This window comes from Alnus glutinosa, chromosome 3 (genome assembly GCF_958979055.1).
Source record: "Alnus glutinosa chromosome 3, dhAlnGlut1.1, whole genome shotgun sequence".
NCBI classification, from domain to species: Eukaryota; Viridiplantae; Streptophyta; class Magnoliopsida; order Fagales; family Betulaceae; genus Alnus; species Alnus glutinosa.
This window is the reverse complement of record NC_084888.1, coordinates 3586609-3647556: the sequence shown is the minus strand read 5'-3', so window position 1 is coordinate 3647556 and position 60948 is coordinate 3586609. Positions and strand designations below refer to the sequence as shown.

At 37.3% G+C, this 60948-nt stretch overlaps 3 protein-coding genes and 1 pseudogene across 4 annotated transcripts; 1 reads left to right on the top strand and 3 right to left on the bottom strand.

Moving 5' to 3' along the window:
* Positions 1-6877: 6877 nt before the first annotated feature.
* On the bottom strand, positions 6878-8377 carry LOC133864948 (lysine-rich arabinogalactan protein 18). Its single transcript, XM_062301398.1, has 2 exons — positions 7734-8377; positions 6878-7242 (listed from the first exon to the last, which is right to left on the bottom strand). Exons 1-2 carry the CDS (start codon positions 8343-8345, stop codon positions 7159-7161), a joined length of 696 nt encoding a protein of 231 aa, XP_062157382.1. The 5' UTR covers positions 8346-8377; the 3' UTR covers positions 6878-7158.
* A 10529-nt stretch (positions 8378-18906) lies between these two features.
* On the top strand, positions 18907-21497 carry LOC133863873 (uncharacterized). Its single transcript, XM_062299997.1, has 2 exons — positions 18907-20814; positions 21084-21497. Exons 1-2 carry the CDS (start codon positions 19029-19031, stop codon positions 21239-21241), a joined length of 1944 nt encoding a protein of 647 aa, XP_062155981.1. The 5' UTR covers positions 18907-19028; the 3' UTR covers positions 21242-21497.
* An 858-nt stretch (positions 21498-22355) lies between these two features.
* Positions 22356-51255, bottom strand: LOC133863872 (suppressor of RPS4-RLD 1). 2 transcript variants are annotated; one of them, XM_062299995.1, is made up of 24 exons: positions 50940-51255; positions 50694-50803; positions 49391-50046; positions 49212-49256; positions 49012-49113; positions 48844-48924; positions 48327-48393; positions 47873-47973; positions 47657-47764; positions 38770-38840; positions 38568-38624; positions 36468-36576; positions 36291-36371; positions 36122-36208; positions 32111-32317; positions 30970-31304; positions 29488-29574; positions 29318-29417; positions 26097-26188; positions 25969-26007; positions 25742-25832; positions 23940-24037; positions 23545-23854; positions 22356-22622 (listed from the first exon to the last, which is right to left on the bottom strand). In XM_062299995.1, exons 1-23 carry the CDS (start codon positions 51059-51061, stop codon positions 23566-23568), a joined length of 3135 nt encoding a protein of 1044 aa, XP_062155979.1. In that variant the 5' UTR covers positions 51062-51255; the 3' UTR covers positions 22356-22622; positions 23545-23565. The 2 variants fall into 2 exon arrangements, with proteins under 2 accessions (XP_062155979.1, XP_062155980.1); XM_062299996.1 differs by having other exon boundaries at positions 22356-22557.
* A 5071-nt stretch (positions 51256-56326) lies between these two features.
* LOC133864856 (probable esterase KAI2) lies at positions 56327-59283 on the bottom strand (annotated as a pseudogene).
* Between the last annotated feature and the right edge of the window lie 1665 nt (positions 59284-60948).

The window sequence follows — 60948 nt, the reverse complement described above, 5'->3', positions numbered from 1 at the left end:
CCTTTTTTTTATTTGAAGTACGTACTTTTAAAAATTATTTATATCATATTCCGCATTTTAAATATTTATTTTTATTATTTCATTTAAAATAAATTTTTTATCTATTTTTACTATTTTCAAATAAGATTATTTTTTAATTAATTTAACTTATGCATTGTTAAACATTGAAGCAGCTTGTGAAAATGGCTAGTCAGATGTTGAGTTTTTTTTTATATTTTTTGAACAGGACTAGCCAAAATAATTTTGACAAGTCGAAATTATTATTATTATTATTTAAAGAAAATATCATTGATATTTCATTGCATAATCAGGATTACAAACTAGAGCCTAAAAAGCCTTAAATAACTAAAGCATGAAGCTCTGAATTCAAAATAAAAATAAGAAAATCAGGAATAACGTTAAGCCAAACTCTATCATTGCCCTTCAAAAGCCCTTCCTTTGCCGAAGTGTGCGCTGCCTTATTAGCTCCCTTCTTCGTGTGGCATACATGCCAACTATCAAAACCATGGAGAACCTCACCAATATCAAGCACAATATGCCCATACCTACACCAACTAGCATCCCTCCCATTAAGGGCCTTTACCAAAATAAGAGAATCATCCTCCGAGATAATATTTAAGAAGACCATGTTTCTATATAATTCAGTCGCCCTTAAAGCCGCAAGAGATTCCGCAATAAGTTGAAATTATTTTGGTAAGGCCTTTAGTGAATATGAGTGAAAAATCACCTACATTCAGCTAGTTATTTTAGTTTTAAAAAAAAATGGTGAACACTATACACTCATCAAACCTTAAAAAATAAAGAATAAATATATCATTCTCTCTCCTCATTGCTCTCTTTTCTTTTTTTAGGAATGCTAGGGGTACTAACACTTTTACAAAGGGACCTTTACAAACTGATGTGGCATTTGACATAAGACGAAAATGCCCTTTCAAATCCACAAAAAGTTACACCAAACAAAATGCCGATCCAGATCTCTTCCCATCGCCGGAAAAATTCAGCTCGTCGGGCAGCCGGTCCTCCAGCCACGTCGGAAAACCCCCGGCCCCCACCGGCAGCCAGCACGCCCGAGGATCCGGCCGGATATGAGATACGGCCGAGCTTGGGATTCGGCCGGATCTCTCAAAGATCTGCCTGGAAACAGAGATTTGGCCGAGCGTGGGATACGGCCGGATCTCTAAGTTTCGGTCGGAGCTCTCAGATCTGGCCGGAACTCTCAAACCCATGCCGGCCGAGCGTGGGCTTTCAGCCAGCGTGGGATACGGCTGGATCTAGTGAGATCCAACCGAGCGTGGGATTCCGAATCTCTCAAACCCACACTGGCCGAGAGTGGGTTTCGGCCGGAACTCTCAAACCCACGCCGGCCGAGCGTGGGTTTTCGGCCGGATCCGGTTAAAAATCCGGTGGCCAAACCGGTGAGAGGGGGGGGAGAGAGAGAGATTGCCAAAGACGAGGGGACTGGGTTCAACGGGAAAGGGTGTTTTTGTCTATTTGTTTTGAATAATTTTACTATTAAACTGACGTGGACCCTCTTATGAGGCTCCACGTCAGTTTGTAAGCTTTCCTTTGTAAAAATTTTGGTACATGTAGCATTTCTCTTCTTTTTCTCCTCTCCCCCTTTTTCTTTTTCAAGCATACTCTCCCTCTCTACACTAATTTTTAAAAAAATATGTTCATTAAAAAAATGGAAAAATATGAATTTTTAAAAATATAACTATTAAGAAGAGATGAAAATTTTAAAATATGGCCGTTAAGAAAATATAAATTTTTAAAATTATGATTTTTGGAGAAAGAATAAAGAATTCTTTGAAAAATAATATTTTAAATGAAATAGTGAAAGTGGATGGTTAAAATAGATAGAGTGATGTAAGAACTTTTAAAAAGTTAATAGAAAAATGTGATTTTTTTAATTTTAAAATAAAGAAAAAAAAAATAGCTAAATCGAATGCGAATGCTCTTAAAAATATTGTAAGAAAAGTGAATTGACAACCTCTAATTTTTTTTAAATCGAATTATAATTTATAGACATACATCGTCTGATAATAAAATCATGAAAGTTGGCAATAAATTAGTTTAAGAATCTCAATAATTAAGTCCGATAAAGTCTAATTTATTATGGATAAACAAGAGATTTTAAGATTCGGAATATGATTGTTTTACATTTAAAGTGAAATAAATCCTAAAATGTACAAAGTATTATATTATTTAAAATTTTAAATAATGTCACAACCTACATATATATATATATATATATATATATATATATATACATCATTAAATATGTAAAACACTACTGCTCTGTTTGTTTCAACGTAAAATGATTTCGACGAAATTATTTTCAGAAAAAATGATTTTCTTGAAAATATTTTTCGGTGTTTGGTTCGCACGAAAAAATTATGAAATGCAAAAATCAGAGTTTGACAAATGTCGCCAGAATCCGGCAACGTCCGGTCGCCATCGCCCGATTCCGGCGAAAAGTTTGACTGGATCCGGCAGGAATCTTCCGGATCCGGTCATATCTGGCCGTTTTGGCCAGATCCGGCTGGATCAATAGCCGAATCCGTCCAGATCCGGCCGGATCCCGGCCGCTTTGGCAGGAAACTGGTAAATTCCGGTGACCTGATTTCGGCGCCGGCGGGGATTCCGACGACCGGATGTTCTCGGACTCCGGCGCCGACTGGATTCCGACGACCGGATGTTGTCGGACTCCGACGCCGACCGATAATTGTTAAATTCTGACGATCGGATGTCAAACATGCATGTAAGGACGAAGAGTTTCATTTCGGAAAACGATTTACGGTTTTAAAAATCGTAAATCGTTTTCCGAAAATTAAAGAAGCTTTTACGGTCAAACCGAAAATGATTTTCGTTGACCATTATTTTTGTCCCTACCAAACACCGAAAAATACCGAAATCGTTTTTCAAAAATCATTTTACACCGAAACGAACGGAGCATACATGATTGATTCACGATCATAATAATTGATGGCATGAATGCAGCCATAATGGATATACGGATAACCATAACATCCTATATACAAGGGTGGGGACCGTGGGGTCATGTATTAGCCTGGAGGCTTCAACCCTTAAATTTTTAGAAACTTCCTTAAAATCTATAATTCTTACAAGACCCCTAAAAACTAATTATTTCCCTCACCATCCCTATAAATTTTTTTATAAATAATTTTTTCCTCCACATCAAAATTTCCGACTCCAGCCCTGTTATATATGCATAAGGATTAGATAATGAAAATATTAAGTATAGAATGCCGGAAACCCAACACCCCCAACTCTTATATATTTACTGGAAAACCCCTGTTTAAGAATTACGGGTTTTCAGTTTTCTATTTTCGTAATTTGAAGGAACAAGAGAGAAATAAAAATCTTCCTTCAAGCATTATTCGGAGGCAAACAGTGTTTTACGGTCTTTCACGTAGGTGTTTAGTACAAAACCACATGTAAATCGATCTGTCTAGGTTTTCTATTCATTAGCTTGGTGCACTTGAAATGGGGCCCCAAAGAGACAAACAGCATTCCAGCCATAAATAGAGGGGTTGCTGGAATTTAATGTCAGTTATCACAACAGGTCTATATCTTTTCTTTAATTTCCACGTTGTTTTGTTCATGATATCCACAGGGAAGAGAGAAAATGAGATCATGGTCATCTTACGGACACAAAGATAACACGAATGCAGGCCAGGTCACAAAATGAATGTTCAACTACACTTGCCCATGCCTCTTGCCCTCTTCTCTTTCACCAGCTAGCTAGCCCACTCTCCTTGGCAGGCACTGTCTCTCATAGTGTACATCAATAATGGAGATCCAAAACCAAGCTAACCAATAGTCGCTGTAACACTAGGGAATAGAGATCCAAAAAATAAGAATTTTTATTCTTAAATTTAAAAGATTTAAAGAATAATAAAATAGGAATTTTATCAAACGAAGCTAGCTAGTACTGTCCTGGAAAGAATCAAATGCTTTTCATCAGATTGTTGTGTAACCTCCAATTTGTCACTTATAATTAAGACATATTTTTTTTTCCTAACTAAAAGAGAACGCCATGAGATGGAGGAGAATTTCTTAAAGGAGAAAAAGTTAGTGGGCACTTGCCAAAAAGAAGTCATTGGACAAGGACAGTGTTAGAGATTGGTGATCCTTCTTATTACTTTTACTTATTTTTTTTTTCATAACATAAGTTCGTGAGAGGAGCTTCCTACATAAGCAAACTAGCAAAGGACCCTATCCAAACACCATATGTAGTAGTGGTTTAGCAACAGGTGATTGAACATGTATTAGGATCAGAGTTCGACTTCCACAATAAAAATCTTTAATCTTATTAGTATTAATTGTTTTTGGTCCTACTGATGTCGTGATTGGGGTTAGTCAAACTATGATTCAGTTGGACTTAAAAGAGTACTTGTAATTCCATCGTCTTAGGTCCATCTTGTACAGCTCTCAACTGATAAGTACTACTATGAACCTATGGCCACGCTTAGCTAGAATAGTCACTTTTGAACTCACCTAATAAAAATGAGATTAAGCTTACACATGAAGAAAAGTGTTAAAATATTGATCAAATGATTAAATTTTTTTTTTTTTACCTACTTAAATCTTTTAAGACAAATGATGATAGATTTGGCAGACTTTCCGTCCAAAAGTCTCTAGTCCGTTAGACTTCAGTCGTCAATTCAAATCCCGTGAGTTTTACTTCAATGGTCAATTCAAATTCCGTGAATTAAACGGGAGTTATTTACAGGACAAAAAATGAATAATTAATGGACAAATAAAGCGGAAAGAGCGAAGAAAGATATCTCCGTTGCTTGAAATGAAAGCGTGTGTCTTCCAACCCAAGAAGTGCAAATGTTTGTCCCTCATGCCTTTCGGTTTCTATACGCTATTATATATCTTCTTTGTAAAAGAAAGTAAGAAACGAAAGTAGAATGACGTGCAGGATTGGAAGTGCGTTTTATTTTATCTACTTTCACTCACACAAGACTATGTATTCTTCCCGATCACGATTGATTAGGTATTGTAGTTTTTTCAATAATTTAGATTCAATCTTCAATTTTATTTTTTTTTTTAAAAAATAGAAGCTAAAATTAAATTTATACTGTTAAAACAACCATAACACATATACTCTAATTTTTTAACAGCACCTAAACCAAATTCCTTTCTTCCCCATTATCAATATTAATGGCACTTTGATGTTGGTGTGAATCCCTCCAAACTTTGTTTTTTTTTTTTTTTTTTTTTTTTTAAGTTCCCGAACTTGATTGACAGGTAAAGAAAATCATCATTAGAAACATTCGATAAGGTGCTCTATAAAATTAAAGAGTAATGCTAGGAAACAATATTTTTATCTTATAACTATCTTCACAATGTTCATGTGGCAGTCTGAGTAAACTTTAGACCAGTATTTTTTTTTAAAAAAAAAAGAGTAATGCTACATACCATATTAATATCATATAAATATCTTCCAAAGCTTACGTGGCAAGGTCTAGTAGCTTTTGGATTGGCCTTTCATTAAAAAAAAATTACGAGTTAGTTGAAACTGTCATGTCAGTATAATGAGATAATTGTGGGATAAAAATGTGGTATCTAACATTACTTTACTGCAACTACATCCCATTGGATGATAATGTCCAACCCAATAAGATATGGGTAAAATGTGAGTCTCGTATATAGTATTATTCTATTAAAAAAAAATTGATGGCTTTCAATGCATCAAAGTGAGCACGGTCTTTGTAATACTATAGCTATTTACTATTTGGGGATGAAACTTATCGACTCTCCATTTGATAAAGTTATTTTAGAAGTTATTTGTCACTTTTTATTAAAAAAAAAAATAAAATTGACTGGAGATAAATGTAAAGATAATTTGAAGTATTTAGTGTTATTTGCCAATTTTTTTTGTTTTGAAAGAAAAAAACAAAAGCATAAAAAGAAAAAAGTTTTATTAAACAAAGTAATGTGTACGTGAAGTAAGAGCTCAAAATAAAATTCTCTCCTTTAAACTACTTTTCTTTTCAGATTCACACTTAAAAAGGATATTCTTTAATTCTAAAGAGTCATCTTTTCAAACATTTGGACGATTCTTATTTGGAATACATATAAATACAGTAAAAGATATGATCTTTTATCATTCTAAGACACAATTCTTGACAATTTTCTTCGTATAACAAAGCGGTTTTCTAACTTGTTTTAAGATTTTTTTTTATAAATAAAAAATAATAATAATAATAATAATAAAAGTAAAAATTATTATGTAAATAAAAATAATCAAAAATTATGTCTTAAAATAACAATATATCATATATCGATACAATAGGAATTCAACTAGCTAGGCTTTTTATGTCATTATATGTAATATTGCACTTCTCTCACGAGGTTTTCCATTAATATATCATTCACTCAATTTTTTCACTAACAAATTACACCCGCATTAAATAGGTTTCGATCCCCTAACCTTGTTTTCTCCTCTATCTCTATAAAATTGATTTTACTAATATTTATTTATTTTTTTAATATATATATATTTGAATTCAAACCATTTTATCTCTCATTGTTAATTAAATATTACCCGTATTAAACTTTACTTATTAAGTGAAAGTGGATATGTTTAAGTACAAATAAAATAATTAAATCCACCCTATACTTAAAAAGAAAATATTAATTAAATTAAATTGATCCGACTTAAATTTTGGGATAAACTATGATTTAAGATTATTACCCTGATGTGAAAAAATCGGGAATTCATCTAACACTAAACAAAGCAAGTAAGCAACTGACTTTTTCCTTTGATCAAACTATAATTCACTAATAAAACTTAAATAAAATAAAAAGAAAGGCAGACAAAAGGAAAAGAAAATGGAAGAAATAAAAGAAAGATGCTCTGAGCTCTCCAATAGTGTAATACAAAAGTAATCAAGTAGACTGAGTAGTAGATTGAAAAGAAAACTACAAAGTAATCAAGTTTCCCCCCACAAACGTCCTCTCCCAAAGAATAAAAGAAGCATGCTGGTAAATCCCAAAGTTCAAAGCAAATCGACACAATTTTTCTCCAAACTATTAAGAAATAATTTAGAGGAATCTCTACGTTTAATCGATCTGTTTAACAATGAACCGCGTAAATAATAACATCTCTCTCTCTCTCTCTCTCTAAAGGATCAAACCGAGGACAGCCCATCCCAATGCCAAGCCGGCCACCACCTGCTGCACGGCCCTGATCGTCACCGCTCCATTCTGCATTTTGTTTCCACAATTAGAGACAGTTAATTAAACGCATCCAAGCAGTTGCATTTTGTTTCCACAATTAGAGACAGTTAATTAAACGCATCCAAGCAGTTGCATTTTGTTTACTATATATATCTGCCAAAAGACAATAATAGCCATCGTGTAGGTACTACGTGTGTGACTGACATTCTGACATCGACTTCATTTTTCTTTGCCTCGTGTTCTGCAACTCAAAATTTCACTCTATTTCAAAACATTTGAGTTCCGTTTTGTTCGGACTACGGTCCTTGGTGGCGCGTGGGAAACCACGACATGGCCCTGTGTTCATGGAGACCACTGTTTTACAGTACACAAGTTTACTAGGGAGCGAAGACGGTGCGTAATGCAACAATGGCTTTGTTTGGGAAAATCTAATCCTACTTCACAACAATGGTTGTTTTAAACTAAAATTTTGCAGATCTAGGCGCACATTGCACCCGGCGCAAGTTAGACCTACGTACCTCATCAGCCAAAGAGGGACTAGGCGAGGTCGCGTCCTGGCTGGGTCCGGGTGCCTCAGCTGGCGGAGCGGGCGGGCCTAAAAGCCCCGGCGCCGGGGCCGGCGCGTGGTGCTTCTTAGTCTTAGCCTTTGGTTTCTTCTTGCTCGGAGCCGGAGCTGGAACCTCGGCAGTCGGCGCGGTTACCGGAGCCGGAGGAGCGCTGGAGGGAACAGTCTCCGGCGCAGGTGACGGAGGAGACTTCTCCGGTGCAGGCAGAGGCGTAGAGCTGACCGGAACCGGAGCCGGTGGTGAGCTCAATGGAGCAGCCGCAGGAGGTTTAGCCACTGGAGCTGGCGCAGCCGGCTTCGATGGAGTTGGCGCAGCCGGTTTCACAGGAACCGAAGCCGGTGGAGACGACAATGGAGACGTGGCCGGAGCCGGAGATTTAGGCTTCGAAGGTGCTTTGGCTGGTGATTGTGGCTTAGATGGAGCCGCGGCTGGTGATGAAACCGGTGAAGTAGCACCCGCCGGAGTCACCGGAGATTTGGATGGCGCAGCCGCTGGGGACTGGGCTCCGACGCCGGCGACAATGATGCCGATCAACGCGAATGCGAGCAAGCATTGCCGATCCATTGCTTCAGAGAGACAGAGTGAGTGAAGGCTGCGAAAACAGCGTAGTGTTTATATATAGGCCCGTATCAGGCCCGTTGAAGGTGAGATGTTGAATCTGGACCACTCAAAGGCACATACATGGGCCCCATTATCAGTGGGCCCTCATAACCGTTGGATCAAACGTACAAAAACTAAAGGTTCGGGCTTTGGGGCCCACATGCAACAATCGAACAAAGGTTGCACTGTAATATGGCAGCTTGAAACAGACTGTCTGGGACCCATGATGTTCGTTAGGTGCATGTGATCTCGCGGACAATGAGTCACAGCCTCACAGGGGATATAGAATAGATTATAGACGTCCTCAGTTGTTGCTACTTTTTGTTTCTTTTTCGCTTTACTACGTGTTATGTTATTAACATATTTTTATGTGATTTTCTGCTGGCTTAGATTTAAGTAGCAGTTGGCACAGCTGGATTTTTGAGGTGGGGTAGTGCCAGCGTTATAAAACCAATGGAGAGTATGAGAGACCAATGAGGGGTGGCCACGTGAGATGCCGATGCAATAATTGTGTCGGAAGTTTACCGGAGGTTGGGTAACTTTAGTTGGATATACAGTCCACCGCCAAAAATGTTTTGGGTCCAAGGTCCAAAGCGGCATCGCTGACTAGGGTGTCTTGTAAGGCAAAATTTTTCTGGTAACCCCGTCCGACAAGTTATTGACTCACGGCTGAATATTTAGGAAGCTGTCAAAACACGTTATTATTATTTTTTTTTTTTAAAAAAAAAAAAAAAAAAATTCTCAATTATAGGGCATGTAAAACTCAAAGAAGTTTCAATTATGTGAATTGAATTGATATGTCATATGTGGTGCTGTCGTATATGTGTGAGAGAGTTTTAGATATACACAATCTGATATGTTACTAACATACCAGCCGGCAAGTAGTTACTTGTAATTGTAGTTAGAGTTTAGTTGTAGTCAGTTATCGATTGTATCAATGTATAAATATACAACTTGTAATACATTTTATTTATTCAGTAATACAAGAGATCATTTTTCTCTCCAGAATATTTTCCCTCATTCTCTGTTTTCTTCTCTCTGTTCTTGATCTCTTTCTTCGCTTTCCTTCATATTGTTCATAATCTAATATAGTATCAGAGCATAATATGAAAAACCCTAATTCCTCTTCTTCTTTTGCTGTTCTTCATGATCAATCCTCGGATTTTCCTTTTCTTCCTCACAGAGGGATTGATTCTTGTTTCTCAACCTCTAATTGGTGAAAATTACAATTCTTAGAGTCGATCAATGTTGATGGCTCTAAGCTCCAAGAACAAACTTTGCTTGATCAATGGATCAATGCCAAAGCCGTTAGATTCTTCACCAGATTTCAAGGCCTGGACGAGGTGCAACGATATGGTTCTGAGTTGGATCATCAATTCAGTTTCAAAGGAGATTTCGGCAAGCATCATTTACATTAACAGTGTTAAAGTTGTCTGGAAAGATTTAAAAGAGCGTTTTTCTCAGGGAAATGGTCCGCGCATATTCCAACTTCAGAAATCCATTGCTGCTATCTCTCAGAATTCCAACTCTGTAAGCTCTTACTTCACTCAACTCAAGAGTCTTTGGGATTAACTCTATAATTACCGTCCAGTTCCTCACTGTTCATGTGGTCTCTGTATTTGTGACTGTATGAAAACAATCATGGATTTTCATCAACAAGAATATGTTTACCAATTTTTAATGGATTTAAACGATTCTTTTTTCAATATTCGTGGACAAATTTTGTTGCTTGAGCCTCTTCCACCTATTAACAAAGTTTTTTCATTAGTGTTACAAAAAGAACGTCAACAAGTAGTTTCTGATGGTAATTTCCAGACTTCTCAATTTACTGATAGCTCAGCTCTTTTGTCACGCACTTCTTTTGCTCCTTCTCCGAATTTCAAACAGCAACCTAACCGCAAGAATAAGCCTACTTGTAGCCACTATGGTGTGGTTGGATACACAGTTGAGAAGTGTTATCGTATTCATGGCTTCCCTCTTGGCTTTCAGTTCACTCGGACCAAACCAGTTACTGGTTCATCTGCTAATCAGGTTCAAGCTACAAAATCCTCATCCATGCCTTCACCTATGCCATATACGCAGGCTCAATGCCAGCAATTGTTAGCCTTTATGCAGAACAATCATGTTTTCCCAAATTCTCCTTCTACACTTCAAGCAGGTAGTATCTCCAACACTACCACTACTGATCGATTGACCTCTTCCACAGAAGGTAAATCTGTTGCTCTTACTAATCCCGAATCAGTGTCTTTATTTTCTCAATATTCTGTTTTTCTTCATGTCATACCACTATTTCTTGTCCATCTCATGCCTGGATCATTGACACGGGCGCCGCTGATCATATGATCAATTCCATTTCTCTTTTTACATCCATCACTGCTACAATTTCCGCCAAAGTAGAACTGTCAAATGGGCATTTCGCTCTTGTCACTCATGTTGGCATAGTTCAGATTTCCACACATTTAACACTTACTGATGTTTTATGTGTTCCATTGTTTTCTTTTAATCTTCTTTCAGTTAGCAAACTTGTTAAAACCTTCAATTTATGTTTTCTATTTCTTGCTAACTATTGGTTAATATAGAAGCTTGCAACATGGACGACGATTGGAATGGGTAAGGAAGCAAATGGGTTGTTTTACCTGCTGGAGAAACCTGAGTCACATCAACCGGATATATCTTCATCTTGTAATTTCATTTCTCTTTCTTTTCCTTTTTCTGCACATGTTAAATCTGTTTCTATAGATATTTGGTACTATAGACTTGGCCATCTATCTCCATATAGGCTTAGGCTTTTACATTCTAATAATCCTCACATATCATGTGAATTGTCATCACTTCCTTGTACAATTTGTCCTTTGGCTCGACATAAAAGATTACTTTTTCCTTCAAGTATTACTTTTTCAGTTTCTGCTTTTGATCTTATTCATTGTGATATATGGGGATCCTATTCAACTAGTTATCGGAATGGTCATCACTATTTTCTTACTATAGTTGATGACTATAGCCGTTTTACTTGGATACATTTAATGAAATCCAACGATCAAACCAGAAAAACCGTTCAAGATTTTTTTCATTTCATTGAAACCCAATTTCATTCCAAAATAAAAATTCTAAGATCAGACAATGGTCCAGAATTTGCCATGACTGATTTCTATTCTACTAAAGGGGTTTTACACCAACTTAGTTGTGTAGAATCTCCCCAACAAAATGCAATTGTTGAAAGAAAACATCAACACCTATTAAATGTTGCTAGATCACTTCGTTTTCAAGCCAATTTATCTCTTATTTTTTGGGGAGATTGTGTTTTAACTGCTACATACCTCATTAATCAGTTTCCTACTCCCCATTTGTCAAACACCTCACCTTATGAATTGTTATATCACACACCACCTTCTTATGATCATCTCAAGGTCTTTGGTTATCTTTGTTATGCCTCCACTCTCTCTAGAAACAGAACAAAATTCGATCTTCAAGCCAAGCCTTGTATGTTTCTCAGTTATCCCTTTCTACAAAAATGATATAAACTTTTTGATCTTAAGTTTTTATTTCAAGAGATGTAGTTTTCCATGAGTCGATTTTTCCTTTTGCTGTTGGCCTACATAATCCATCTTCTGATGGTGTGTTTCTTCATTCTTCATCTTCTTCTTCCTTTCCTATTATACCTTCCATCATTCCAGATATCCCTTCTTCCCTCAACCTGATCCCTCCTCAAACAGATTCTTCATCTCCCTGCTCCTCTTCTACTCACCAGCATACTCCTATTTCTTCTCTTCCTATAATTGAACATAATTCTTTCATTCCTCGAAGATCATACAGGGTTAAATGTAAACCAGGTTATCTACAACAATATCACTGCCAGCTTGCTTCACATTCACTCCATTCGGCTTCCATGGATTCAGGTATTCAGTATTCTCTTTCTTCTTTCCTTGGTTATCATAAATTGTCACCTTCCGATAAGAGTTTCTGTTTATCAGTTTCTTCCACTTATGAACCCCAATTTTATCATCAAGCCAACAAATTTCAGCATTGGCGCACTGCCATGAATGCTGAGTTTACTACCTTAGAGGATAATAACACTTGGCTTATCACTGACTTGCCTCCAAACAAAACCCCAATTGGATGCAAATGGGTTTATAAAGTGAAACTTAAGGCAGATGGGTCCATTGAACGCTATAAAGCAAGGCTTGTAGCTAAAGGTTACACACAACAAGAGGGTTTTGATTATTATGACACTTTCTCTCCAGTTGCTAAACTCACAACTGTCTGGTGTCTTCTTGCTCTTGCTACTTCAAATGGTTTGTTGCTACACCAACTTGACGTCAATAATGCATTTTTGCATGGGGAACTCAATGAAGAAGTATACATGAAGTTACCTCATAGTTATTTGGTTAAGGGGGAGAATAAGGTGTGCAAGCTCACCAAATCTTTATATGGCCTTAAACAGGCTTCACGACAATGGTTTGCCAAATTCTCATCTACTCTGCTTCTTCATGGTTTTTCTCAATCCAAATCCAATTACTCTTTGTTCACAAGTGTTCAAGGCAAGATTTTTTTAGCACTACTTGTTTATGTAGATGATATAGTTTTGGCTAGTAACAATGATGATGCCGTTACCTAGCTTATTGTGTTCCTGAATACTCAATTTAAGCTTAAAGATCTTGGTCCTTTGAAATGTTTTATTGGATTGGAGATAGCTCGTACTTCAAAGGGTATTTCTCTTTCCCAAATAAAATATACCTTAGAGATTCTGGAAGACAGTGTCTTACTTGCTACCAAGCCATCCAAGTTTCCTATGGAAACTAACTTGAAGTTGTCTCGATCTAGTGGTGAGTTGCTTTCGGATCCTACAAGTTACAAAAGACTAGTTGGGAGACTTCTCTATCTTACCATCACTAGACTGGATATATCTTATTATGTTCAGTTGCTTAGCCAATTCATGGACAGTCCAAGGCAGCCTCACATGGATGCAGCCACTCGAGTTCTTCGGTATCTAAAGTCTTCTCCTGGACAAGGGTTGTTCTACTCAGCTTCTTCAACTCCACATCTTAAGGCATTTTATGATTCTAATTGGACCGGATGTCCTGACACTCGAAGATCAGTTATTGGATTTTGTGTTTTTTTGGGAGATTCTTTAATCTCTTGGAAATCTAAGAAGCAACATACAGTATCTCGATCCTCTGCAAAGGCTGAATACCGTTCTATGGCTGCTACTACATGTTTAATTGTTTGGTTGCTTAGTGTATTGCATGATCTTCAAATTTCTCATCCACAACCTACCTTACTCTTCTGCGATAGCAAAGCTGCCATTCACATTGCTGAGAATCCTGCATACCATGAATGGACAAAGCATATAGAAATAGATTGCCATTTGGTCTGGGACAAAATTCAAGAGAACATTATCCGCACTCTTCATGTGACTTCTCATCATCAGCTTGCGGATTTATTTACTAAGGCTCTCGGGTTTATTCCTTTTGACCATTTATTATCCAAGATGAATATCATTAATATCTTCCCTTCATTTTGAGGGGGAGTTTTAGATATACACAGTCTGGTATGCAACTAACATACCAGCTGTCAAGTAATTACTTGTAATTGTAGTTAGAGTTTAGTTGTAGTTGGTTATCGATTGTATCAATGAATAAATATACAACTTGTGATACATTTTATTCATTCAGTTCATTCAATAATACAAGAGATCATTTTTCTCTCCAGAATATTTTCCCTCATTCTCTGTTTTCTTCTCTCTGTTCTTGATCTCTTTCTTTGCTTTCCTTTATGTTGTTCATAATCTGATAGAGAAAGAGAGGGAGAGAGAGAGAAGGGTGGGGGGCAAGAGGAATGCTAAAAATCACTTCTTCTCTTTTACTATTATTCTACTCTATTCACGTAATGATATTAATCGGTCATTGGATTCAAAAGCTATTTAACACTGACACATTAGCATTGTGGAATGATGGTTGAATAAAAATGTGGTTTCTAATATTACTTATGTTGTAGGAGTAATGTTCAAATCAATACGTTTATCTCATCTTGATGATGTGACAATACTAATAAGCCATTAGATGAGTTCATGTTTTTTTAAAAAATTAAGAATAAATTGAGACTATCACATCCATTAACAAAGTAAAATATTAATAAAATAAAAGTGTCATTTTTAACATTTCACGTGTTGGAAATGAGAGATGGAAAAGAACCACGAATTTAAACATGGGTTGAGAGATGGGGTCCACAGGGCTGTAATTGAACCGAGCTGAGCCGAGCTGAGTATTGAATATTCAAGTTTGATTCGTTTAATTTTTTTCGAACACGAGCAGAGCTCGAGCTTATCACTGAATCAGATAATCTATTCAAGCTCTGTTCATTTATTTTTTTAACGAACTCGATATTGTTCACGAGTTACTCAATTTATTTAGTCATTCTATATATAAAGTAAATGTCGCGATTGTTTGAGTAATTAGAAAAATTAACTCAAATCTTGAATAATCTAATCTCAATTTTATATGTTTATCTTATAGTATATTTATACAATCATATACATACAAATGCACTTAAATCTATATCAAGATTCACAACTACAATAATTCAACTTATATATATATTATTATATTACAAAGAATATATATATATATATTTTAATACTTAACATGTTCTCATTACAGAGTTAAAAATAATATTAAAAAACAATACAAATAAAGTTATATGAACTTATACAAGCCTATACGAGTTGAGCCGAACTTAGATGAGTTGAGCCTAAATTTATACGAGCTTGAATTTTTTGTTCAACCTCTATTCGTTTTTTAAACGAATCAATCCCAAGTCGAGTTAATCCGAGCTGAACCCGAACATGTTCACGAGTAGCTCTGCTTGCTTATGATTGTACAAGAATTACGATTTAAAGTGAAAAGTTATCCTTAGCAACAGTCAACAGACAATAAAAGTCCATACTTGGACTTTACCACGCGGATGCTGTAGTAAACTGAGACACCAAACTAAATGGGATAGACTGTTTTGTCCCAAGTACGGGATACAGACACTCCCTCAAACAAGGTCAATGTATACCATCGCAAAACCCACCAACAGTATAATGGTGAAAAGTTACAAGCATTTTGCTGGGGATGATCTTTTACAATTATGTATATGCTTATTGAATTTCAAAAAAATTCGGATATTTGAAGGGCCCGCAACTAGCATTTAAGTATTTTTAGTAGCCTCACCAAAATAGCTTTTTAGTTATTTTGGTGAGGCAATTTGGTGAAAACACCCAAAAACTACTCTTAGTAACCTCACCAGTTTAACAAAAAAAAATTAGTGAGTACTATTTACTCACAAAATTATTAAAAAGCTATAAAAATTGTCATTTCTCTCTCTCTCTTTTCTTTTTCTTTTTTTCCATAAGAATCAGTCTCAGCACAACACCACTTTATTTTTTCCTTTCTTTCTCCCATTTTCTTCACCCAACTCTCACGCACAGCATCCATGTGCTCATCACCACAACGCCGTCAGGATAAGACAACTTTTAAAAAATGACCGTTAAGAAAAGACAAATTTTTAAAAATATGACCGTTATGATAAGAAAATGCTGACATGGCAGCCCTAATTTTTCTAAAAAAATAAGAACCAATCTAATTAAGGTTGGTTGGGTCTACCATGTTAACATCATGAGATAATTATGAAATAAAGATGTTGTTTATATCATTATTCTTTTATATATATACACATACCAATCACTATCAGACCATCCTAACAAGTAACAACACGTCATAAATTTTGCTTGACGAACGTTATAGTCTCTTTTTATTCTTTTTGTGGGGCCTGAACAAAACATTGCTTTATCTTTTGGATCTCAGCCCACTAAGGTAATAAAGCCCAAGCTTCAGAGAGATATACCCATGGGCTTTCAATTTCATGATTGTGGGCATCGCCCAAAAGGTATATATAGACTTTAACACTACTCTCCCCAACCCTCCCCCAGTCCATTGAATTATGGGCCACTCTTGTTCTATATGGGACTCGGGATAATGTGACGTGAAAAGTTGCCAAAGCTGTTTCAGAGTAATTAATAATATAATGTTTCCAAATGATCTATAAAAAGAAAATAATAATGTTTCCAAATGACTTACAAAAATAATAAAATAATAATAATGTTTCCAAATGATACAGAATTTGAAAATTTTCATGCCACGCTGGCCAAATTAATAACCAATTATGAAGTGAGAAATGATATTATGCCACTCAAAGACAACTATTAACTTCTTTTTTTTTTTTTTTAATTATTTAATTATTTTCTTTTTGTATTTACGGCATCAATATAGTTTTCGAGCCATGAATAATGCAAATTGTTTATGCTCTTAGTGTTTTATTTCAGTTTATGTGATACTATTTTTATTGTTTTTATTTGCCCACTTTTTATTTAATTATTTTGAGATAACATTGTTGGTGGTTTCAAGCAAAACTACTACAAATAAGATTGCAATAATAAGAGAAATTATATATAGGATGGTTTCAAGCAAAATTACTATAGGTTATTGGTGGTTTTTAAGCTTATCTTGTATAGGGTCATTTGGAAAAATAATTTTCCAAATATGAAACTATCATATTCTTGGAAATCTCTTCTTTCATCGTATTTCCAAAAACTCCGAATCATGAAAGGGACATCGGATTTTTTGATCACGCAAGTGTTTTGTCCAATAATTCTCTCTCTTGTTTAATAAAAAGTTGACATCGGTGTGGTGGCAAGATCCCTATGGCTACTTCGAAATGTAGTAGTCTTTGGAAAACATTTAGCCCTTCTTCTACGGTGGTAAGTAGTGCATATGCCTCCTTGATGGCGTTTCGTGATGCAAATTCGATAAAATATACAGCTAAAGTGGTAGAGAATTTGGAGCTCCGTTGGACAACCCCGCTAGTTGGATTTGTTAAGGTCAATTGGGATGCGTATGTGGATAAAAATTTTATAAAGATGAGTATTGGTGTTATAATCAGAGACTATGTGGGTGAGGTTATGACCGCATTGTCAAAACCAAAATATCACATCATTGCACCTGATATTGCAGAAGCTACGACGGCATTAAGGGTAGTCTTTTTTTTGTCGTGAATTGGGGTTTGATAAGGTGGTTCTAGAAGGAGATGCTCTTCAAATAATGCAAATAGGCATTGCAAAAAGATAAGAGAAATTAGAGCAACTATGACCATCTCATTGAAGACCCTCGCGAACTTTTGAATGATATGCAGAAGTGACAAATTATTCATGTTAGAAGTAATTTTAATGGTGTAGTTCATCGTCTTGCTAAGGAAGCACCATCCGTGTTTGAGGCGCTATGTTTTCTTGAAAAAGTTCCTCCTTGTATTGTTATTTATATGGAGTGCTCTATTCCAATAATAATAATAATAAAAATATCAAACTTTGCCAACCTAAATTTTTCTATTTTATCTCATTGCGGGTCGCTCCTTGATATTTATTTATTTTTATTTTTTTTTGTGGTGAGTAATATTTAGGTACTTCCTTTCTTTTGGCAAAAAAGTAAAAGCTCTTCACCAAAAAGTAAACGTTTTTAAATCACGCTGAGTTGCCAAACTCAAGGATCATGTGCCTACAAACGTATGTGGCGCACGCCGCACGCCAAAGACAAAAACAAACGTACAGATGGCGAGATATGAAGTAAACAACGATAGATCCTGATTCCTGATCCTTCTCTGGCTAGTTAATCGTGGGAAAAAACATTCACCAACGCTAATCTCATTATTAAACCAAGTTAGCAAACTAAAAATAACATTAAAGCATACTTTTCACATAGCATTTATGCGGAAGCCGCAGTTTCTTGAGACCCAAAAAAAAACTGTACTTGGTTTGTATATCTTTTGGGTTCTTTTTCGATTTCTGAGCGGAAACTGAGTAGCATTCGAGCTTTGATTGGCTTCTTACGGAGGGGACCAGAGCTGGTTACCTTGATTTTTAAGGGAGCGAAGATGGGCTACATCATGACTTAGTTCTACCTTTAAACTTTCATTTGAAATTAACCTGTCATGTATATTATTTAGTCCCGAAATGGAATTATGGTCCACCGCCCATTTTTGGTCAGGACTTGGCTGGGCTCAGCTAGCTGATGATTAGTGTTTATATGGTAGCTAGGTGTGCAATGCCATAATAACAAGCTTGTGTGCTCTGTTCATTTTTGCTGCAAAAGAAGCACAAGCCACAAGAGAGTAGTTTCCTTGAGTTTCATTCTGGGAATTGGTATGAGAGCCACCGTACGTGTGCAATGTGATTTGGTGCGGATGGAAACATGCACGTTCCTTTCTGGCCAGTTCAGTGATTCAAGTTGATGGAAATGGTGATAATGAGTGTTAAGACTCATCATGTTGTGAGGCTCGTTGGCTTAAGATCTGATGTTTGAGGCAATGATGTGGCCCAGTTTAGTTTCTTTTAGACAAGTGGTGGCCGCATAGGATGTTGTTTACTCTGTGTCTTTGTCTCTCTCTCTCTCTCTCTCTCTCTCTCTCTCTCTCTCTAAACTAAACTTTTTTTCTTTTATAATCAAGTCGTGCTCAACTAGATGTACCACCAAAGGCTTTACCCCTGTAATATATCATCTTTCTGATGCCCACTATCCATCCAAAAAGCTCGACACTTCAACTTTCTATCTCTTAGCCATGGAGTCCCGACCCCAACACAACACAACCGGTGAGCCACCATGCACCAAACCATCTTGTTTCTTTTGTACCATGATCAATGAGCCAGACCCATCACTTAGAAGAGTTAAAATCTCCAAATTCTTTAAAGAAATGCCTCTCAGAGACGACCAAGAACACATTCTCGCCCTAAGTGGGCTCTGGAGGATCGCCATGACTCAAACGGATGACCCAGAATTCCCATCGCTCGGCATCTTTGAGTGCATGGCAAAACTAATCCGCAAAAGCACCAATGACCGAGATTGGCTCCTCAAGGGCCAGAACATCTATATCCCTTACTATGCAGCGCATATCGTCGGCTCCTATACCATGAGCAAAGTTCAATTTGCAGAGAAAGCAGTTAAATCAGGCGTGATATTGCCATTAATGGAGCTTTTGAGAGGTAAGATTAGTTGGGTCGAGCAAAGAGTCGCGGTTCGAGCGCTTAGTCACTTGGCCAGCCATGACAGAACTTTTGAAGCTATTTCTGTGCATGAAACGGAGATCATAGAATTAGCCATGAAGATAGCCTCCACATGCCTCGACGAGGTCTATGATAAGTTCGTTGGTGCGAGAGATTCAAAGAGATTGAAGTACCACAGTGAGCTGCTGACAAGAGGGCTTGGAGTGTTGGAGATTGAGAACAGGAAGGCAGAGGAATGGGCTAGCCAGCTTCAATGCTGGTCTCTCTATCTTCTAAACTGCTTTGCATGCAAAGAAAGATCCCTCAGTTTAATCTGCGATGAAAAATTCTTGCTGGGTTTGTGTGGAATGTGGGGTGGTTTAGCATATCGGACCTCGCCTGCTGGGATAGGACTCATTAGAACTCTTTGCGAGACAAAAACTGGAAGAAGAAGTGTAGCAGGCTTGAAAGAAATCATGCAGAGTCTTTGCAGCCTTTCAAGATCCTCGGATGACTGGCAGTACACGGCCATGGATTGTCTTTTGCTAATTCTTAAAGACCCAGACACAAGATATAACGTTATGGATATTGCAGCTCCGGTTCTTGTTGATTTGGTCGAACTTGGAGGTATTGGAGGAAGATCAAAGGTAGGAGATACAATCACACAGACAATCCTAAAAGATTACCACATGATCAAATATGGAAATTTGAAGTTGAAGAGCAAAAGAGCTGAGCAAGCATTAGGAGAAATATGGGACTTGAAGGTTGAAAGGAAAAAGAGAGAGAAGCTAATGTCTAAACAAGAAGTTAGGGAGAGAAAGCTCTTGGCGTGTAAGCTTAAAAAGGACGGAAATCAAAGGTTTTGGTCGGGGGATATTGAAAAGGCTGTTATGAAATACTCGGAGGCTTTGAATTCGTGCCCACTAAGGATGAGAAAAGAGAGAGTTGTTCTTTACAGCAATAGAGCTCAATGTCATTTGCTGCTGAGGAACCCAGAAGCTGCCATTAGTGACGCAACTCGAGCTCTCTGTCTATCCAGTGCGGCGAATCCTCACGGTAAGAGCCTGTGGAGGAGATCACAGGCTTATGACATGGAAGGATTGGCTAAAGAGAGCTTGATGGACTGCTTAGCGTTTGTCAGCGGCTGCTTGAATTCTGAGAGCTCCAACAAGCGTACAAAGGTCCCGTACTATGCGGCACGTATGATTAACAAGCAGATGAATGCCACGTGGATTTTTGCTTCTGCCAAGTTGAGTAGTTATAACAAACATGAAGGAAAAGTAGAAGAATCCGACGACCACCATCGAGTTGACCATGTGATAAAGATGATGAAGATGAAGAGGAAGGAGAAGGGCGGCGGCCTTGGTAAGTCTTTTACTTGGTTTCCACCCTATCTTTCTTTTCAAATGTTAAGCAAGCAACTGAATGGATGAAGCTTATACTTGTAACTTAAGTAATCTCTAACATTGCTTAGGACCAACGGGTGGAAGCTATCATTTTTTTCTTTGTTTTTTTTTTTTTTTTTTGGGGCTCATCTTTGAATGCTGTTACTATTTTCTTGAACTGATCAATGCTTTGATAGAAGACATGATCGACTCTCCATTTGTGCTTGGTTGGGCTTTCTTTTTCTCCAGATATACCCACCATTGTGGAAGAGGAGCATTCGGTTGATGAGAGATGGAAAAGAAAGCTAGAGAGGCCAGGAGGGAAGAAGATGACGGCGTTGATGGAGATGGACACATTTCAAAACGGCTCAGTGCATCAGAAATTAGGGAGGAAAAGAACATTCTGACACTGAGTTCCTGGCTCTACAGGACTTTTTGACATTATGTATGCAAATTTCTAAGCCTCCTTCACACTACCACTTCTATGCCACCTCAGTTTAATGGGGGGCACATTCTGACCGACTTATGAAAAGTTTAATGGGTCCACGCCGGCTTAACTAGAAGGGTTAGAACCTCAACCAATAACCGGATCGCCGGTTTGTCCAAATTATTATACTAATATAATACACCAGCTTGTGAATCCTGGTGATTAGAACTTGAAAATTCATTGCAATTTCCAGCAAAATAATTAAGTCTGGACTCTGCGTTGTGATATGATTGGGATGCCTGAAATTGACCTTCCGCTATCCGTTTCACATGGATGATTAAGACCATATATCTACGACCAATACAAAACCTCCAAGTCTCCAACAACTCCACGGGCAGTCTTTCTTTCTACCCAAATTAGATTTGACACATGTCGTATCCTACCTAACGCACTAAATCATTTACGTAGGACACAAATAAAAGAATAATTGTATGGATTCAGCAATACCTTAATAGAGAAATATATTTTTATAAGATAATTTATTTAGAGTAGGTAGCATAAATCTTGAGGTGCTCGGCAGTCGGCATAACTATATGTATGCAGGATTGTGACGCCAATTCGAACCCCACTCTGAAAAAATATAATATAATAATTTTAGACCGCATATACATAGGCTTTACATAGCTCAAGTCATGAACGGGCTTGAAATAATTCAGTGGAAATTATTACGAAAAACACTGCAAAAAGAAAATAAAACAAAGGAAAAAAAAGGGTGTAGTAATATAATAACCCTTGCCTGTCAAACAGATTGTTCAAAACAACTCAACCATGGACGTAATATAATCAGAATGATCATACTCCCGGATTGTATACATCTTAAAACCAGGCTAGTTTATTTATTTTTATAAGTAACTGACCCCAAGGGGGAGGGGGAAGGGGGAAAAACCAGGCCAGTTAAATCTACACCCAACTAACAGATATAATTATCCTTTTTGGACTGAATCACGCAAAGCAAATTTATTTTCATTGTATAAATATAAATATATATATATATATATTTTTTTGGGGGGGGGGGGGGGGGGGGGGGGGTGGGATCTTGCTATTTTATTATCCCAGAATGGTACCTTACATTAATGTACAACATGCAATTTTCACAATGCACTAGCCGGTGCGGATTTTGAAGATTTCTCGCCTAAAATTTACCATCCTCCACAGGTCCAAGTTAGTACAATCATCCGCGCCAAGAAACACTGCCTACAGTTACAAAGCTTTTTCCTTGCAAATTGCAATGTTTTGCTGCATCAATTCGCCCACAAAGATGAGATTACTACATGTTTTACTCTAGCATCGCCATAACTGAGCTGCAATTATGTATGGTCAATAACATGCCAAACAAGTTAATTTCTTATCTACCCTGGGTCCAAAAGAAAACTTAATTACCTCTAATGCTCCGTTTGTTTCGGTGTAAAATAGTTTCCGTCGTAAAATAGTTTCAGGGAAGTCATTTTTCAAAAAAATATTTTCCGTCGAAATCATTTTTCGGTGTTTGGCGCGTACGGAAAATTACAAATATTTTTTATATTTTAATTTAATCATATTAATTTAAAAAAATTAAATTTTATTCACAAAATAAAAAAAATATTAATATAAAATAATATAAAAATATTTTTTTAAATTTGACATATACAAATTCCGGCAAAAGTTGCCGGAATCCGGCACAAACCGGCCGGATCCCGGCCAGTTGACCGGAAACCGGCCGTCCTGGCCAGTTTCCGGCCAACTGGCATGAGATTCGGCCAGATGCCGGGGGTCCGGCCGTTCTGGCCGGTGATCCGGCGTTCCGGCCAATCTGGCCGAAATCTAGCATGGTATCCCCAGAATCCGGCGACATCTGCCGGACGTCGCCGGATTCCGGCTTAATTTGTTGAATTACGGCACCGACCGGAGTCGGAATCTGACTTGTTGAAATTCGGCAACAATCAACTGCTTGAACGTAAAGGTCGATTGCGTTGTTTAAAAAAGAATCGACTGCATCTACCATTTACGGAAAATGATTTACGCTTTTAAAAAGCGTAAATCATTTTCCGAAATTTATTAAGCATTTTTGGTCAAATGGAAATCATTTTCCGGTTGACCATTATTTTCGCCCCTACCAAACACCGGAAAATACCGAAACCATTTTTCAGAAATCATTTTACGCCGAAACAAACGGGGCATAAATTTTACTTTATTACAGCAATATAGTGATGCCATTTAGCAGAAATAATGATGTAGTTAACTCACCTCTTCAAGATTTAAAGCAGTTCAATCATCATAGGAGCTCAAAGCAGCCACAACTGCTCCCGTTGTTACAAAAGTAGATGTCACATCTGGGAGATCTTTCCAGGAAGTTGTTACCTTAAGAGATGGATACAACCAACTCTTCACAGATTCCACAAAGGTGTTTGGATCAAAGCTTAGAATGGCTTCCCAATCCACCTGTAACTCTAGTGGTATGTTTCCCGTAAACTCCATGTTAGCCGCAAGAAGTAATCCAAGCATAACAACAAACCCAACAACAGCAGAACCCCTTGACAGCGGCATAAAATTGTACCTGAAAGAACCAATCGGGTTTATTGACACACCTATAAACTGTCTGCAGCAAACAAACCATTTCCGAGATGAAAATCACATTTTACCAGTAATATGTCATCCTTAAGATTGCATCTCTCACATTTTCAAGTACACTGGAGTCAGTAGATCCATAGTTCTCACCACAATAAGCATTGCGTATAGCCTGCCATTACATAGTAGGCACATGCAAATGTTACAACTGATTCAACATGGTTGGAAAGGAAATTGAAAACTTCAGATCTCCAAATGGTGAAAAAAAGACACCACAGAAAGATGCAACTGATTCGATTGATTTTACAAAAGAGAAACAAGAATATATAGACTCCAATGTTATATGCACAATGAGGATCGAGGAGAAGTTCCCTCCAGTTGAAAGTTGAAATGCCGAGTGGAAGAGAGAAAACATTGTATCCAACTTCTACGATTACCACTGACCTAGTGGTCCAGTTGTATCCAGCAGCCTCACCACGAAAGAAAATGTGGATCATGTCATAAAATCTTGCTTAAGCAGATTGAGGCTAGGCAAGGTATTGGGATCACCGTCACTAGAGGCTCCTAAGGTCGCCTAGAGCTCAAGTGCAAAGTGCAAGGCATGGCAGACCCTGAGTTTAAGTGCAATGCGTGTAGGAAAAATGAAATAATAGAAGCAGTTTGGACGGAAAATTGAACAATATTGCAACTTTACCATATGCAATGATACAGATAAATTAGATCTTAACATATATGACAAATTCAACCACTCAAGCACATCGCTTAGCGAAATATGTTCAAGACCAAAATGCATTGATACAATAGAAACAAGAAGAATTCCAAATTTGAAGTCAAAACAAACAACAAAGCAAAAAGGTGAAGTGCAGAATTAAGGATAGCCAATATAAAGGATTCCTTTCATTTGCTTAAGGTTCTAGTGTCAAATATCTCATCTAAAAGTTTACAACATTAAAGCCATGAAACCATGGCAATATGGTCAAATTGCATTTGATACAGTTACCAGAAATATGAGACTATGATTAATATGAGCTTTTAGAAGAAAAGCGCATGCTTTTGTGATTAAGCTGTGTTCATAGAAGGTGCCTTCCTGAGGGACTTCACTTGCAATGAGAGCCTTGCTGAGCTCCAGGCTTAAGCATGCCTACACGTACTTCTAATAAAGCAAGGCCGAATGGGTAGCTACTGATGCATAATTATAATCTATAAAGAAATTTATTGTACGTTTACTTGCTGCCCCTGGGATGCACCACATCTGGGCCTCACTGAGCTGCAAGCTTAAAGCATGCTTAGGCGCCCTTACAATAATGCTGGACTAATACCTATTTCTGCTAGGTTATAGTTATGGAGAAATTTACTGTAACTTTACTTGCATCAGCAGTCTGTTTTTCCAACAAGGAACTACATAAACATGTCTAAGCCATCTGGTTGGGATCATGAGAAAGATGAATCTGTGAGGATTGTTTCAGAACGTTTATAGAGCTGTAAAGAGTTGCAACACCAGAGTGCAGCACATCCAGTCAAGAAAACTACCCAGTAGGGATGAAAGTACATCTCCTGAGGAAGATCTATCGTCTAAAGAATAAAAACTGAGATTAAAAAAAAAAAAAAAACACAGAAACCGAACACTTAAATTCTTAAGTGTTAATAGTTCTCTTGGCTTCACAGATTAAGCAACACCTAGTCACCTACTTAAATTTTTAAGTAGTCCACTTGGATTGCAGATTAAGCTCAACTAGCTCTGAGATCCAGAATCTAACAACATATCAAAAGGTATGAAATCCACAGGAAAAAGCTATGGCTCAAACTTTTAAGTAGTGCACTTTGCTCATGAAATATAGGCTATATATGTATATATATGAAATCTAGAGTAACATACTTCCCATGCTGCTGTCATTTCTGCATCAAATTCATCCCATCTAGAAGGCGTACAGGGTGTTCTGATTGCAAAGTCGAATCTGTCTTCTCCCCTAGGAAAATTATTTGATGTGTGAAATGTAGAGAAAGTTATATACAAAGGATTTTTATTTTTTTTTAAGGAAAAAAAAAAGGAAGAGAAGGAAAGGAAAAAATGCAAGGCAGCAGCAAAGCTAAACTATAATTTACATTTTTATTAGGGTAATCCTCGTCCCTTCGAGCCGCTTCCTGAAATAAGCATAAACAGTAAAAAACTAGAAATTACAAGAAAGTTTGAATGCGCAGGATATTAAACTTTAGTTTTTACGTCTAATTACCCCTCAATGGCAGTACTGTTACACCAAGTAGCCAACCAGAAGTCCTCACCGACGACTCTGTAAAGATCAGAGCAGGATTCTGCATCTTCAATCTGCGTGTATGTTAAAATTAGCTACCATATTGAGTTTTCAATACATGAAAAAGCATATATGTCTGACAAAGGTAACCATGCAAAACAAAATCAACCCAAAAAGTATGATATAAAGGTGATAATATCATATAAAATGATTTTTTTTTTTTGGTGAAGTCCTCTGTTAGATCACTGATTCACTAATTGTTTCCAAAACTTAAGCCAATAGGAAATGATGAATTTAATCATTTAACTAATATACTAATACTTCCCATCACGTGGCCCAAACTCTTCCTCAATAAGTGAGACCCGACACGTGAAACATTTAACTTAAATGAAGGGTATAATCTGGAGTTACGGTTGGAAGTCAAGATCTCTGTTCTAATACTATGTCAAATCATTAATGAGAAAAGTCCACATACCCCCCTCAAACTACTATTCAATTGACAATGCCCCTCTCAAACTTTAGATTGAGACAATGTCCCCTCCAAACTACTAAAAATTGTCAATTTTCCCCCTAAAGCTAGCAAGAAGACAAAAATGATCCCTAACATTTTTCAATAAGACGAAAGTACCCTTATAAATTGGAGAGAAAAAAAACCCCGCTAGAACACCCCGTTTGGCCAAATGGATCTGAGGAGCTTCACGGACGAAGAAAGGAAGAACATCAATTTACCTAGGAGACTTTTGGTGCGCATCAAAATGAATCTGAACCTAACATCCAGTTTGCTTCTCCAAGGCCGTCTTCTGCTTCAGCAACATCAATCCCCCCACTGTGGCCTATGAGCCCCGAGACACCATGGACACTCCCCTGTGCGCACATCTCCCTCTCAACCCCTTCTTTACCATTGCATAGCCTCTCTCCACCGCCAAGAAGGTAACATTTTCTCTATCGCACTCACAAAAGACTTTCTATTCACTAGCTCTGAGAGTAGATGAATCCATGTCTGGAAGCAACTAAGGGCTAATTCTGGTCAAGTTCCTGCCCTATTGGCCTATCAAAGAATACTATTCACCACACATAGTAACTGCAAAATTCACATATGGAATGTGTCCATTACAGAAAATTTTCGACCAAAGATCACAACCTTGCCTCAAAGAAACCCATTTAGCCAAGTTGCCTCAAACATCCTGTTAGGGCTAAAAATCCATTTCACCCCCCTATTCCAACAAGTCTTTTCGGATTTTTTTTTTATTTTTTTTTTATTTTTTATTTTTAGTAAGGGTATTTTTTCATTAGGGGGACAATGACAATTTTTAGTAGTTTGGAGAGAAAATTGTTGAAATCAAAAGTTTTTTTTTTTTGGGGGGGGGGGGGGGGGAAAGAGGGGGACATTGTCAATTGAGTGGTAGTTTGAGGGAGGTATGCGGACTTTTCCCATCATTAATTGTCTCAAAAAGCTTAAATTGATAGGAAATAGTGAATTTAATTAAATAACTAATGTTTTAATATCCCCAAAATATAAAATTTTGGGATAAATGCATTTTTAGTCCCCGTGTTTTGGGGTTTCGACAAATAGCTCATTGAGCTTTAAAAAGTAATTAATGAATCCCTGAGGTAAGTAAAATAAAAATAAAAATTAGTCATTGCCATTAGAAAAGTCGACAAAATCCATTAATGTGCTACATCAACATCAATTAGAGTATGACACGTGTCACTTCAAATAAAAATATACAATTTACTAAAAATGTAAAATATACATAAAAAGCAAAACAAAAAAAAAACATTTGGCCAAAGGGGGTGGCTCGACCAACCCCCTGCAATTATATATATATATATATTACATTTTGTTTTTAATGTTTTTAATTTTTTTTTTTTTTTCATAAGTGGCTCATATCACACTCCAATTGGTGTTGATGTGGAACATTAACAGATTCCGTCAACTTTTCTAACGGCATTGACTATTTTGTTTTTTTTTTATTTGTTGCTTACCCCATGGAGTAATTAATCACTTTTTAAAACTCAGGGAACTATTTGTCAAAACCTCAAACCACAAGGACCGAAAATACATTTATTCCTAAAATTTTAACCTATAGCATTTACTCCATATTGATATTTCTTACCACTAGGCCAAGATTTTTCAATATTTAAGATTTTAATCTATGACTCTGAGGTATAAGATCTTCAAATATATGATTGAGGGATTCAAACATAAGGAAGAATCAAATGGCCCACATGAGCACAAATGGTGCACTGCTTGACCAGAAAATAATAGTCTGAACATGATGATCTGCGACCACTGTTTTAGAATTAGGGTATATCTTGACCTTTCTATACCAATGACTTATCATATTACCTATCAAGTAAAATCTTAGATCATTCACGTTGCAAATAACATATTGCAGACAAAAAGCAGGGAAGCTTGGTTGAAATAAAGAGATAGAATTACCAAATTTTTCTAATAGTGTAACCAAAAAAGAAAAATTCTAAGGGTGCAGAGTAATCAGTCAAAGAAGATGAAAGACTCAGATTCGATTTCTCATAGAACTACTATTCATAATTTTGTCCTCCCATACCCAAGTGTGATGATTCTCTATTCTATTACTGCCTGAAGTATTAAGAATGCTCTTTGGTGATGGAGGAGAATGCCCGAGCTATCTCATAAACTTGATACGAATAACTAGTACATTATTCATGTTTCTTTTCTTACCCTAGTAAGGATAAGAAACAATTAATTGCTCTTCTTTTGCAGAATTTTCCCTCTAACAATTCAATATATTTTCAGGATTCACAACTTCAATTCCCTAAAGGCGAGCTGCAAACATAACTTGGTTAATGATGATGTTATAATTTTTCAATTATGACACAATATATTTGATCCATGCTTAGATGCCTCTATCATCTAGGCCACAGCTAGTATCAGCATAGCACAAAACAAGAAAAGCATAAAAACAGATAGTCTTCGGATAACAATTACAATTCCCATAATACTAGAGGCCTACCCTTGGACTATGCAACTGGCAAGTAAACAATAACAAAACATGCTAGTGAGGATAGAAGTTCATAACAAACTTATTTACAAATTCTGAAAAAAAAGAAAAAAGAAAAAAAAGAAGGAACTTAGGAAAATTAGAAATTACAGACCCTTGTGCAGTATGCAAAAGCAAAGGACACAAAAATAGGTTCAAAATGACTGTTAAAGAACTCACATATTTCAGTTTCCCATCTTCAGATATATCAATAACTTCATCTGCCTTGCTGTACACAGACAATTTCTCCCTTATGATAGTCTTCGCAACATTTAACGTTCTGCAGCTTTAACAAATAATGAGATTCGTAAACAGTTTTACACTAAAATCAGTCCAGAAGAGGCTTTTACCTTTTATAATTTGGGAAGTAGCGAACGACTTTCGCCTGTCCAAGAATCATTGGAGTGTGAGAGCCAAATCCAGCATTGAACTCTTCACTGAATTGCAGAGAATCCCATAAAACCAAAAAAAACCAACGCAAGTAATTATTTGAGTTTATTTCTCAATTATTCAACTAAAAAGCTAGATTTTATGAGAAAAATTAAAGATCATCCAAACATTGGCAATCAAAATGGGCTTGGAAATGAGCAACAGTCATGCTGTTTTGTCCAAGTAAAAACTGACCTGACCATATTTTGACAATAAGTGCCTACAATTGCAACAAACCCAAACCTATTTTTGGGCAACTTTAAAAAAAAAAAAAAAAAAAAAAAAAAAAAAAAACAAACTGGTGTTGTTCTTATTAATATATACGTATTATGAACCCAAAACGATATGAAAACGCAAACTAAAAATGCAATTAATATTCCATATTTCCATATGCATCATTTATCTTCTGTACAATGTGTACATATATAATTCAAACAAATATGCCAGATCCAGGAGGTTAGAGTATCTGGATTTCGCATCCCGCATCCGGAATAAAAATTTCTGTCCAATCCAAGTTAATGCAAGTCGATCAGCCAAAATATTACCACCCAACAATGAGCATTGGATAGTCAGCAAACATAGAGCTAGAAAGATTCAATGTGAACCTGACAACATTTGTGTTATGATTAAGGTATAGCGATGCTAAGCAAAGTGGACACGGTCCCTAACAGAACTAGCTTTAATTCGAACAAGCCGTGGCCATGCCAACATGAGGCAAACTTACTAGCGATCCTTATTATATGTCAACAGTATTATCAAATATTAAAGGTAACCGGTTGAAGGCTTGGTCTCAGGTTGGTGCCTGTGCCTGAAAATTTTTGGACCCAAACCTGAACCAAACTATTGCAGCTAACGGAAACTTAGTTAAGTTTCTTATTAATTCATCTTATAATACTCATTTGACATGATCTAGTTAATATTAGGAAATAATGCCAGCTCTAGGGTTGCATTACCGTGTATTAAAGAATATATTAAAAATATGTTTTTTGAATAAAATATTAAAAACTAATAGCAGGCAAAAAAGATACTTTTGGTAAAGCGTAAAAGATACTGAACAAAATAACACCGATATAGAGAGAGTAAAACAAAATTAGAACAAGAGAAATGTCTAAGAGCAACAAATGGAGACAGTAACTTATTTTACTAAAGGAAATAAATCAGCTTTCAACATAACAATAATTAATAATGATTTAAAACGGAAAAGGAATGCCTATGTAGGGATACCTTACCATATACTGAGAAAACTCTTAGATATTATAATTGGAGGAAATACAAAATACAGTGAACAAAATAACACCGATCTATAGATAAACAACAAAATTTAGAAAAAGAGAAATTTCTAACATATAACAAATGGGGCCACAGTCAGACATTCTTCTCTACTTGGCATTAAGATGGAATACCTTAATTTGTTAATCCACACAACTGGGTCACAAGGTTCAGAAACCTGTCTCCATTTGACAGCCAAAGAGTAAACATCTTGCCATTTCATCATAGAACGGCCAAATGATCTTTCTTCTGTAATCCCATATGAAGTCGATGGCTCTGAGAAACTGCTTGTACTACAACCAGCACCACCTCTATTCTGGCTGGCCATATTAATTCTTTCCCTTCTCCGGGCTCTCTTACCATTCTTTGATGTATTTTTATTAGAATGTTTCCATTCCACTTGCAAGGACCGCCAAGCTTTTGAAACCTTCTGTGCAATTTCAATAGCTGCCAATCCTGCCATGCGATGCTAGTACATAATAAAATATGAAAAAAATTAATAGAAGATACAAGGAGAATACAGAAAATAAGTCTTGGCATCCATATTGGATGGCTAGTCAGCAATTTAAAGGGTATGTGAAGAGATTCGATGAAATGAAAACATGCAGAGTTGATTTCTAAAACTGAGTGAAAACACAGTTGATTGATAAAATTAAAACTAAATTTAACCAGAATATGACAAAAAAAAAAAAAAAAGGTTTAAATCATAGTAAAAACTATTATAACATTTTCCCATGATGAAGACAGATACTAGCTCCGTTAGTTTAAACAACTTGGATCAAATTTTAAAACAAAGCCAAAGTCTGATTGAGAATGTTACACATCAACCATATGTCCTATTTTATCTCCTGAACAAATATTCAAACTAGTAAACATCATATGAAAAACAAAAATAAAAAATATATGTAGCTACAGAAAGTGTAATCCTTTTACTCAAGCAACCAAATAAAAAGATCACATATGCATAAGGGTTTATCATTGATTTTGCTTTTGTTTCCCAGTATGACATATGGGAAAGAGTCACAAAAGTCCATAAACAGTGGATGACCATCAGCTTCTACTGAACATAGGCATTTAAGACCAACAAAAACAAAAATAAAAGAAATAACACTGTCATTTCACTTTCCCCCATAAAAAAATAAAAATCATTTTTTTTGCAAGGCAATATGTTGTATGATAATAAGCCTTTTCACTAAATCGTTATGAAAATAGAAAGAATGTTAAGAAGCACAACTAACAGAGATCAACTTCAAACTGATCATTGATATCAATCACCTGACGCCTATTCGGTAAGAAGCCAGGACAATGATATTGGATTTTCCCACCAATGGAATCAGCAACCTGTAGAAGAGCAGCCTTCTGTTTTGTAACAGCAAAATCTTGCTTTCTCAGCTTACTCTTCTTCAATGATTCACGCAGGGGAGGCTGCCTGAAAACCTTTTCACATACATTCTTGGGGTGCAACCTTTTGCACCAGTACTCCTGAAGATCCCATAAACAAATACGATAAATATGAATTTAGAAGAAATTTTTCAGATAAAATAAAAAGTGTGCAGCAGGAAGCAATTCTTTAATGCTTCTTGCATTGTTATCTGACTCATAAATATACAAATAACAGAATCTCACCTTACTGAATATATTAAACATTATAACAGTTAACCTAAGTGGATGCTGAAGCTATGGAAAAGCAATAAAATTGAATTGGTAAATTCCTACTTGTTGACAATTACTTAAGGAAACATTTATCGTGTGTTCCTGGGCCCCCGCTACCATCTCTTATGCAAAACTGTCACATGCTCATGGAACTTTTTACACCGTTTTTCTCAAGAAGAAATTGATGGATAGATTGAAAAATCTAGTAATATAGAATTATTCTGAAACAGATGTCATCATTGAAAGGCTATGTTTCTACTTTGAGGCCATCTTCATTTTGCTCTCTGGAAACCGTGCACACCAATTGGCATGTACGTCTTCATTTCCTAAAGAAGATTAAGCACAATGATGCGCTTAACCCACAAACAACCAAAGCTATACAGATCATTAAAGGCCACTCTTTGGGCGGGTTAACCTCAAACAGTGAACAAAAGGAGGTCTTATTTAGAAAAATGGCTTGTAAAAAAAAAAAAAAAAAAAGATAAAAAATATAATGACTATAACTTCAGAAGCTCTTAAGCTTCCTGAAGAAAGCGTCAGGAAAATTCTCTACCAATCCAATTCCCTGCAACATTAAAATGGAACACAAAATTTGAAACCAAAAGAAAAATCAGGGTTTTCATCAAGACATTAAAACATATAACTTTTCCTTTTATTATTTTTTATAATTATAATACTTTTGGTATTATACTTTTGGTATAATACTTTAGGTGAGCATGTGGTTCAGTTCTATCAAGATCTCTTCTCTGAGAAGCACAATTGGAGGCCTCGGTTGGATGATCTTTCCTTTGATGCTATTTTAGAGTCAAAAGCAAGGTGGTTGGAGAGAGCCTTTGAGGAGGAGGAAGTTAGGAAGGTAGTGTTTGCTTTTAAGGGCGATAAAACACCGGGTCCGGATGGCTTCACTATGGCTTTTTTCCAAGCTTGTTGGGAGGTTTTGCGCTTGGACATTATGGAGGTTTTTTCTGAGTTTCATGCTAGAGAAGTATTTGAGAAGAGTTTGAATGCTTCTTTTATTGCTCTTATTCCTAAGACTCCAGGAGCTATGTCTCTCAAAGACTTCCGGCCCATAAGCCTTGTAGGAGGTATCTACAAGATTATTGTTAAAGTTTTGGCTAACAGATTGAAGACGGTAATGGACAAGGTTATCCCCAAATCCCAGAGTGCTTTCATCAAAGGGAGGCAGATTCTTGATCCAATCCTTATTGTGAATGAATGCCTTGATAGTCGTATTAAATCAAGGGAGCCGGGAGTCGTTTGCAAAATGGATTTAGAAAAAGCTTATGGTCACGTTAATTGGGATTTTCTATTGTATATGTTGAGGAGATGCGGCTTTGGGGGTAAATGGTGTTCGTGGATAGCTCGTTGCATTTCTTCTGCAAAGTTTTCGGTGCTAGTTAACGGCTCGCCAAACGGCTTTTTCAGTAGCTCTCGAGGCCTGAGGCAAGGAGACCCTTTGTCTCCCCTTTTGTTTGTGTTTGTTATGGAGGTGCTGAGTCGTATGATTACTGCGGCGGTGAGTGGGGGTGTGTTGGATGGTTTCAGAGTGGGCGATGCTTCTTTTTCCCACCTTTTGTTCGCTGATGACACGTTGATTTTCTGTGATGCTAGCTCTTCCAAGCTTCGGTCTTTGCAAAGTCTCTTGCTCTTATTTGAGGCTGTTTCGGGTCTAAAGGTTAACTTGGCTAAATCCAGTTTTATTCCAGTGCGGAATGTCGCTCAAGTGGGAAGGTTAGCCAACATTTTAGAGTGTGAAGTTGATCATTTGCCAGTGATGTATCTGGATCTTCCATTGGGGGCTTCTTACAAGTCTACTCGTATTTGGGATGGAGTTATTGAGAAGGTTGAAAAACGGTTGGCTAGTTGGAAGAGGTTATATCTCTCTAAGGGAGGGAGAGTGACCCTTATCAAGAGTACGCTCTCTAACTTACCTACGTACTACATGTCTATGTTCCCTATTCCGGTGAGTGTTGCTTCGCGCATTGAGAAGTTACAACGCGATTTTCTTTGGGGTGGAATGGGTGAAGAATTTAAATACCATTTGGTGAGTTGGGAGAAGGTTTGTACTCCAATTTCGAATGGGGGGCTTGGCATTAGAAATTTGGTACTGTTCAACCGCGCATTGCTAGGTAAATGGTTATGGCGCTTTGGCATGGATAGAGATGCTTGGTGGAGAGTCACGGTGGATTCCAAGTATGGGAGTTTGTGGGGTGGGTGGTGCTCCCGAGAGGTTGCTGGGGCGTTTGGAGTAGGGTTGTGGAAGTTTATAAGGAAAGGTTGGGAGAATTTCTCCAAATTCCTTAGATTTGAGGTGGGGGATGGGAGTAGGATTAGATTTTGGCATGACTTGTGGTGTGGAGATACGATTCTGAAAGAAGTGTTTCCTGATCTCTTTGGCATTGCTCGGGTGAAGGATGCGTCAATGGCTGATAATTTGGAGATTTTGGGCGGGTCCATTCAATGGAACGTGAGCTTTGTTAGAGAGGCTCATGATTGGGAAGTCGATGTTTTTGCCTCTTTCTTCCAGGTGCTGGACTCTACCAAGGTGAATAATGAGAGGGCAGATTGTCTTAAATGGGTCTCGTCCAAGACAGGTGTGTTCAGGGTGAAGTCCTATTTTGGTTCTATGATGTGTTCTGGAGGTAGTCGGTTCCCATGGAAGAGTGTGTGGCGGTCTCAGGCTCCCCCGATGGCAGCTTTCTTCACTTGGTCTGCAGCTCTAGGCAGAATTCTTACCTTGGACAATCTCAAGAAGAGGCACATAATTATTGTTGATAGATGCTGTCTTTGCAAGCAGGATGGGGAATCAGTGGACCATATTCTTCTGCATTGTGATGTGGCCTCAGCTCTATGGAACAACATTTTCTCTCACTTTGGTATTTCTTGGGTCATGCCTAGGAGTGTGCTTGACTTAGTTGCTTGTTGGTGGAAGTCTGGGAGATCTGGGAGCGCTACTTCTTGGAAGATGGTGCCTATTTGCCTTTTTTGGTGTATTTGGAGAGAAAGAAACCTTAGGTGTTTTGAGAACCTAGAGAGCTCCCTAGAGGAGGTGTTAGAGTTGTTCCTCCATACCTTGTATGTCTAGTCGATGGCTTATTTGTACCCATTATCAATCAGCTTTGCTGATTTTCTTGCTTCTTTTTCGCTTTCTAGTTAGGTGTTTCCTGTTGTATACTTCTAGTGTACGTAGGGGCGCCTTACGCTTTCAATAAAACTATTCTTACTTATCAAAAAAAAAATACTTTTGGTATCATTAAATGGAACTCCGTTATAATTAACATTGCATTCAATTATTCATGGCATTTAGAGCTTGTCATTAGTTAACACCTATAAGACTTCTTTCACATAGTTGATTTATCATAGGGACTTCAGATTGAACTATGATTTACTTATTTCATTTAGCCTAAAACAGAAGCTATAAACAAAGCACAGCTTCCACTAGTATATTGTATCTGTCGTGTTTTTATTTCCAACAGGTCATTACTAATTCAAACTACAAATATGTCAACAAATAAGAAATTATAAAGATTAGAAGAATGTATTGCAATTAAGTGATCGAAAGCAAGTAGTAAGAGACTACAACGGAAATGAAAATTATCAACAAGTATAATCTTCATAAAACATATATTTTACCTTAAAGAGTGGATCAATATCTCCATCAATGTCAAACCAGCAAAACTCACTGTTGATTTTAGAGGCTGTATACAAAGCAATCTCTTTCTGCAAAAGAATAAACATGATACGTTTTAAATCTCATCACAAAAACTAGGGTTGGAAATGCATACATACTTGCGAAACAAACCTGATAAAAGGCCAGGCATTGAAGCACAAATTTCTCCATCGAGTCTAATTCCAAATCTAGCGCAGCATCATAGTCTTTGACCTATGACCATCAAATCAAAATTTAGTACTTTAAAGCAAAACAGCAAGAAATATGCAACTTCATTTAAACTAAAATAAAATAAAGACTCTTCAATACCGCCTCTCTATATTCTCCAATTGCGTGGTAACAGGAAGCTCGTAAATACAAACACTCAATGTTATCATTCTCAATGCTCAACCCAGCTGATAAATCTTTGATTGCCTTCCTGCAATATAAAATCCAGGCATTTAACCACCAAAAAGAAAGGTGAAATTGCTGATGAAGAAACAACCTAAAAAATATTAAGTGAAAATAAACGTATAAGTTAATGTTGATCCACCAGTTCAATTTTAAGCACAGTAGCAGATTATTATAAGCTTGCTCAGACAATTATGAAGTAAATTGGACTTTTCCATCATTAAATTCAAAATACTATGAAAAATGGTTATCCCATTCCCGTTGATTATCAACGTAGGAGATTGAAATAAAAGCTAAAAGGGATGCTATCAACCGTGCAGGCATTCTAGCACCTAAATACCACCTTAAGTGGATTGTTAAATTTCTTATTAGTTATTACATTTGTATCTTTCCTCTTCTGCAACTTTTTTTCCCATTTATTCATTGCAAACGGGCTCTCTGTCTTAATACTTTGTTCCTCAAGAGAAGATGCCTCTACCTTATTTCTCTTCATTTTCCTCAATTAGTTCATATCTCATTGAAGATATCAATAAAAAAAATAGAACAAATAAAATTGAGGAAAATGAAGAGAAACAGAAAATTCACATTTTGGAAACGGCTAGATAAACACATGACATGTGGCAAAGACCAGGTTTATCAAAAGAGATGCATCACAACGTAAGAGCTTGAAAGATTTTAGGCACTTTCTTGTTATCTAAGAAAGCTTGCCTCTTTCTTTACATTCAGTCAGGTCGTCAAGAGAAGTATAGGATCTTAATGCTAGATGCTGAGAAGGACCAACAATAAAAAAACTGCGAGAGAAAAAAAAAAAAGTAAATAAGAAAAAAGGGTAAAGTATAAGGATCACCCATGCACTTTTAGTGTATGCTTGCCAAACATGGTAATAAATCCTGTTCTCATTCTAGATTCACCATGAGATAATGGAACTAAGATTGTTGTCCAGGTCTTCATAAACAGAAGTCTGCCAAAGGTTGTTCCACTTTGACGGTTAACAACCTGAATAAACTTCAGAAGAAAAGAGAAGGGGGAGACTGGGTTCCAAACTAAAATTGATATCCCCAACCGTCCTCTTTAAAAATTTCTGCAAGTTATTCCCATTCTGCACGCAATGGATGCCAACAGAGTGATTGGCTTCTATAATTAAAGGCCCCGTCAAACAATTTTCAAAATTTTAATCCTCAAAGACCTCATTTTCACCTATATCTTAGAACACAACAAAAAACCCAGAAATTTATAAGATAATGAATGCTTGCAATAGCTGAACTTACAGGAGATATTCGGAATAAGGAATTATGGTGCGTATTGTTCACTAGAAGTACAAATTTAATGGATGAAACTAGAGTGGATCAATAATGTCTAGGCCTGATATGTGGAAAGTAAAGATGGATCAATGGCCATATAGGAAGATATAAGCGGGGAAAAAAAGAAAAAAAAACCAAGGCATTTGCAAGAAGGAACAAGTAGCGTCAATAAGGCAAATGATGTTAGATGGTTTCAACATAATCAAACAAACAGGTGCACCTCTATGAATGAACACCATGATTTAAGAGAAAGGAGCAGTAGACAAGGTGTAAAACAACCAAAAAAGGGAGTTGGGGGGTAGGGGTGGTGTGATATGACCCTTGATTCTTGAAAGAGCTGAAAATGGCAACAATGATTTTGTCTCCATATAATTTTTTGTTTTTTATGAGTTTTGGTCTCCATATAATTGCCATCCACCACTCCAAATCACTTCCTTGTCAACTAAGTTTCCAATTCAATCAGTATAGCAATCATAAAGAGCTTCAAACAACTCATCATTAAGTTCCTCCTGAATGGATTTGATCTTATTCCCATTTTTCCTTCTCACAAGGGACTTTATTCCCATGATTGACCCTTACCTACCACCATATATGCTCAAGCTCTCTTCAAGTATCAATGATGAGTCCATAAGATCATGAGAACTCTTTAATGAGTAAATAATACTAACATTATATCAATGAAAACCTTTTAGATTATCAAAAATTTGATAGAACATACCTGTGCTCTCCCATACCGTGGAGCAGTAGCCCACGCAAATGATAGGCTCTGGCAAACCTATTCAATGAGGCATTAAGACTATCAAGTATGTCTAAAGTATACATGACAGAAATGAGCATCTTAGTCAAAAATCAGGCATCAGAAAAATTCAGCATTAGAAATTTACAACATAGGTGACATCTTACAGGTAAACAATGCTTACCTTTCGTCGATTTGTAGAACTTCCTGAAGGCATTCCAAAGCCTTTGTTGGTTTTGCCAAATCTTGATAGAGCTGCAACAAACCACACATCCACAACCACAATACTTGTTAGCTGCTTGCCTCATGAAAGCCAAAAATGCAGAACCTACTTGATGCATATGAGGGATGCAACATAGAAGAAGAGTAGCACAAAAGGTGCAACTAGAAGGATACATTAGCGCTTATGAGAGAACCTAGAAGAACAAATATTAGTTGAATAAGAACAAATGAATCCACAAGTAAAGCGAACAGATTCTGAAGCAACATAGATTTAAGCCCCACATCAAACACAAAGACAGAGCTTTCCAAGCTGTTTGAATCTTTGTATGACCAAATTCCATGTTATCCTTCCAAAAAGTCATGTAACCTTCTAGGAAGAACCCAGTGGACTTACAACAAGGTGAAGACAAGATATCATATCTCCCTAGCTATCAAAAAATGAAGAAGCTGGTGATTGACTGACTACCCATCTCATCTGTACACGTTGCACCAATTAATAATACAATCACCCGTCTCAATTAATTATTAGTGGTAAAAGTTCTCTAAGGTGAAGTTAACCAAACAAAAAACCTACCCTAGGAGGCATTCTAGTCATCAGTGAACCAGGAGGGGAAGGGGGCGGGGGAGAAGCACAAAGTTGTTCACTAATAGACCGAGGGATAAGTAATCTACACTTTGATTCTTTTTTTTTTTTCGCGGTCACCTTCTTTTTAGGAAGAGCTAACGCTTGTCGGGCATTGAACGCTAATTTGATCTTAATCCTTTTGATATTTCACATTTATGTTGAAATTTATGAAAATGGAATAATGAGGAATCTCGAGTAAATGCAAAATCCACCAAAGATGTCTGCCTCCCAACCAGACGAAGGTCCTATTGTCAAAATCCTGATAATGTAGAGTTCTTTTTTTCCTTTTTCTTTTTTTTCCAAACAACATAGCTTAAGAGGACTCACTTTAAGTAATATGCTCTTCAAGTTATCCACCCCTCCATCAGCTACTATCTTATTTTCTTATTTGTTCCATCTCTCCAACCATCTTGTTCCTCGTATCATTGACACTAAAGCATACAATCACGCCAAGCTTAGTTCTGTTTCTCATGTGATCACTGTAAATCCAAAACTAAATTATAGCATTCCCTTGATAATCTTCTATTTCCAAATTAGCACTTTCCAACCATGTATTCCGTATTTGAGGCATTTTGAAAGATGAAGCTTAGCTGATGCCGGAAAACATATTTACTTTAGTCAATTCAAGGCTTTGTGTTTTTCTTTTGGGTTATATCCAGAAATGGTTCATGTGGTTTTCATGTTAATCAAAACATTCCTTGGGGTTTAGAAAGTGATAAAATTGGTCCTTGGACATCCTGAGTTATACGATTAGTGCTTTCGCCCACCTGCTATCATAAAATATAACAGCTTGTTAACCACTTGTACAAAAAAACATGTAAGACCTATAAAACGTTGTTATATGAGCATCTGTGCCGTATCCCCTAAAAAAAAGGGGGTGGCAGTGGGGAATATCCTCTCTACGGGTGGTGGTGGGGTATCTTGCAACCCACCCCAGCAAGGGATGTGGTGGATCGCGGGGGTGGGGGAGTCCCTAATAAGCCATCCTATCCCATGCTAGGGCTGGCCGTGAGGTACTCCCCCAACCTCGTGACCACCACGGAGGTGGGAGGTCCCCCATAACCACATTCGTTGGCCCCCGCAACCCACCCTCTCACGCGCGAGGGTGGGTTGTGAGGGACTCCCCCACCCTCATGACCACCTAATAGGGGTGGGAGGATGTGGTCAGGGGGTGGGAGGTCCCCCCGTGACTCACCTGCGAGGTGGGGGAGTCCCCTGCTGATGTGATCAAGGGGGGACTAACCCACCTCCACAGTGTGGGGAAATCCCATGTGGGTTAGTCCCCCACGATCCACCCCAGCACTGGAAGGATGGGTCGCGGGGGGGACTCTCCTACTCCCCGCAATCACCTCCTCCTACCCTGCGGAGGTGGTCGCAAGGGTGGGGGTTCCGTGTGACCCACCCAGCGCGCACAAGAGAGAGAGAGAGAGAGAACAGGTCACAGGTTGGACCCCACCCTGCAACCACCTCTGCGGGGTGGGGGTTCCCCGCGAGCCACACAGCAGGGGTGGGAGTGGGTCGCCAAAGAACCCCACCACCACCTGCAGAGGGGATTTACCCCATTGCCACCCCTTCCTTTTTTGGAGGTTTTAGGGGATATGTTAACATGCCAAATATGTACACGTGGCAACATTTTATAGGTCTTACATGCCTTTTTTATACATGTGGTAAACGGGTTAGTGACGTCAGGTAGATAGAAGCACTAATCTAATTTTTTATAAGTAATACAATTCATTAAAAGCGCAAAGGGGCGCAATCTAGTATACAGGAAGTATACAAGAAAAACACTAAAGTATAGAAAAAGAAGAGCAAAACTCCAAAAACTCAGAGAAATGAGAAGCAGCCAATCTATTAAACGCTATTATCCATGTATAAAGGGAATGGAACAACATCTTCTTCAACTCTAACATCGCAGTCTCACAATCTTCAAAGCTCATTGCGTTCATTGCTCTCCAAATGCACCACATTAAACACAAATGAGCCAACCTCCAAAATTCCAAAGCATTACGGTGTCTCAATTGTCTTTTGCAACTCCCCATCAACCCTTTCACCCTTTGAGGCATAACCCATACAACCCAAACAACTGGAAAAAAGCAAACTCCATAATTCTCTTGCAACCTCACAATGAAGAAGGTGGTGATCAATAGACTCCCCACTTTTCTTACACATACAACACCAATCCACCATCATAACATTCATCTTTCATAAATTATCCAAAGTTAAGATCTTCCCTAAAGCCCTCGTCCACACAAAAAACACCTCACGATGAAGCCTTAACATTCCAAATACTCTTCCAAGGAAAATGGGAACTTACCGGAATAGATAACACACGATAGTAAGACTTCACTTCAAATGATTTCCATTTAAAAGGAATCCAGCACATTTTATCCTCACCTCCTTGCCTTATGCTTTGGGAATACAAGCCAAAGACAGCAGAGACCATAAATCATGCCAAAACCGCACTACAGATCCATCTCCCACCTCATATCTCACAAATTCAGAAAAACCTTCCCACACCCTCCTTATACATTTCCACACTCCCACACCATATGGCCCTGCAACCTCCTTAGAACGCCAACCTCCCCTCAAACTATCATATTTGTTGTCCACCACCGATCTCCACAGAGCCTCCATATCCATAGCATATACCGCCACAACCACTTACCCATAAGGCTCTGTTAAATTGAATAAATGAGAGAAGCACTTATCTTATAAACTCAAAAAGCCCAATGACCAATTGTATCACTTTCTAAAACCCAACAAATATTTTGATAAACATGAAAACCACAGGGACCATTTTTGGATTGAACTCTTTTTTTATTCTTTTTTATCAAAAGACATTGTCGAAGGATTAAAGTATGTGCTTCTTTGTTTTAGAATTTTCTTCTTTCACTTTCAGGTTCCCTTGCAAAGTGTCAATTGGTATAGAAAATGCATATATGTCACTGGTACACTATTAAGGATACTACCGGAAAAGACTCACAGTCCAAGTGTGAGTCTTATGCGGCTCCATAGGAAATCAACTTCTACTCAAACTCTAGTGTTAAGCTAGATAAGGTTTAGTTATCTTAGAATTCAAACTCTATAATAGATAGATAAGAGATAAGGTTAGATAAGAGTTCTAGTCCTATTGTATAGGAAGCAGATGCAGTTATGTGTTGTTATTCAAACTCTCTTGTAATCTTCTATATATATCAATGAGAACTCACATAGATGAGTACGGTTTAAATAGCCAAATTATTCTTGTTCTATCATGGTATCAGAGCCCTCTCACTGACCAACGTCGTGATCCATGGCCAATTCCGACTCCGAGTCCTTTGCTTCGGCAACCTCGGTAGCCTCCAACGCTTCACAGCCTCCCCCGCCACCTACCCAACCAACAGTTGTCTTCACCGTCCCAAATATGAATCACAACCTTAGTATTAAACTCTCCAAAGGCAATTTCAATGCTTGGAAAACTCAGATCCTCGCATATATCAAGGGCCAAGACGCCTATGGCTCCTCTCTGCCTCCTGCCCAAACTATTCACAATCCTAGCCCAGCTGCCGGTGCTCCTACCACCATAGTCAACCCTGACTTCCTTGCCTGGGCTCAGCGTGATTAGATGATCCTGAGCGTTCTTATTTCTACACTGTCCAAGCCCTACGTCATCCATGCTGTTGGATGTGCCTCGGCTGCTGCTCTCTGGAACACGTTCCTCACCATGTTTGCTTCCCAAGCTCGTGCACGTGTCATGCAAATTTACTTTCAACTCGCCACTGTCAAGAAGGGTTCCAACTCGATCATCGAGTACTTCCAGACTATCAAGACGTTAAGCGACACCCTTGTAGCCGCCGGTCAACCTCTCAATGATTTTGAGAGCGTGTCTTTTCTTCTCAAAGGTCTCGGGTCAAAATATGATCCTTTTGTGACGTCTGTCACAACCCGAGTCGATCCCTTGTCCATTGATGAACTCTACAGTCACCTTCTCGCCCATGAGATGCGCCTAGACCAGCAACTTCCAGCTGTTGATGTTCTTCCCCCGACTACAAACTTCACCACCTGCAGTTCCCCTTCTCGGGGCCGTGGTTTCCGTGGACGTGGTGGACGTCCTTACAACCGAGGACGTGGGTCTTACTCCAGCAACCACGGACGCGGTTCTTACTTCTCTCAAGATGCAACTTCTTCCCCTCGGCCCTCATGTCAGATTTGTGGCAAACCTGGTCACTCTGCTCTTCGCTGCTACCATAGACAGGATATGTCCTCCTCTGAACAGACTCAGCCACCACAGCAGCAGCTCTCTCCACAGGCCTACTGTACATCTCCGGTTCTACCAGCTGAGGAATCTTGGTACCCCAACACCAGGGCTACCCATCATATGACGAATGCGCTGCAGCATCTCAATTTATCTCATGAGGACTATCATGGACAAGATCAAATTCGTGTGGGTGATGGAACAAGTTTGCCTATATCTCATATTGGTTCTGCTTCCTTAAATCTTTCTCGTCGTACTTTTATTCTAAAGCAACTCCTTCGAGTTCCCTTAATCTGTAAAAATCTCCTTTCTGTTAGACAATTTGCCCTTGATAACTCTGTCTTTTTTGAACTTCACTCATCTTATTTTGTGATCAAGGACTCTCAAACCGGGATCATCCTCCATCAAGGGCGCTCTAAAGATGGTCTCTATCACCTTTTTCCCTCGTCTGGTTCTTCGTCAATAAATCAAGCACTTGTTGGTGATCGTACATCACCTACTTCTTGGCACAAGCGCTTAGGTCACCCTGCCTTTCAAACAGTCCATAGTGTTATTTCTCAATTTCAGCTTCCAATTCATTCAAATAAGGCATCCACCCCTTGCAAGATCTGTCCACAAGCAAAGGGTCATCAATTGCAGTTTTCTTCTTCTACTTCCAGCATTTGTAAACCTTTAGAATTAGTTTAGTCCGATGTATGGGGACCTTCCCCAACTCTTTCAATTAATGGAAATCGGTTTTATGTGTCCTTTATTGATGCTTATAGTCGTTACACTTGGGTTTTCCCAATTCAAGCTAAATATGATGTTATGCCAACCTTTCTCCAATTTCAAGCCATGGCTGAACATCTACTAAATTCAAAAATAATAAGCGTTCAATCTAATTGGGGTGGCGAATATTGCAACCTCCACACTTATTTTCAAACTCATGGCATAACTCATCGTATCTCTTGTCCTCATACACACCAACAACAAGGATGTGTAGAAAGAAAACATAGGCATCTTATTGACACTACTCTAGCTCTCTTGGCTGAAAGCCAACTCCCTCAAAAATTCTGGGATGAGGCTTGTCTCACTTCATGCTATCTTATTAACCGATTGTCAACACCTTTGTTACAAAATAAATCACCTTTTGAGAAACTCTTTAATCAAATTCCGAATTATAAGTTCCTTAAGGTGTTTGGCTGTACTTGTTTTCCAAACTTACGACCATATAATTCTCATAAGTTTTCCCCACGTTCCAAAGAGTCTCTCTTCCTCGGGTATAGTCAACATCATAAAGGCTATAAATGTCTTCACATTGATTCTGGCCGGGTGTACATCTCCCGAGATGTCATCTTCCATGAAGATCAATTTCCTTTTGCTGCTGTCCCTTCTGTTTCTACTTCTCCTTCACCAGTACAGGCACCGGTTCTTCCTCCTTTACTTCCAACACGTCCTGTCACTTCTCAGTTACAAATTCCAGCAGCTGTCTCTCCTTCTAATTTTATTTCCAGTCCTCCTTCTCCTCCCTCTGCAAAGAGTAGCATGCCTAATTCCAACTCTCACACGGATACTCCTCCTGCTCGGGTACATCCCATGCGTACAAGGTCAATGAATCAGATTTTTCAACAAAGGCAACTTACAGATGGCACCATCCGATACCCAGTTCCTCAGGCTTTAGTGGCTGAAACACATTCAGCTCTTGTTGAACCAACTTGCTTCTCCAATGCAGTAAAAGTTCCAGCATGGAGAAATGCTAAGCAAGTTGAATTTAATGCTCTCCTTCAAAACCAGACTTGGTCTCTTGTTGCTAAACAACCTTCTCAAAATCTTGTAGGCTGTAAATGGGTATTCAAGCTTAAGAGGAAAGCTGATGGGTCCATAGAACGACATAAAGCACGTCTAGTTGCTAAGGGCTTTCATCAACAGGACGGTGTTGACTTTGAAGAGACATATAGTCCAGTTGTCAAGCCTCAACCATTCGGACAGTTCTTTCTCTTGCCTTTTTAGGGTTGGTCACTCAAGTAGATTGATATTCATAATGCATTCTTGTATGGTTTTCTATCCGAGGATGTATACATTGTCCAACCACCAGGATTTCTTCATCCCAGCTTTCCTAATCATGTGTGCAAGCTTCAAAAGGCGATTTATGGCTTAAAACAGGCCCCCCGAGCCTTGTTTTCTTGCCTCAGCAATAAGTTAATTCAGATTGGTTTTGTGGGTTCTAAGGCCGACACTTCTCTCTTCATTTATCGCACCAAGACAGTAACTATTTATCTCCTAATTTATGTCAATGACATAATAATCACAGCATCGGATCCGGCTGCAATTACAAAACTTTTGAAGCTTCTCAGTGTTGATTTTGCAGTGAAAGAATTAGGTGATCTTCACTATTTTTTAGGTGTTGAAGTCAATAAAGTTGCAACAGGTCTTCTTCTTTCTCAGAAACGATATATATTGGATCTCTTGAAGAAAACGAAAATGCATGAAGCCAAGCCTATCTCTTCTCCAATGTCGTCCTCTTCAAGTCTCTCTGCCTTCTCTAGTGATCCAATGGAAGATCCAACCCTATATCGCAGCACTGTAGGGTCATTACAGTATCTCTCCCTCACAAGACTAGATTTAGGGTTTGCAGTAAATAGAGTGTGCCAGTTTATGCACCGACCTCTTCAGCCTCATTGGCAAGCAGTTAAAAGAATCCTTCGGTACTTGAAACACACGCTTTCTCATGGTCTTCTCATTAGTCATACTTCTTCTCTTCAGTTGCAAGCATACTCGGATGCTGACTGGGCTGGATGTCCAGATGATCAACGATCCACAAGTGCATATTGTGTTTTCATTGGTTCTAACTTGGTGTCTTGGAGCTCACGCAAACAACCTACAATATCTAGGTCCTCAACAGAAGTAGAGTATAAGGCAGTTGCAAACACTACTGCCGAACTCCTATGGATTCGGGCGTTACTTCAAGAACTTGGAATCAGTTTACATTCTCCACCAACACTTTGGTGTGATAATATTGGGGCCACATACATGTCGGTTAATCCGGTTTTTCATGCTCGTACAAAGCATGTGGAGATAGATTTTCACTTTGTTCGTGATCGAGTAGCTGATAAATCATTGGAAATCCAGTTCATTCCTAGTTCAGATCAACTAGCTGATGTCCTTACTAAACCACTAGTCTCCCAACGTTTTCAGCAACTCTGTTTCAAGCTCAACGTGTGATCTTCCCCGTTGATCTTGCGGAGGGTATTAAGGATACTACCGGAAAAGATTCACAGTCCAAGTGTGAGTCTTATGCAGCTCCATAGGAAATCAACTTCTACTCAAACTCTAGTGTTAAGCTAGATAAGGTTCAGTTATCTTAGAATTCAATCTCTATAATAGATAGATAAGAGATAAGGTTAGATAAGAGTTCTAGTCCTATTGTATAGGAAGCAGATGCGGTTATGTGTTGTTATTCAAACTCTCTTGTAATCTTCTATATATATCAATGAGAACTCACATAGATGAGTACGGTTTAAATAGACAAATTATTCTTGTTCTATCATACACTAACGTTCTCCTGTTGCTATTGCCAAGTGAAGTGCTATCTAATACAAGAAGATGCCTTTTTTTATGAATTAGATTAATACCACTAAGAAATTCTAGTTATTTTTTGAGTTAGAAATATTTATTTAAGGTATAAATAGTGTTTTAAGCTTCATTCTTATGTCTTGCACAGGCTGACAATTACTAGGCATATAATATCAAGTACAGACATCTTGACACAGGCTAACACTGAACGACCCACCTCATACTGAAGGGTACATTCACAAGGAATTATTAGATTACAAAGAGAGATTTGCACCCATTATAAATTCCATGGCAGGCTTCTTTTACTTGTAAATGAAACCACCGGCCATAGGCATAGATATCACTTAGATGTGAAGAATTTTTTTTGTTTAACCATAAATAGATAGAGGTCCACAAGATAATCCCACCGGGTAAAACAGAGTAATTGCTTATGGATACCTGGGTTAGATGAGCCCACGCCTCAAGGAAATTACGATCCAGTTCAATTGATTTCATATGTGCCTCCTTAGCCTTGCCATATTCACCAATTGATGATAATGCCAAACCCTATGAAAGCCAATATTTGCTCAGTCAACAGTAAAAAATATATTTTCCAAGGTAAAAGTGCATGACTTTCTACTAGACAACAGCAAGGCTTAGATGTTGAAGACTCACCAAATATGTGTATGCAGAAGTATTATTCTTGTCGAGCTTCACACATTCAGATAGGTCATCGACAGCAGCATAGAAATCCTTAAACTTAAAACTAACAATTCCTGCAATTAAAAGTAACCTCTTGATCACTTGTATGCCACAGAGCTGTCATTACCTTTTTGAAAAAAGTATTCTACCCGAGGGTTTTTTTTTCATATAAAAAGGTGACAATGCTGAAGTCTCAGAATGTTATAACAACACCTTTTTATTTTATAATTCTATAGAAAACAACTACCATAGGATTTATTAAATGTCTCAACTTTTACAGTTGACTATACTATCAAGCTAGATAGACATCTGTCTCTGAAAGTTGAACCATGAGTAACTATAAGAAGGTGCAGCCAAGTATCAGTAGCAAGCAATTTCAATATAATCTCTGACATAAAATGGAAAGAGTTGGGCTGAAGCAAGTTACCCCTTTCATGTAAGATATCTGCTGAGTTTGGTTCAAACTCTAATGCTTTGGTCAAGTCTTCAATAGCCTGGTATCAGGAGGGAATAAAATATTGCGTACATATGGATCAGTATTTCTACAATTACAAATCCTAAGAATTTTGAGTTACTCAACATTTAAGTAATTTGAACCATGTAATAGCAGCCACTAAAAACTCAAATATAAATAAATCGATTTTTCTGTTACAAAAAGAGTAAACTGTGTATTGCAAACCTCTTGGCCAGTTGTCCAGGGCACCATTTTTTCCCAAGAAATTATTTATCTGTGAAAGTTAATATGCTATGCATAGGTATAGAATCCAAGCCCTCTATCCATAGATGAGTAAGTAAGTCATATCTAGGAAACCTTAATAAGCACGATTGATCAAATGAACAGTCATAAAACAAAGATCAGCACATATAGACAAAGACAGTAAACAAAGGTTCTCAATCAATTAGAAACACATCAAGGTTTACGAAATTGGATAAACCGCACTTACCTCAGCAGATTCCCCTAATGCAGCTCGAGCTTGCCCTCTCCGCTTCCATGCCTCGCCAGCTAATGGATTTGATTGTATAGCCTTAAGATATAAATAATAAAAATTACTTATATACAGGTGTCACAAAATATTTGTTCAACAGCATTCAGATAGAAATTATTCAAATACCTTTGTAAAATCATCAATTGCGGCTTCTAGTTCTCGTAGGAATGCATTTGCTGTTCCTCTTCCGATTAATGCCTCAGGATAAGTAGGGTCCTCCTTCAGTATCTGATAAATGCTTATAAAACTTATTAGTCCTATTCTTCTAGCTCTCATAGGAAGTCCGAAGACAATCATCAGATTAACTCACAAGGTCCAAGTTTTACCTGGTCAAAGATTGAAATTGCAGAAGCATATTTCCCTTCATTAACCTGAAAAGGGAGAGATTATAATATTTAACAGAAGACATGTTTTTAACCTCTTAGAATACAGTACAGACACTAGCTGCAATGAATTTTTTTTTTAAAAAAAAAATCTGTTACCAAGAAGTGGTGATAAAAAATACCTGTGCTATACCCCTTGATAGTCGAAAATCTACACTTATTGACTTGGTCTTTGAAATCCTAGCAACACAGAACTTTTTATTTCTCTTGGCTTCCTCAGTTATTTCATTATGTATGTCAGATTTGTCACTCAACTTGCTGTGAGTTTCAGTTGTATTGCTTGAGCTGTCGCAAATCATAGATAATTTACTGCATGGCTCAGACGTATCACTTAAGTCACTACACGAATCAGACTCATAACTCAATTTATCGACAATATCCTGATTCCCATTCATTTGGCTCTCAAAATTTGTGTTCTCCTGGGCTTTATCACTAAATCCATTGCACAGGTCAAGATTATCGCTAGACTTGCTATGGATCTCAGATTTATCCTTTGACTCGCTGCATAATTTAGATTCATCAACCAATTTATTCTTACTATAAGTTTCACTTGATTTACCATTAGTATGAGGTCCTGAGCCAGATAAAGACATAGATGACCTAGACTCCATCACATTGTTTTCAGGTGTAGTACTTCTTTCTTGTTTTGCAATCCTTACAAGCTCTTCCAGTTCTAACAATTGCTTCAGATCTGCAGTCTGACGCACAGCATGTTCATACCCTTTCTCCCAAACCAAAAGAGCATCCTCTTTCCTTCCCAAAGCAGAAAATGCACAACCTAGAATTAAAAACAAATTAAAATAAAATAAAACCTAGACTCAGCCCACGCAATACGATACATGAATCCCAAATGTAAGACTAATGCATTTTGCACTTTAGTTGCAAATAAATGAGCCAATTTTTTCATCAAATATAATAAAAAGCACCAACTAAGCGCACATTCAAGAGACCATAACAGAATACATTTTCAACATGCTTATCACAGTAAAAACTTCTTTAGTTGCATGGAGCATGGGAACAAATTGCAAAATAATAGTTCTTTAGCAAAGGGAGTCTAAGAAGATTATATTTCTAATTTAAGCACGCTAGAAACATTTTTTTGTGACTGTAGGCAAATTCATCATTACTTTAATGTTTTACATTTCTTCATAATCAGGTTGCCTTAAATTTAAAACTTCCAAAGAACAAATGTTATTTATTCTTTTCACTAAACCCTAACATTTCTCACCTAGAAAGACCTTTGAGGTCTGACTGACAATAATTAATTGGAATTATTCAAATACGTATTCAAATTAAGCACAACATCGCGTACTAAAATTTTCATTAGGCTAAGAATTGAGGTCTGACTGACAATAATAATTGGAATTATCTAAAATGAGCGAAATTAGATCAGATGCTATTTGGATAATTTGAGCGAAGAAAGACCTTTGAGGATGTAAGCTTGAAGAAGCTTGGGGTCGAGCTGAAGCGCCTTGTCACAGTCCTTGATCACATGCTTGTGGAGTTCCAATTGGCTGTAACAGAAGGCTCTATTGCTGAAAACAACATTCATAGTTACAAATCATAATCAGTCACCAAAACCTCTTCTATGATAGCCAATCAATCAATCATGGAAATTCGAAGACAATATCAGTGGGGACTCTGAATCGAGAGAAGTGCATGTGTACGGACCAGATGTCTTGGATGGCGCAAGACTGGGAGAGAAGCGAGTCGAGGACTCGGATGGCCTTGGACCAGTCCCGAGAGCTGCAGAGCTTGGCCAGCTCAACTCGCTCGGAGATAGCCGAGGCCATGAGTTGACACGGACGAGTTGAGTCGCGCCTGATCCGCAAGGGCACAGCTGTATGGTCTCTCCTTGGGCTCTCTCCTTGGGTTCCTTTCTTCGTTTCAACGGTTTCAAAGCAAGAGAAAGAGACTGTAAAAAAAGTAAAGGGTTTGGAAAGGGGTAAAATTGGAAAATGAGGGGAAAGTATAATTGAAAAAGAGTTGGAAAATTGGGGGAAATGGGGAGGAAGGAGAGGGTGTGGTGGATGTGTGATGTTATACGTGCGAACTACACGTGTCGTGGAGCTTCAGTTTCATTGGCTGCACGCTTTTGTTTGGTCCGTTCAGGTCCTCATTTTTTAAATTTTGTCCACGAACAGGTCACCGCCGGACCGTCCCCACGGGTATCGCCTAGAAAGCGCGTAATGTCTGTCCCGTGTTCGTTACTTCGATAGTTCGATGGACTCTTTGTACGGATACCAGTATAGCACCGCTAGCTCGGCCGTTATGACTCTTTTTCTTTTTATTTCTTTTCTTTTCTTTTCCTGATAATTCCTTCCTCTTGTTCTTTGAAAAGGAGAAAAATTAAAAACTTCCATGAATCTCTTTCAAACTAAGCTTTGTAGATCTAGAAAATTCCAGTCTCTATGTTTATGCCATCTCCACACTTCAAAAAATAAATTTAACCCTTTTCAAAAAATTAAATAAATTTAACGAAATTTTGTCCATTTTCCTTTCGCGAGATGCTAATAAAATATTCAAAAACAGAATTCATATAAACTATCTAACTGATTGATTGTAATTTTTTTATTTTTTTATTTTTGATAAGTTGATTGTATTTACGATTAGATAATAAGTTTTATATTTCTGGATTTTTTTTTTTCACGTCATCATCTGAAACATGATAAAATTCACTCTAAATTTCATAAATGAGACGTGGTGGTATATAAGATATTGGTATTTCTAACGCAAAAAATGAATCAATAAAATCTAACCACTTAAAAATATTGGTATTTCTTATTTCTCTTTGAATATCTTTTTGTTTGTAATTAATCTTGTTTGCTATACAATATATACTTTGGGGGATTATAGGGAGCAAAAATTAAAAATTAAAAATGAATGAGAGAATGCATGTGCATATATAAAAGGTTGTCGTGTACTGACATTTGTACCTTAGAGCACTCACAATGGCTTATGTAAATCTCAATTTAGAATAACTAATCAAAATCTATTTTATCTAATTTAACTAATGAGTTTTAAAATGCACCATATATCCGATTATCTATTCTTAACTCTATATATTTTTATTATTATTATTTTTCATTATAGTATTTTTTTTTCCATGTGGGTCCTGCTTGATAATTCCACTACTTTACACACTTTCTCTTAGATATCCACTATAAAGGAAGAAAAAAAAAAAAAAAAAAAGGTGGAGATAAAGAATAAAAAAAAAATTAAATAAGTGAATAGTACTATTACTCTACTTGTAGAGTTGCAAGATTTATGGAATTAAGAAAAATCTATTATAGAGTTAGAATACATAAGCCGATGAAGTCTCTTTTTACCACTTTTATTATATATTTTCTAGCTTAAAGTTGCAAATAAATAATACATTAGAAGTGCTTGATCTTATGATGGATAAATAAAACCATCTAGTTAAATTACATGTCAATGAGATTTTATTGAAATTAATGTAGCTTTGTTATAACAAACCCAGTGAAGGGTTTGTATTATATGGGTATAACATATAATATACCAAATAGAAAAAGAATAATATATTATGACTAATCTTTATTTAATGTTTCACTATTCTCTCCAACCCGATGAATTCTCCATTTTTTAACATGCGTAATTTGACACTAATTTTGAAGGTTCATGATTTTCACTGCCTATTAAAAAAAGTGTACCGTTGGTTAAACAACTACAATGAAAAAATGACTTATAAGGCCTAGACATAAGTTTGAGAAAACTTGACTTATCATTTAGCTTTTTTATCACTTTTGTAATTATACTCGTCAATTTAATGTATTTATTTTTCAATTTTTTCAAATTCACATATTTGTTAGAATTTTTTCATTAAAATTCTTAAAATACCCATATTTTTGTTGGAAAAAAATATATTGCAATAATTTAGGCATTAGTCGGGATTTAATAAAATTTGCAAAAAATATTCATCCTCGAATATTTTAAAAAAAAATTATATATATTTTTTTTAAAAAAAGTATATTGAAATTTTTTATAAGATTTAGGGTGCGTTTGGGATTGCGATTTCGTAGACAATAAGTGCGATTTTAAACCAAATCGCAAAACATAGATCGTTTGGGAATTGCTTTTTTAAAAATTGCGATTTGAAAACGCAGAAAATCTGCTTTTTCAAATCGCAGATAAGATGGTGCTTTTTTGAAAACGCAGAATTTTAAAAGGTAAATTCGCGATTTTAAAGGCTAAACTGTGATTTTGCCAAACGCTTAACTGCGTTTTTAAAAATCACTTTTTTCAAATCGCACATTTTAAAATCGTTATTTTAAAACGCACTTTTTGAAATCCTAACGAAGTAGTAAAATTGAAAAAAAAAAAAAATTAAAAAATGGCTATGCTAAATTAATATTTTTTAAAGTTCAAAGATATAACTGCAAAATTGATGAAAGATTAACGGTGATAAGTAAAATTTTCTCACTAAGTTGTGTGTAAAAAGGTCCTCTCCGTCGATGTTTAAACTTCTAAAATAAATAGAAATAATTTTAACGGGATCCCACCTTAGGGTCCGTTTGGGTTTGTGATTTCAAAAAGTGCGATTTAAAATAACGATTTTAAAATATGCGATTTGAAAAAAGTGATTTTTAAAAACGCAGTTAAGCGTTTGGCAAAATCACAGTTTAGCCTTTAAAATCGCGAATTTACCTTTTAAAATTCTGCCTTTTCAAAAAAGCACCATCTTATCTGCGATTTGAAAAAGCAGATTTTCTGAGTTTTCAAATCGCAATTTTTAAAAACACAGTTCCCAAACGATCTATGTTCTGCGATTTGGTTTAAAATCGCACTTATTGTCTACGAAATCGCAATCCCAAACGCACCCTTAGGCTGATCCATATATATATATATATATATATATATATATATATATATAATCTTGAGCAGCTTTAAGAAACATTTATATGAAATAGAGATGAACATCTCTTATTTCAATTTTGTTGATGAATTTTACCCTGTAGAAAACAAGGTTCAAACCATCTCTAAAGAAAAATGGGTAAAAGAAGACAACACAGTTGTCTCTTCAAGTCACCCCCCACAAGAAGCCATAGTGTTCCAACATAGAACCACTACGGTTAAAGCCTCACCATTTAAGGTTGCATCTGAGAACACAGATGTTAAGAAAGTCATTGAGCAAGCCAATTACACTAACCAGTACCTAAACTCCATAGGGAATTTTACCCTGTAGAAAACAAGGTTCAAACTATTTCTAAAGAAAAATGGGTAAAAGAAGACAACACAGTTGTCTCTTCAAGTCACCCCCCACAAGAAGCCATAGTGTTCCAACATAAAACCACTACGGTTAAAGCCTCACCATTTAAGGTTGCATCTGAGAACACCAAAAGGGGGCGGAAGCAGAGAATGGGGGCTTTAGAAGTAGAGTGTGGTGGTAGTAGTGTGGACAGAGTGATGGTGAGCATAAAAGAAGATAGTAATGTGCATAATAATCTGCATATTAAAAGAAGAATACAAAACAACAGAGTATTCAAGAATCATGAAAGAACTTAAAAGTAATGTTTAGATTCAAAATAACTTGAATGTAAAACTTACAAATGAACTTAGGCCACAATGCAACTGACAATTACAAGCTTAAACTTAGAATCACTGGAATGAAACATTACAAGTGTTTGGCTTTTGAGAAGTTCAGGTAGGTTTTCAAGAACTGGTTCTCCCTTCAAATAAGCTCTACCTTGAACTTCAGACTTTTTCTCCTTAAATAGACTTCAGGAGGGCTTAGGGCTGGAATCATGGGATGCCAGCATGCTTAGTGTTGTCAGGCGTGCACCGAAAGTAGATTCCTTCTGCTTTTACTTCAAGTAACTCGCACCGAAAGTGGGGTAAAACTTTTGGCGAATAGTGGAAAAAGTCACTATTCATGAATAGTACCATGTCGGGTGGCCGACCGAGTACTGTTTGCTTTTGTCTTTTAGTGCCGACGGGGCAACTTTAGGAGTCCAAGTCCAAATCTGTGATATCATAGGGATCTTGGGCATCTTGGAAGGGATCAAAGCTGTAATGATGCTGAACAGAAGACTCTGCAGTAAACAATTCTTCTTCTTCATCACCATCTTCAGCCTCTATAAGCTGTTGCATAAGCTTAAGAGCAACTTGCTTGATTTTAGAGGGCTTCTTCCCTTTTGAAGAGGAAGAGGACTTAATGGATTCCTTAGCTTTGCAATCTCTTGCAAAGTGACCTAGCTTACCACACTTATAACAATTATCTTTGTTGTTCTTAGATTTTTTAAACATTTTCCTAGGTTTTCTCTTTTCCTTTTTATAAAAATCATTCGGCTCAAAGCTTCTTTTCTTGAATCTTTTAGACCGTTTCTTATGCTTTCTATATTCTTCGTGCTTACGAGACTTCCTATGTTTCTTAGATGGTGCTACCGAAGGCAGACCATATTGCTCACAGAAATTACCCATTTCATACTTAGCCTTTTTCTTATCCTTATTGGCTTGGTTCGATATTTTCATATCGATACACATTTTAAGACCTTCTTTTTGGATGGCACTTATGATATTCCCGTAAGTGAGATTATCCCAAACCAACCCCTCCGGATATCCAATTTGAAGAAAGAAGTTTCCAAAGTCAATTTACAGTTTCTGTTGATAAACTATACGAGTGGAATATTGATGGTTTAGCAGAACAACAAATTCTTGATAAGTTAACCCATATGACCATGGTCTCTAACAGTTATGTTATGAACCATGATTTAAGCCAACCAGAGGTTGTTGACCTTTTAGTTACAGGTTTTACAGGAACCCTTCAATCCTGGTGGGAAAAACATCTCACCGATGAGTCTAGAGCCAGCATAAGAAGTGCTGTCAAAACCAATGAGGAAGGAATTCCTATATTCAATGAAAAGATTGGATTAATTGAATGAAGGAAAAGGCTGCTTGATCCATATACGGAGCGTGATAATTTATACCTTAATAGTTTGAGTCAAACAAAACACAAGAGTATGAAAACTGAAAGAGTTTGAGAAATCTCTATTTTGGTTACTTACTAAGAGCAGAGTTGTTTCTTCTATTTATAACCGGTTAAAGTTTACAAGATATGCTGGAATAAAGTATAAAGCCATTTTAAGAACAGAAATTAAAAGACAAACTATACATATAAAACACATAACAGAAATCTATGAGGGAAACATTGTAGCTTTGACTATGTACTGAGTTTTAGGAAAAGTTAGCAAAAAACATAGCAGCAGGAATCCTGCATGGAAAGGAGGCGGCTTGCAACTGCTACTGTCAGGACTAGACTGCTGTAGTCGTGGCTGTGAAAGGTCTACTGATCAGAGAAAAAGTGGTATGGAAGTATGACTGAGTTGGAGAATCCTCTTCTGGCTGAGTGTAGTTTATTTTGTTACCATTTTGAGAGTGATCAGTGGTTGGAGCATTCTCCGAAATGCTTTCCTGACTTTCCTTAATTAACAAATACAACCCTGCAAATTAAACTACTTGATCCAAGTCGAACTGGGTAAAGTCTACTCGTTGGACAATTACGACTGACTACCAAGAGGAGCACACAAATCACACACGAACGCTACAATACCGTTGCGAATGTGCCTGAGAAGCACGGGAATCAAAATATCTGGCGAGCTCAGCTGGGGCAGATGGCCTTCCGTGGATACGACTTCCACGATTGACTCACCACCAAGATTCTGATGCAAATACTCCGACACTACCACCGGCACAGCCAAGTCCTTCATGCTTTGTACGTATTACGTGGCAAGGCACAATGACAAGGCCTAGTATGTGTCTCATGTCGCTCAGGAATTTGGTTTGGGCCAAGCATAAGGCTATGTCCGGTCTCATGTTAAACAGGGTTCCGGCTGAATTATTGGACCGTTATAGAGTCCATGTCACCGCCCACAATTAGCGCTGGGCGAACCCAGAGCACCATGCCTTGTAATTTGACCGCACCGCTTCGAATATCTGCTCTAGATCTTCACGCTCGAATCCTCCATAGTAATTCACATCATTCAATAACCTATAAAAGAAAAGAAATTAAAAGGAACGAAATTTAATTCAAATTTAACAGTGTTATAACTCGACTATATATAACAGAAAAAGGAAAAGAAAAATATTGGTGTCACAAGCAGATATAACACTAACTAAATTATATCAAAGCATGTATAAAATAAACTAAACAAACGATTGACATGGTTGGAAGAGACGAAGGGATATGAAAATTTTTACGTCCTTAGCAGTTAACACATCAGATGGGTTGCATCAAAGTAACATCTAGGTAGTTTGAAGTTGATGAGAAAGAGACCACGCATATCATGCAATGACCACGCATATCAGATGGGTTGCATCTAGTTTCATTAAATTTCTTGGTAAAATTTTTGAAATTGCGTTTTAATGTTTATAAAAAGAAAAAATTCATATAAGTGTCTCCAAAATATAAAAGAAACAAAGCAAATAAATATTTTTATTTTTATTTTTTTAAAAAAAAAAAAACACTTAGGAATGGCCGCATGGCCAACTCTATCCTTCATTGGGTGTGTGCCGTGTGGCCTCACGGCCCGCACACAGCCCCCTTTCTATCTTGCACAGGGGTGGCCATGCACAACCACCCCCTGTCCTTGTGGAGGTGACCACGTATCCCCTCTTAATTAGCCGCTGAGTATAGCTAGCCGTACGTGGCTATCCCTCTCCTTTATTAGGGATGATCGTATTATCATTCTCTTTAATTTTTTTTTAATTCTTTCATGAATAAGAATTCAACCTCTAAAATAAACGCGTACTTTCTCAAATATTGTTAAGAAAGTTTTTAAAAAAGAATTTCGTGTTTTATTTTTTGAAAATTGTTTTGTTATTTGCTGTTTGAAAAGTATTTTGCCTTATAATAACTAGTTAAGAAATTGTGTTTTTGTGTTTAAAAAGAAAAAAAAAAAAAAAAAAAGTTCAAAGAAATAGCCTTAATTATTATATATAAATAAAATAAATTTAATCATATGACAACAACATCCGCTGTAGCACAAACTTTCTTGGCATGTGAATTATCCGGGTTCAAATCCCGGCAGCGGAATTTTTTGTTCTTTTTGTTCCTACTCGTGTGCCTACCGAGACATATGATATGCTGCATGATGCGCACGAAATAATTTCAACTTGAAGCGAACCTACAATCAACAAAAATTAATCCATTTCCTGCTGTACCTTTGAAATGACATGTCAAACAAGCTCATCTTGAGAATACTATATATTCAATTCCATTTTTTTTTTAATGAAAGAAAACTTTATAAACCAACACAGAACAAACACATGACTAGAAATTAACTGGTTCAACCTCCACAAAGGGGCAACTACACAAAGGGCAAAGAAAGAAAATTGGCAACACCCTCTGAACCCTTACACCATGAAAGGGAAGCAGACCAACAATCTGCAGAAACAGAACACGGCTAAATACAAGGCAAAAACAACAGAGCCTATTCAACTCCATTTCCCAATAAGATTTCAAATAACTCAATAAATTTTTGCAGTAGTACTATATATGTTGCAATATTCTTTCTTACTCTTTTAATACTAGCTATTGAATAGTCGATTGCGAAGAAACTTGGCCAAGTATGTATATACGCACCTTGGAGTAGGGGAGATCATGACAATCTTGGAGAAAAGGTCAGGGCGTGCGATGGAGGGGATGGAACCCACCATGGCGGAGACTGAGTGACCCACAAAGATGCAGGAATCAACGTGCAGCTCTTCCAAAATGGCAAGCAAATCGTATGCAAATTAAAGCCCTCAAGCGTCGAATAGCGTTCGAAATCAAAGTACTCTGGGTTTGTTGTGCCGACGCCCATATTATCATAGATCGAGGATGACACGATATTTATCGACGAGGTGAGGTATAAGGTGCTTCCACACCGACTGATCCGTCCCAAACCCATGCCCTAGCACTACGTTTCTCTCGCCTGATCCTAAAACCCTCAAGTTGTGAGCTTCTTCCACTATCCCCATTTTCGATCCTTCTATTTCTTATCAAATATTTTCTGTTTTTTATATATGACGTACGTACGTTTATGATATTCGGTGGTTTGGGTTTTATAGATCGAGGTGGTGATGGAGTAGTAGGGGGACTAAGAGCACCGCATGCAAAGATCTTTGTCCATAAGTTTGTCGAAGAAGCACCGGTTAATTAATTAAATATAAAATATAGTTAGGAGGTTTTTCTTGGCAACTGATTGAGCTATAGAAAGGGCAACGTACGTACGTGTCATTCTAGTGGAACATTTTTCCTGTCGTGTCATTGTCATGGAACCATTTCCTGTCCCATTCGTTAAGCCGTTAGTCCACCAGTTGACACTTGTCAATCAAGATTCGTTGCGCTAACTGCTCCGAAAAATTATGGAAAAGGAAAAAATAAACAAAAATTCAATTTCATTATTACATCCGTAAAATGAGATCCGGGTGGGTATTTTTATTTCTATTTTTTAAAAAATAACAATAATAAATCTGATTTGATCCATAAAATCAATAGAGCAAACATGCTCTATAGAAAATAGAATCCTAGACTATGAAAATACAGTTTTCTGAAAACACACCAGGAAACAAACTAGCCTTATACCTAAAAATTCTCCATAACATTCTCCATGTTGAAAGTTTACAATAACCGTTATGTCTCCAAAACTCAGGAAGAAACTGCGCGCTCATGTATGATCATGTCTTCTGCAATTACGCCCGATCTTCCCGAGGAAATTATAGTAGTTTCCTTTGGCACATGTACATAATTGTTGCTGCCTCCTAGCCCTCCTCTGCCTGCCGTCACGAGCTTGACCAGCAGGCTGTTCTTGCTCCATGCCTCCATAGTAGGAATACCCTCTAAACAGACCCTAGGATTACACCACAATGGAACAAACCAGGACTATGAAAACATTCATCCCAAATTGATTGTCATTCCCATATCAAGGTAGGTTTTATGGCAATCTTACACACAATACGAATTGCAAACGTACAACTAAACTCCAAAGGAGAAAAACTACAACAAAGATAGAAATCTACTTCTCAATTTCAGAACAAGATGAGAAAAATCACAACAAAGACATAAATCTACTTCTCAATCCCATAGCAGAACAAGAAAAAACTACCGAATTCTAAAAGTAAGTACCTAAAACACCATGGGAAGAGGGAAGGCTTCCCTCCTCAAACATGAGGATTTTATCTTTCTCTTTGTGGCAGTTTCTTTTCACTCATGTGGCAGTTTTAGTTCTCTCTTGATTCTAATTCGGGTGTGTATTGGACCCTATGCGATACATTTTATTTTGGTTGTTTAAAAATATACATATGCACTTAATCTTTTTTTTAAAAAAAATAAAAAATAAAAAAAGAAAGAAAGAAGAAGAAGACGACGAAAGAAAGAAAGGGGTGGTGTGGGTACGTGACTCATGGAAATGGTTAGTTCGGTTAGCTACAAAAGTAGATTGGGGTGGCTAAATCATTCTTCTATTAAAAGAGTGGTTTGGCCACTCCATCAGTCATTAAAATTACATTTTTCTTTTTTATTTGTTATTACAATTAGAATTGCTCATTTTAAATAGATGATTCAAATAAAATGTATTGCGTTCAGTGCAATACTCGAATTTAAGTCTCACATTGCATAGATACTCTTATATGCTAAAAAAATCTCTTTTATGATTTTTTTTTTCCCTTCAATATCAAATGAAAA

Excerpts from the sequence above, each read along its gene's own strand:
- LOC133864948 (XM_062301398.1), bottom strand. The coding sequence starts at position 8,345 with ATGGATCGGCAATGCTTGCTCGCATTCGCGTTGATCGGCATCATTGTC. Across the intron at positions 7,243-7,733 it reads GTCCCTCTTTGGCTGATGAG|AATGGAGCGGTGACGATCAG; the intron begins GTACGTAGGTCT and ends AACAAAATGCAG.
- LOC133863873 (XM_062299997.1), top strand. The coding sequence starts at position 19,029 with ATGGAGTCCCGACCCCAACACAACACAACCGGTGAGCCACCATGCACC. Across the intron at positions 20,815-21,083 it reads GGAGAAGGGCGGCGGCCTTG|ATATACCCACCATTGTGGAA; the intron begins GTAAGTCTTTTA and ends CTTTTTCTCCAG.
- LOC133863872 (XM_062299995.1), bottom strand. The coding sequence starts at position 51,061 with ATGGCCTCGGCTATCTCCGAGCGAGTTGAGCTGGCCAAGCTCTGCAGC. Across the intron at positions 36,577-38,567 it reads CACGGTATGGGAGAGCACAG|GAAGGCAATCAAAGATTTAT; the intron begins GTATGTTCTATC and ends TTTATATTGCAG. Across the intron at positions 36,372-36,467 it reads TTGGAGAATATAGAGAGGCG|GTCAAAGACTATGATGCTGC; the intron begins GTATTGAAGAGT and ends TGATGGTCATAG.